The sequence below is a fragment of the Telopea speciosissima genome, chromosome 9, assembly GCF_018873765.1.
Source record: "Telopea speciosissima isolate NSW1024214 ecotype Mountain lineage chromosome 9, Tspe_v1, whole genome shotgun sequence".
NCBI classification, from domain to species: Eukaryota; Viridiplantae; Streptophyta; class Magnoliopsida; order Proteales; family Proteaceae; genus Telopea; species Telopea speciosissima.
Genome location: NC_057924.1, coordinates 43,759,144 through 43,831,232, shown reverse-complemented (window position 1 = coordinate 43,831,232; position 72,089 = coordinate 43,759,144). Strand labels below are relative to the sequence as shown.

The window sequence follows — 72,089 nt, the reverse complement described above, 5'->3', positions numbered from 1 at the left end:
CCAGAACGTCGCCTTCTAGCTGGTTCGCCTATCCTGGTGGATAATCAAATATCCGGGGAAGAACGTAAACCATGGAGACTTGAACCTATGTTTCCACGGAGCCAAACATCATATTTATGAATTTGGCGAAGTCAGTCTCCTCTTCTGGTGTATCACCCTGTGCGGCAGAATGGCTAACGTCCCCCAGTTCGGCCCACCCAGCGACTTCAGCCACTTGACCGTCTTCTTGGTTTTGGGATTGATTCACCAGGACTTTGAAGTCGCTTTCTTCGGTCTTATACTCTGACACTTCAGACTCCAGAGCCTGCCCTTTGTCAATAGGGTCCCTATCATTCCATTGCGGCCGGAGGATTTTAAGCACAGGCCATTCCCTGGTTGCTTCTACATCGACCTGCATCGTCGTTGCCTGAGCCCATCTCAGGGCGGCTTGCTTTCGTTGCCACCTACTCCTTTGGGTCCCGGTCATTTCCATTCTTCTGGACTCGGCGGGGAACTTGGGATGGCGGGCCATAGTCCACTCGTCCGTCCTGATGGGCTTGGGAAGAACCATCCTTAGCCTGGTCCTCGGCCAACACAGGTCTTCATCAAAGTCTGGGCCCACCACATCATATGCCAAGCGTCGCTTCACTGGCGTCCTCCCCAGACGGTCTCTGACTGAAGGTCGCGAAGCAGCTCCTTGCCTGGTCGTCCTATTAGACTATGTCGTGCGCGGCCAGCTCTTAGCCTTCCTTCCCGTGATCCTTTGCCGAAGGGGGGTCGTTTCCTGAATAGGTGCCAGCCTATCCCTGGCGGGGTCTGGGTCTTCAATCAGTCGCTTGCATTGAGTGCACACCCCCCATTGAAAAGTGTGTGCCTCTTTAGGTGGTGAGTGAACAAGACCGCTGCTCCATTCTCTGAACGAACTGAAGGGCTTTGGTTGTGGGGCGTCCTTCCTACCACCGGCCACCCGGTAGTCGCCCTAATGTTCAATGGGTGATCTGTCCTATTTGGAATGCTTATAAGCGGTCTGAAGCATCGCAGTTGTAGGTCTATATCTCCCCACCATCATTGGTGCTTTTCGCGCACGGTGGAGCTTGCTGCCTCTCTTACGGGCGTAGCCTGTGGACCGCGGCTATCTACTTGGGTTACCTTCTCATGTTCCTCAGATCCTGCCTCTCTCGGCCTGGTGGAGCTGGCCGTGATCCCTCTTGCAGTGCTGGTTATCTTCGACAAATCAGCTGTGACCATGTTGACCGGGAAAGGATTATTGTCGATCAGCATTACTCCTTTCTCCTTCTCAGGGAATTTGATTTGCCTTTCTGTGATAGCCTTCTACAAAGAATTGTGTAACACAACATAGTTAATAGTTATATGCGTACGGGTATTGTGCCATTTACAATACTTTTGGTCTTTTAAGGCTGCACTTGCTGGGATCTGATGTCCTGGCGGCAGGTTAATCTGCTTGTCCTTTAGAAGCTGATAAAAAATAAGCTCGGCCTTAGAGATGTCGAAGGACTACTTTACCCCAGCATCGAAAGTCTACTGGGGGTTCGGCCTAGGTTGTTCAGTCTGTTGGTCATTCGCGGCCTGCTTAGCCAAGGCCATGCAAACGTAGGGCTTTCCCTTGGTTATTTCTGCCGTGTCAACCTCACAGTTTAGGGAGCCGACCGTTTTGGACTCTCCTGCCCCTAAGACCGGGTAACTACCTGACGCGGCCTCTTTGTAATATGTCCCAATGGAGGAAGCCTTCTTTTGCTCTTCCTCTTTTAGCAGGGCCTCGTAAGGTGCTGCCTGTACCACTAGCTGGCCGAGGTCCACGAAGTTTTGGCCTGCAAAGCTTTTCCTAAGCTCTAGGCTTAGCCCGCCGAGGGCCATTTTTGTATACTCACCCTCATGTAAAAGGGTCGGACACTTGTAGTTGGCCAGCTTAAACCGGTTAACAAACTTGTCCATAGTCTCGCCCGGCTCCTAGCGCATGCATGCCAAATCTCCAATTGTGATCTCGGGTTCAGCCTTATAGAACTGCGTATGGAACAACTCTTCCATCTCCTGCCAATTCTGCACCGAATTGGCTAGTAAGTGAAAATACCATGTGAAAGTCGTACCTATCAAGGAGTTGGGGAAAGCCTGAGCTTTATGGCATCATTTGTCCCCAGGTTCTGCATTATACGGTAAATAGGGCAATGTGCTCAATGGTGGACATATTGTCCTCCCCTGAAAACTTTGTAAACTCCGGTATCTTCCAATTCCTCCCTAGATCAATGTTGTCCAGGTATTCCGGGTACGGCTTTCGATAGATCGATCGAGCAGATGACCGGTAGGCAGGGTCTATGCTGTTCTGTATCAGGGGCGTCAATTCCTCGTAATTGAGTATCGACCTGTTCCCCACGGCCGATTCTGAGTTCACGGCCTGATTGGGTGTTGCCGCCCATGGCCCCGTAGAGGGTCATGTTGGCGTGTATCCTATTCCCCTGCGGTCAGGGATTCTAGCCATAGCTTAGCTTCGGTATCCTCCCACAAGGATTGTATTTGCCCCCATTGCCACGGGGGAAAGTGATGTGTTCGCCCCTAACTAGCCGGCCTCAGTTCTGAAACCTTGTTGTGCTGCCGGGGCCCCGAACGAGGCTCCGACTGCTGCTACCAGAGACATATAGGCCGATCCAGCCAGGGTTCCGTTTGCCCCTACGGAGTTAACGAATGCCAGAGTGTGAACAGTGCTCGATCCGATCCCAGATTGGTACAACAGGTTAGCATAAGCCACCGGTTGGTCCCCTGGTATAGGGGCCTGGCTAGAACTCCCGACGAACGTGGACTGCTGCCTACTGCCTATTTGGCCTGTGTCTGGTTCGGCTCCTACCATTTAGGATGTTGGCGCCTCCAATGGTGCGAACCCTAGAGGCTGGACCAGCCCGTGCGGGGCGGTCAGCCTCTGGGTGGTCAAGACAGTGATGAGCTGGTCTAGACGCGAGTCCTGACCGTTGATGAAGCGATCAAAACAGGCTTGCTGACTTTCAGCGGCCTGCTTCTGAGTCTGAATCAAGTTACGGATATCTTCGGCGACTAGCCTGATGGCGGTCACCAAGTGTCTCATGTCCGAGGTCATGGGTTCCAGGGTGTCGTGCATGGCTGCAGCGAATTGATGTGACAATTCACCGCTGCTACCTGTGTCCTGAGAGTCAGAACCCTCGGTTTCCTGGCCAAGGGGTTAACCATTTCGTCAGCTATCTCTCTCCTAGTCTAAGTCTTATTTGCTTTCTTCTTTGGTCCCATTGCGAATCCTAAGTCTATGAGGGTCCCACCTGGCGTGCCAAAATGTGTTGGTGGAAAAATATCCAACACTCACAGGATGACGTGGGTTATGATATATGCAGGACGTGCCAGAACCTTTGTCGCAGGTTCAAACAGACTAGGGTCGCGGCCTATCTGACTGCCAACTAGGGATGTAGGGTTCCCTCATGCCTGAGTTATCTCCAAGGACCTTTGGGTTAGACTGTATGGGCAACGGGCTCAATGGGGCTTACCAAAAGCTTGCAACAAATTGATTAAGGAGAAGGGACTGCCCTTTGTACGAAATAAAGATTACTAAACTAATAACAAGAAGAATACACTGACCAGTTACAACCAAGTCCAAGTCCGCAAAGGGTAGAAACACCTCCTGGTCTCTCCCCCAATGATTGGCTCGGTGAGATGGCAAGTACACTTCTCCAGGAACTAAGAAAACTAAAGTAAAAATTGATAAACAAGAAACAATAAAGATTAGGCCAAGGAGTTGGATTGCATGTGTGTCCCTATCTGCAGCAGCCATCGTCCCTTTTATAGTGATCCTTTTAGATAGTGGCGGCGGATCCCCCTTGGCTTCAAACCCTACCTTTCCATCTCCACATGGCAGAGTTTGTTGCGCCCTTCCTGGGCCCCACTGTTGTGGTGAACGTGGCTTGCTTTTCTTCTCCCTTAGAAGCAAGGGGCACCTCCCTTGTGGGAGTGATTCTCTCAACTGCCTTTAACGAAGTCCAGCCCCCTTATCTGAGGCCGCTGACGTGGCTCATCCCACACACGGTTCTCTAAATGGCGCATAGTACCATGGGACCCACCCGAAAATCGGCTCCAACAAGAGGTAAAATCCCGCATTAGTTGAGTTGGGGGCTTGTGTGTTATTATTGTTCAACCATATATATTTCTATACTTTAAGACAATAAATAAATGATTTCAAACATTTTTATTCTTTAATTAATGTCATATCCATCAGCCATTGTAGAGTCGATTTGCTGAACCTATATAGTATTATTGTCAAGATTAATTATATTGCATTTCTATAATGATCTGTATGATTCTTCATAAATAATTGAAGTTATTTGAGTTACAATTTATTTGGCAATCTCTAGCTAGCATCTAAACTGCTAAAATAAAATTTATCATCAGGTGAATCCTAAAGTTATATGGTGACAACATGACCCATTTTTTTTGGATATTGAACTGTAAGTCAAACGAAGTTCTATTGCCAGTTTGCCTCACCATTCATTCTAAATTTGGTGGTGAAATAATTGACTTGACAACCTTTCTTTTCCAGGTGAGAGAAAGTTGGTTTATTATTATTAATATTATTTTTATAAATGGTTATTAAATTTAGTCTAATTAATTGGTGAATGAATTATCGGTCTGTGATTAACTTTATATTTCTTAATTTGTTGCATTTTCTTTAATAGGATCATAACAGTGGAAATTGCGGTGGGTATCAGTTGGAGAAAATATGAGTAATGTTGGGTATTGGCCAAGAGAATTATTCAATACTATAAATTAAAGAATCCGCTCCTGTGGACTGTGGTTGGTTGGAGAGGGGAGGTTTATGCTTCCCAAGGTGAAAAACTCCCCCAATTAATGGGGACTGGACGGTATAGATATAAAGGTCCACCATTTGATCATTATCAAGATTACAGAACTACTGTGTATTTCAGATTCGTCCGAGTTAACGGAGAAGATAACATTGGAAGAGGTCGGAGGTCCCAATGAAAAGAGTCTTCAAGTAGTCGTCAGAGATGGTATCTCAATTGCTATACTGTGCATGATTATCCCTACATTGATGACTTTTATGGGCATACCTTCTTGTATGGGGGTCCTTTGTCAGATTGCTAATGATCCATCATGAATACTATTGTTAATCACAATTTTCAACTTCTAATAAAGTTTACCGAGGAAACTCTCTCATAATTTCTGTATGTACTCTCTCTCTCTCTCTCTCTCTCGCATGATTTTTATTTAAATACAGAATACGTAGCCTATGTTAGAGAGGAATATATGGACAAACTTGGCTGCTGCCTGGGTTTAGGGATGTAAATGAATAGTCAAAATCCGTTTCCGTATCCGTGTCCGTATCTGTTTAGCACTATCCGAATCCGTCCGAAAGCTAAACGGATACAGATACAAATACGGATACGGATAAGCTATAGCTATCCGAAAAGCTATATTTACATGTAAACGGTTAAAATATCCGATTCGTATCCATTTAGCACTATCTGAATCCGTCCGAAAGCTAATCGGATGTGGATGCGGATATAGCAGTATCCGAGCCGAATCCGATCCGTTTACATCCCTACCTGGGTTACGGCCATGTTCCTGTTGCCCCAATCATAAGTGTGCACTTGAAATCCTGAAGGATGTTTTGGAAAATATCAAAGGGAAATTTTCACGTACCTTCCCTGAGGTATCACCTAATTACTAAAACTCTCTTTAGTTTTAGGAAAATTTCATGTGCCCCCTGATATTCTTGAAAGTTAACACATGCCCCCCATTCTGTTAGTTTAGGTAGGACTAACATTGTTCGAAACAAGGGATTAAAGTTAAGGGCTTTTTACAATTATCACCCCAAAATCTTTACTATCTACTATTACCCCTCCCAAAAAACTTTCAAACAACTATTAGCCCCCTCTGATGAATACTAATCACTAATTGACCCCCACCGTTACATTTTCGTAACGGTGAGGGTTAGTCGTGACAGTGTGCTGTTGTCACGAATTTTCTAAGACCAAAATACCTTTTTGGGGTGGTAATTGAAAAAAAAAAAAAAAAAAAAAAACCCATCACATTCCTTCTCCTCCTCCTCCTTCTTCTCCTACTTCTCCTTCTTCTCCTTCTCCTTCTTCCTCCTCTGCAACCCCAAAATGTGGCTGCCATCAAACCAAAATCAAAAACCTTGGATGGAATGAAACCACGCCGCGAAGTCTCTTCTTTCTCTCTCTCTCTCTCTCTCGTGAGGGGGATATGAGTAGAATAAATCTCCTTTCCTTCAGCTGGGTTCTTCCAAGGCAAGCTTAAGAGTCTGATTTTGCAGTGATTCCTTGTATATTCTCTGGTGGAATTCATCCCAGTTTTCCCTTCTTGGTTATTGTGTCGCTTGAAACACTCATTAATAATCTGAGAGACGTCAAAATTAAGAAATAGCAGCAAAATTTAAGCACCCACCACGTTAATGGATCCAACTATTATTAGCATGAAGAGGAGAAAAGAGAGAGGAGCAGAATCCCATAATATATGCTAGCTCGCTCATCTCTGTCCCTTTCAATGTCTTTGGATGCACCCATTAATGGAGACCTGAAAGCATTATCCACTACCCAACAGCATTTTAGAATAAGTTCCCTTTCATGTCTCATCTTCCCCCCTTAATTATTTCACACCATATCGCCATTACAGGAATATCTATAGCTCCAAAAGTCCAAATCCATCGATCATCCATTTTTTACTTTGAATGACAAAAGCTTCCTTCACCCTTCCTTCACTCCCCGAATCCCAGAATCTTTCATCGAATAATCTTATCTTTCTAATTACGTATTTTTTCTAACTTTCAAATTCAAAAGTGAAAGATTAAATGGCGCACATTGGTGGGGTATCTGATTCAAGTTGAATAGATTATTATCCTTCCTAAAAATGGGGAAATAATTCATGAAAAAGTAAAATTGAAATCAAAAGGCAAAAATTGATAATAAACAAACAAATTACGAAAACCCTTTCCTTCTCTTTTTACGATATTAACACTGCTACAAGTGTACATCCATCCATGGCATCACGAAGAAATCATAAAGTAAAGAAAGGGATACAGGGGGCAATAAATAAAAGGAGGGTTTGCTCATTGGTGGGAGGATTTTAAATGTTCTTCTTCTCAGCAAGCAATGAAGTGGGTAATTTAGGATTTTTATGTTCATAACAAATTTAGGGTTTACGATTCAAAATTTTTTCAGGAGAAGCTTGGGGATTAGATGTTTACGATGATCCTTTTATAGGTGGAGAGACTGCAGCGTGGTTTCATTCCATCCAAGGTTTTTGATTTTGGTTTGATGACAGCCACATTTTGGGGTTGCAGAGGAGGAAGAAGAAGAAGAAGAAGAAGGACGGTGATGGGGTTTTTTTTTTTGTTTTTAGAATTACCACCCCAAAGGGGCATTTTGGTCCTAGAAAATTCATGACAATGGCACACTGTCACGACTAACCTCCACCGTTATGGAAATGTAACGGTGGGGGTCAGTTAATGATTAGTATTCATCAGAGGGGGGTAACAGTTGTTTGAAAGTTTTTGGGGGGGGTAATAGTAGATAGTAAAGATTTTGGGGTGATAATTGTAAAAAACCTTAAAGTTAAAGGTGTCAACTGGTTCAGTTTCAGTCATTCGGTTCGGTTCTATGTCTTAAGGGTGTGACTCGAAATCAAATAAAAAACCGAGTTGGTTTTGGGACTGTCAACCAAATCCGAACCTACTCGATTCAATTCGGTAATGGTTTTAATTCGGTTTCCAATTCGAGTCTAATTTGACTCGGTTTTGAATTCGGTTTTCGGTTTCGATTTGGTTTTGACACCCTTAATTAAAGTGACAAAATTGCCCTTGCAAAAGAAAAAAAAAAACCCTGAACTCATCTTCCCCAAATCGTTTTGGGTTTGAAAAAAAAAAGGGAAGATGAGTTTCAAGCTCTCATGGCCTTTGAAAACTTATTGTTCAATCTAAACTAATAGATCTAAGCAACAATAACTGCTTTCCTTGTTGCAGCACTACAAAAGATGAAAGGGGCTCACCCAGATAAGAACGCCTTCATTGTTTAAATGTTTCCACATCAGTGATCCATGTCGGGACAGATTGGTGGAGAATGATGTAAGTAATATGTATGAGGTTCATCAAATTGACTACACAAAGAACACTGTTTTAGCTCATTACAGGAAGTGCACCCAAGATTTACTCACCGACAATGACAAATGCGAGTTCCTCTTCAACAATTTTACAACTATCTCACCCTTTTTCCATCATCTTTTATCTCAAGTCATAAGTCCCAATCTCACACTAAGAGTATGCAATAAGCACAATGATCCTCCTGTTGGTGCCAATTACATCAAGGATTATTGCAAAGTTGAGGCATTGGTGCCATAAAAAATTAATTAAGGGAAAATTTCTTAGATCCATGGGATTAAAAAATTTAAGGATAAATTACACATGACCTCCTGGTTTTCAAACGGAATTCAGGTCACGCCCTGGATTTGAAAAAACCCAAATCACTCTCTCTACAGTAACAGTGTTAGTCTGCTGTTAGTTATTGGTGGTGGTTTGGGAGGGGGTGTTGGGGGATTAGATCTAGATTGGAGTTTTGGTCTACCGATCTGTTGTATCTTACCCATCTTTTTTAGGGAAATTTATGAATACCCCCCCGAGGTATAGACTTATTATCGATGCATCCATCTGTACGCATTATTTACACGTACCTCCCCTACTTTTCATATTAATTGTTAAGTTAGTCCAAGCTGTTAGTTATTTCCAAAAATTGTTAAATCTTTAACTAAACTGACCATATTGTCCTTCAATATAAACTAAACCTCTGCCATTCTTTTATACTTTGAACCATTGTCCCAAATCGAAAGGAGAAGAAGGAAGAGCAGAAGCCCTAATAGCTCCACCTCTACGCCTCCCAGGCTCCCACACGACCACTTCCACACCTCCCAGACAAGCACCATTGTTGCCTCCCTAGTGACCACCTCATCGCCGTCAAGAAACCCTCCAGAAGTCGCGGCACAGCCCAGCAAAATTGGATTCAAATCCAATGGCTAGATTCCAAGATATTGACGAATCCAACTGGAACTAGGACTCTTCATAAGAAACCGAAAAACAGTAAAATCGATTGGCGTATTTTAGGGTTCTGAACAGTAAACACATATTGATCCACATAATGAATAATCAGCAAACAGAAATCAGACTCAGAAAAAGAATGGTTCAGTGTCAAAAATCAAATTTTGAACAAATGGAAGGCTCAAAATTTCCTGGGAGCGTGATTAGCGCACACATGGAGAGATGTGCCACCAGGAAATTTCCTGTTGTAGAACTTTAAAAAAGAAAACAAACAAACAAAACAAAACAGAGAGAGAACTTATAGAGTGATCAACGATAAGATGTTCGTTTGTCCATCTTGGGGCGATTTAGGGCTCCTCAGTAATTAGTGGTTTGTAATCGGGCATGCATTTCTGAGTATCATAACTCGATTTCAAATCTCTCTCTCTCAAGTATAACTCTACTTAATCCAGTTCACTTCAGATTCATTGAACCCACCTCCAACTTCACTATAAAACCAAGGAAAAACCACTACCTCTCTCTTGTTCTGCAATTGATTATCAAAAGCTCAAAGCTCACTATCCCGGCAACCATGTCTGTCCTCCCAAACACTGTAGAATTCATGACTTCGGCCATCCGTAACGGTACTCCCTGTGCAAGAAAACTTTCACAAATTCTTCCAATGTTGGCTTGTGGAGCAGAATCGTTACTTGCAAGAACTCTCTCTACCTCCATAGATAACAACAACCCGAACAGAAACAAAGACTCAGCAAGGGCAGACGAAGAAGAACAGAGGTAGGGAGCACAGGTTCTATGGTCGCAGGTTGTGGATGATCGCAGGTGCAGGGTAGGAAGAAAAAGAGGACATTAATGTAGTTTTAACCTATCAAAGGTATTTTGGTCCAAAAGTTTCTATAAAACACATCCCGTTTGTGACTAACAGGAACCACTAACGACTTGGACTAACTTATCAATTAATATGAAAAATAGAGGAGGTAAGTGTAAATAGTGCATATAGATGGGTGCATTAATAATAAGCCCATACTTCAGGGGTGTATTCATAAATTTCCCTCTTTTTTATTGTACAGAAGAACATAGAAATAATAAATCAATGAATGAGAAAGAGAAATTGCAATCTCTACTTGGCATATTCATCCTCCCCCTCTCTCACAGTCTCACGCTCACTTCTCTTGTATATTATTGTATGTAAAATTCTGATGCAACGACTTGAGAAGAACAACAATGAATAATTTTCTTCTTTGATTTTTGTTAGTATTGGAGATTTGAGCGCTTTTTTGCGATGGGTTCAGATTCAATTCCTTGCTTGGTTTGCTATTTTTCCATCTCTAGGAACAAGGGACCAGAGTCATAAAATAGCTTTTTAGGATTATGCAAGGTAGATGGCAGGGCACCATTAACAAATGATTCGACGATTTGTGGTTGCAGTGGTCACAGAGCGACGGAGAAGAAGAATGAAGAAAGTAAAATTGTGTATTATGGGGGTTTGGTTTATTTTAGTCAGCCAAACTGGTTGGGTGGGTGTAATTCGGTTTTGGTTCTCTCCCTTAACCAGTTTTAAAATTCAAATTTGAATTTAATGTTAAAACTACCATTGAATTGCCATTATGCCACGTGGCGAGCTCTGCGTAGCAGGTTGGCCGGTCAAAGCCAGGCTGTGGACGAGCCGAATCCTAATAGTAACTTATAATGGCATTACTGGTGGGGATCTTTATCCCCTCAATTTGTCTGCTCCTCAATTTCCTCAATTCCATCTAATAGGGGGGCAGAATGACCACCTTACCCCCTGCCCGAACACACTGCCCGGATGGGGTCCACCTCCCTCTGTTAGAGGAATTGAGGAAATTGACGTGCAGGCAAATTGAGGTGATAATTTTCCTTACTGGTGGTTACTACCTGCATGAAAAATTCACCAGTAAGCAACCAAAGTAACGTTCATTAAAATGAGTTGTGGTCATGGCGTTATGCCCATTTGTTTAGAAGTTCCAAGGACTGAGAAAACTGAACTTAATTGGACATTAAGATTGAGTAATTGAAATATGCCTTAAATTTTTGGAGACAACCAAATATTTATTGTCCAATGCAACAGATATGGTACGTTCTTCAAGAGAGGTAACTCAGGATCTGATGATAGATAGCCAATATATAGTAGAGACCATTTACATGCTACCAAGGAAATCATAGAGATTTTAGATCCTTTGTTTATTATAATGGCGTTAAGGGTAGTCACGCTTGTAGCTTTGTTAGCAACTTCTTCAATCATTCTAAGTTACAATGGAGTTTACGGAAGAGGAACTAACCTCACCATGGAAGAAGAAGATGTTGAGTTGGAGAGAAAACTCAAACGTATGAACAAGCCTGCAGTCATGAGTATCAAGGTATGTATATATAGATCACTCACTACTATTCCTTCTCTTGATTTATAGATGATGAAATGTTTCATTATTCCTATTATTATTGAAAAACATACATTGAATGATCAATGGAAGATGATTTGTTAATTTATACAGACAGATAATGGCGAAACATATGATTGTGTTGATTCTACAAACAACCAACCTTCGACAACCCATTACTCAAGAACCACATACCTGAGGTATTCTTGATCTGTGTCATGATCACATTCAACTTATGTGTCCTTTTTTTTTATAATCATATACTTGACGAGAGGACTTAACATGACATGATTGGATCAAAATTGCAGATGAGTTCTTCGGTTCAAAGAGAGACTCCTAAAGAAGCTTTTTCTGGAGTAGAACTGTCGGATCTTCTACCCGATGGAGGGGGTTGCCCATTAGGAACAGTTCCAATATGGAGGACAACAGAAGAAGATCTAATAAGGTGGAAATCCTGCTCTAAACCTTCCGAAAATTTTCATCAATTCTTAAATGTTGCCCTTGGTACCAAAGTAAGTCTCCCCTAACCTCTCTCTCGACCCACAAAAATAATAAGGGAAAATTTCACGAACCCCCCTGTAAGTATACAATATATCACGGACATGCCAAACCTTGTCAAAATATCAACCTTCCCCTTGACATTAAGCATAGTTAGCACTCAAAGTTTAAATGTTCATTTTACCCCTTAGTTATTTAAATAAAAAACAGATAAATTACATCTAAGGTGCATTAAGTTTGGAAACATTTGAGGTATCCTAACTTTGAAAAATGACGTTTGAGGTGCCTTATTAAGGTTAGTCCTACTCCAAACTCCAACCACCACCACCACCGCCATTTTGGTTTTCTAAAACAGAGTCATTGAATGAAGGATTTGAAACCCTGAAATTTCAGACTTGTTTTACTGTTTGGAACTCCTGAACTCTTCTTCCTCTTAATCTTCACTCCACTGCAACGAAAAAAAGCTTCATTGCATCATTGAAGAAGAAGGAACTTGGACAATTGTTGATTTACCAATTGATATCTTACATGACAATCAGCAATTTTCATTCCCTATATACATAAGAAGGCCATTTGGTTACATTATTGAAGATATGCCTAATGGATATTCGAGGGTATGGATTGAAATATGCTTAATTTATTTGGCTTTTTAAATGGCATTTCTTCTTAGTTTCGAGTTGATGATTTAATGGAACCATTTCAACACAGGTTAAATGGGTAGAACATGTAGAGATAGAGAATAAACCAGTTCATCAGGTTTTCAATCAATATGTAACTAGTGGAATGGCATTTGGGGCACAATGTTGACTAACAGTTTTACAAATGAAGTGTGAGAGGTTTGCACATCTTTTGGCTAGAAAAGTGCTTCATTTTCCCCTAAATTTCCCACCCTCAAATCTTCTCAAAACCCTAATTTCATTCGTTATTGAATCAAGCCTCGTGCGATCTACAGACACCATTCTCGCCTTCAAATCGCCATCTACTATCGAAGATCTACTCATCTACATATCTCGATTTAGGGTTTGGCTGCAACTACGGCCTTTCACGGAGACGAGATATGGAAGCAGAGCAAAGGGGAGATTTCAGAGGAAGAAGACGATGTGTTGGAATTCAAGATCGGTTCAGTCCTTTTGGTCTGATCGACCCGGTCCGTGTTGGTTTGACAGAAGAACCCATTGTTTAATACATTAAGGGTATTATGGGAAGTTCACCTGTCGCAAGGGTAATTTTTCCATTATAAAAGAATTAACATCAACTTAACTGCACAGACCTAACGGAGTGGACTAAGTTGGAATAAAAACATAAAGTAAGGGTAGTCTGATATTTTTCCAAAGTTTGGGATGTCCATGATATATTTTATACTTACAGGGGGCCGTCTGTGAAATTAACCCAAATAATAACAAATAGGGTAAATTATAGATCACCCCCTGATTTTCAAAAAAACTAAAATCACCCCCTGGTTTAGACTACAAAATGACAAATTAGTCCCTACCGTTAGTTTTATGCTGTTAAGTGATGATGTCAGCCAGTTAAATAAATTTAAATCCTTAAACTACCCTTGATCAGTGTTGATTTATGATTTTACCCTTGAAACTAAAAACCCCAAATTCCATCCTCTTCCTCACACCTGCAACTCAATCTCAAGCTTTCACCAGATAGAGAGGAAAGAGAAGAAATTACAAGGATGCGCTTCTTCCTCCAACTCCACTGCCGTCTCCGCCCTCCACTTTAATTTTTCTATATATGCTTTAAATCTCTCTATGTTTTATTTCCTGTTTTTGTTTCTAATTTCCTCCACGGATCCAACCATTAAAAATCTTTTCTTTTGCAAAAGTTATGTGGAATTCCCACTAAACCCAACCTTCTTGCTTTCATCTTAGGGTTTCATGAATCACTTTGCCCCTTCTCCGTCCATTCCATCAAGTTTTAAACTTGCATCCCACAGAGATCTTTTATTTTATTTTAAAGAACCGCCATTACAGATTGCGGAAAGCTTTGATTTTAACCCAAAAGAAGTTGTCCATTTAGGTTGAAGATGAAGGAAGGGTAGTATTGTAAATTTAATTCTAAAGTTTTAGTACAAGGATAAAATAGTCCTTCCACACCAATAACTAATAGTAGACTAACACCATTACTGTAGAGGGGTTGATTTGAGTTTTTTTCAAAAACCAGGGGGTGATTTGATTTTCGATTGAAAATCAAGGGGTGATCTGTAATTTACCCTAATAAATAACAATAGGGTTAAAGATCCACACAATATCCTTGTGTGGATTATTTCACAAGCAAACTTGCATACATGAAAGATTATAAAAATTGGTGTTAACACACTTTATTCAGTATGAAGGTTTTGCACTGAAAGATGAAAACTTGAAGTACCATGGAGGTTCAACGTGCATGAGTATACACAATCCCCCAGTCTCCGCTAATCAATACAGTGGAGCTTTTATGTGGGTTCAAGGTGGACAAAACCAAGTACAAGTTGGATGGCATGTCAATTCTATCTCTATACCCTTCTTTGTTTATCTTTTGTTTCTACACTTTTAAGACAATAAATAAATGATTTCAAACATTTTTATTTGAGTTACAATTATTTGGCAATCTCTAGTATCTAAACTAGCGAAAATAAATTTTGTGATCATCAGGTGAATCCTAGGTTATATGGTGACAACAAGACCCATTTTTTTGGATATTGGACTGTAAGTCAAGCGAAGTTCTATTGCCAATTTGCCTCAGCATTCATTCTAATTTTTTTTTTTTTGGGGGGGGGGGGGGGGGGCCGGAGGGAGGGGGGTTATCGAATATATATATATATATATATAATATTATTTTTTAATATATATGTAAATATTTCAATAAAACAGTCAGATGACTCTCAAAAGACTGGCTGCTTCAATGTTATATGCAATGGTTTTGTCCAAGTTAGCAGAGAAATACCCATTGGTCTAACTTTGTCCAAAACTTCTACCTATGGTGGTGAAATACTTGAAGTGGCAACCAATCTTTTCCAGGTGAGAGAAAGTTCGTTTATTATTATTATTATAAGTGGTTATTAAATTTGCTCTACTTAATTGGTGAATGAATTATCGGTCGGTAACAAATTTTATATTTCTTAATTTGTTGCATTTTCTTAAATAGGATCATAACAGTGGAAATTGGTGGCTATCAGTTCGACAAAATATGACTAATGTTGGGTATTGGCCAAGAGAATTATTCAATACTATAAAAGAATCCGCTCCTGTGGTTGGTTGGAGAGGGGAGGTTTATGCTCTCCAGGGTGAAAAAGCTCCACCAATGGGGACTGGACGGTACAGATATAACAGTCCAGTACATCGTTATCCAGATTACAAAACTACTGCGTATTTCAGAGCAGTCCGAGTTATCGGAGAAGAGGTCCCAATGATAAGAGTCTTCAACTCGTCAGAGATGGTAAAAATTGCTATCAAGTGCACGATTATCCCTACATTGATGACTATTATAAGCATACTTTCTTCTATAGGGGTTCAGGTTGCTAATGATCCATCATTAATACTATTGTGACTAGACATATCCATGTTAATCACAAATTTCAACTTCTAATAAAGTTTAATTACCGAGCAAACTCTATTCTGCATGGGAAAAAGTTCTTTGTCCGGGAGTGTGGCCTACGCCAGCACTCCCATGAGTCTATCTCTCTCCTCCACATGTGAAAAGACACCTCTGCCCCCTTGTTTTAAGGAGGAGAGAGTTAGACACATGGGAGTGCTGGCGTAGGCCACACTCCCCTATAGAAAACTGCTTCCCTTTCTGTATTTACTCTCTCTCTCTCTCTCTCTCTCTCTCTCATGATTTCTATTTAAATAAAGACTACATATCCTATATTTTTTTAGAGAGGAATATAAAGACAAAACTTGGCTGCTGCCTGAGTTGCGGCAATGTTCCTGCTGCCCTAATCATAAACGTGCACTTGGAATCCAGAAGGATGTTTTGGAAAATATTAAAGGGAAATTTTTAGGTACCTTCCCTGAGGTATTACCTAATTACAAAAACTCCCCTCAGTTTTAGGAAATTTTGTGTGCCCCCTTGGGGTTCTTTCAAGTGTAACACATGCCCCCATTCCGTTAGTTTAGGTAGGACTAACATCGTTAAAACAAAGGGATGAAAGTGACAAAATTGCCCTTGCAAAAGCAAAAAAAGAAGGAAAGATGAGTTGCAAGCTCTCATGTCCTTTGAAAACTTATTGTTCAATCTAAATCAATAGATCTAAGCAACATTTACCTGTTTTCCTTGTTGCAGTGCTGCAAAGATGAAAGGAGTTCACCCAGATTAGAACGCCTTCATTGTTTAAATGTTTCCACACCAGTGATCCATGGCAGGGCGGTGGAGAACTCTAAATCACTTCTTCTTCCAATGTCAGTTCTCCAATTTTATTTGGCAGAAGGTTCTTCTTCTGAACGGCTTTGCTCGTTGCTCCCTTCTTTCTTGGCATGATGTGGTGTAATGGACCACCAAGCATTTTATTGGTGATTCCCTTCTCAATAATGTTCGAAGATTCAGCTTCAACGCTTTGATTTATCGTATTTGGAGTGAGAGGACCAAACGGGTCTTTGAGCAGAAGGAAATGTCTTCTGAGAGCATTCTTCGGCAAATTACTTGGGATGCTAGAGCTCTGTTTTCGGGTTCTACCTCTGCTGTCCCTGATAATAGTGTCTGTAGAGACTTCTTTCATAGATATAAGATCAAGGTGACACTTAAGCTTAAGCGCCCTTCATTTCACTCTTGGCAACACCCTCCTTCTGGCTACATCGCCATTAACTGTGATGGCTCGGTTAAGGATGATCGTGGAGGTTATGGTGCCATGGCTCGTGACTGCATGGGAAGAGTCATTTTTGCAGTTGCTGGTGGTTCTAGTGATACCAACATTATGCACATGGAGCTGGGGGCTATCCGGTGTGGTCTTCTTAAGGCCAATTCCCTAAACTATTCTCGGGTCCATATTCGATCGGATTCCCTGTGCACCATTCAAATGATTAAGGGTTCCTTTCACACCCCTTGGCATTGCTTGGAGTTGTTGGAGGATATTTTGTCTCTTAAAGAGAAGTTCTCCTGTTTTTGCTCACGTTGTAAGAGAAGCAAATTTCTGTGTGGACTTCTTGGCGAGTTTCTTGCGTTCTGACCAGGAAGCTCATCTTAGCAATAATTGCCTTCCTCCAACTCTTTCCCACCTTGTTAGGGAAGATTCCGGAGAAAGAAAATACCAAAGATTGTAATCCTATTCTATTTTGATTCTTTATTTATAAAAGTTCCTTTCCCCCCTCCCCCCAAAAAATTAGCATAGCAGCAAAGACAATTATTTATTTGTATAGCTATACATGGTTTTATTAGTATTTGTTTCTATTATATTGTCTCTCATTTTTCTATACCATAATGTTTTATGATATGCATTAATATTTATTGAAAAAAGTCAAGTACTTAATACTATTTTGCACATTGAGAAAGTCTCATTACCTTATAAAACCAAAATATTTTGCTATCCAATGATTAACAAATTCTTACACGTGCATATATATCCGTTTCTAACTACCACATACCTTCACACGTCACCATGACTATACATGGTTTGCATGGCTGGTTGGGAGTGTAACACCGTACGTATCCGTTCCCATATTATTGTCGTTCCCGAACTTACTAACTATGATGGAACCTGGCTCGTTACAGTTGCCTGCCCTTGATCAATGCAATGGAGCTACTGTGGCTCAAGCAGCGCACCTCTTCCTCCAAGACCTACACCAATAGCATGCATATGCTATTGTTCCACATACGAAGATGACTAACACCACCCCCATAAAAATGTTCCAAACTCCTCCTTGTTCACGGATAATAGTAGCAGTTTTATCTGGTATTATGCCGTAACCGGACATGATCACATGCAGAAGAAAAAGAAGACAAAGATCAGAAGTTAGTGAAGGAAGAGAGAAAAGTGTGAAAGGACTGCCAGCATTGTGTACATCATTTTTCCTTTTCTCTAATTTGAATTAGTTTGTAATGCATGACCACCTCTCCCCAATTCACAAATCACCAAGTGGCCTAGCCAGCATGCTAGTATTTGGAGCGGTTTCATGATGACACATTTTTTTTGCTTCTATAAATCTCCCTCCAAGCTGCCATTAAGAGTGCTTAAAGAGGTTTTTGTGGAAGCAAAAAGATATGTCATCATGAAACCATACATGAATCATTCACATACAGGTAGTTAATCCGAGTTCATGTCCTCCCCTCCTTAGGCCAGCCTAAGCACCCATTGAGCCGGCCCGGCTCTGTGCACGTACTACACCTTCTTATTTCTTAAATTTTTGCATTACTTAAGTCAAAAGATGAGATCCCTAAACACCACTAGTAATATTGTTTAGTACATTGGCTTACGACCCTTAAAGCTCATCAAATCAACTTAATTATAAGATGGGGATGGATGGTACCAGCTGAAAGATTGAATATATCAGAAAGTAATTAAGCATGATCAAATGTTTACCAACAATTTAGTCTAAGCATTACTATTCCAAGAGAATCATTAGACACTTAATGTTTCATGAAGAAACCTACGGGTGTCAACCAATCTCGGTCTCGGTCACGGTTGGTTTCGATCGGGCCTAGTCGGGCAAAACTGAAATCAACTAAAAAAAGAAAAGTGAATGACTTCTTCAGTTTGAAGAAATGAAGATCGATGCTTACCAGCTGATGATATGGCAGCTTCGCATACCAGTAGCTGTCGCCTCTCGCGATCGGCCTTCACCAATTCGATTGTGAGGAGAAGGACAGACGAGCTCGTACCAGGTCTTTTCTTCTTCGCTCTATTGACGTATCAATGTTTACCAGCTGATGATATCAATGTTTACTAGCTGACGATATGGATTTGAAAAGAATAGAAAAACCGAAACAAAATATGGAAAACGCATTTTCAGAAGAAAGCATCCGATTTTGGCAAGATGTTCGTACAGGGAAAAATGACGAGATTAAGGCAAACCTCGATTCTGAAGCTTTCCATTTTGTCAAACTGAAGAGTGAGTGTGTGTGTGTGTGTGAGAGAGAGAGAGAGAGAGAGAGAGAAAATGTGGACCATATATGGGAGGTCTAGGAGTGGGAGACTCCACTTATTGGATCTGACTCCTCTACTTCCGTAAATGGTACTTCCATCTTACTTCCGTAAGGACTTGTATGGTAACGTTAACTTTTTTCACTAAAAGATCATTGTATTAAAGAAAAGGAAAATAGATACAAAGGGAACAAAGCCTAGACACTAGCACCCAACCCCAAGGAACCCGCTGCAGGTGGATCAAAAAGGAGGGGGCAGGCCTAACATCACCAAAACCAAAATCTGGGCAAACCCATGGCATCCTGAGCTAGCTAATCTTCAATGTGTATAGTAACGTTAAGTTTATACATCAGTAGTTGTCGATTCTGAAGCTTTCCATTTTGTCAAAGTGAAAAGTGAGTGAGAGAGAGAGAGAAAATGTGGACCATATATGGGAGGTCTAGGAGTGGGAGACTCTACTTGTTGGATCCAACTCCTCTACTTCCGTAAATGGTACTTCCATCTTACTTCCGTAAGGACTTGTATAGTAACGTTAAGTTTATACATCAGTAGCTGTCGATTCTGAAGCTTTCCATTTTGTCGAAGTGAAGAGTGAGTGTGTGAGAGAGAGAGAGAGAGAGAGAGAAAAATGTGGACCATATATGGGAGGTCTAGGAGTGGGAGACTCTACTTGTTGGATCAGACTCCTCCACTTCCGTAAATGGTACTTCCATCTTACTTCCATAAGGACTTGTATAATAACGTTAAGTTTATACATCAGTAGCTGTCGATTCTGAAGCTTTCCATTTTGTCAAAGTGTAGAGTGAGTGTGTGTGTGAGAGAGAGAGAGAGAGAAAATGTGGATCATATATGGGAGGTCTACGAGTGGGAGACTCTACTTGTTGGATCCGACTCCTCTACTTTCGTAAATGGTACCTCCATCTTACTTCCGTAAGGACTTGTACAGTAACGTTAAGTTTATACATCAGTAGCTGTCGATTCTGAAGCTTTCCATTTTGTCAAAGTGAAGAGTGAGTGTGTGTGTGTGTGTGTGTGTGTGTGTGTGTGTGTGTGTGTGAGAGAGAGAGAGAGAGAGAGAGAGAGAGAGAGAGAAAATGTGGACCATATATGGGAGGTCTAGGAGTGGGAGACTCTACTTGTTGGATCCGACTCCTCTACTTTCGTAAATGGTACTTCCAACTTACTTTCGTAAGGACTTGTATAGTAACGTTAAGTTTATACATCAGTAGCTATCGATTTTGAAGCTTTCCATTTTGTCAAAGTGAAGAGTGAGTGTGTGTGAGAAAGAGAGAGAGAGAAAAAATGTAGACCATATATGGGAGGTCTAGGAGTGGGAAACTCTACTTGTTGAATCCGACTCCTCTACTTCCGTAAATGGTACTTCCATCTTACTTCTGTAAGGACTTGTATATTAACATTCAGTTTATACATCAATAGCTGTCGATTCTGAAGCTTTCCATTTTGTCATAGTGAAGAGTGAGTGTGTGTGTGTGTGTGTGTGAGAGAGAAAGAGAGAGAGAAAATGTGGACAATATATGGGAGGTCTAGGAGTGGGAGACTCTACTTGTTGGATCCAACTCCTCTACTACCGTAAATGGTACTTCCATCTTACTTCCGTAAGGACTTGTACAGTAACGTTAAGTTTATACATCAGTAGCTGTCGATTCTGAAGCTTTCCATTTTGTCAAAGTGAAGAGTGAGTGTGTGTGTGTGTGTGTGTGAGTGAGAGAGAGAGAGAGAGAGAGGAAATGTGGACCATAATGGGAGGTCTAGGAGTGGGAGACTCTACTTGTTGGATCCGACTCCTCTACTTTCGTAAATGGTACTTCCAACTTACTTCCGTAAGGACTTGTACAGTAACGTTAAGTTTATACATCAGTAGCTGTCGATTCTGAAGCTTTCCGTTTAGTCAAAGTGAAGAGTGAGTGTGTGTGAGAAAGAGAGAGAGAGAGAAAAAATGTAGACCATATATGGGAGGTCTAGGAGTGGGAGACTCTACTTGTTGAATCCGACTGCTCTACTTCCGTAAATGGTACTTCCATCTTACTTCTGTAAGGACTTGTATAGTAACGTTAAGTTTATACATCAATAGCTATCGATTCTGAAGCTTTCCATTTTGTCATAGTGAAGAGTAAGTGTGTGTGTGTGTGTGTGTGTGAGAGAGAGAGAGAGAGAGAGAAAATGTGGACCATATATGGGAGGTCTAGGAGTGGGAGACTCTACTTGTTGGATCCGACTCCTCTACTTCCGTAAATGGTACTTCCATATTACTTTTGTAAGGACTTCTATAGTAACATTAAGTTTATACATCAGTAGCTGTCGATTCTGAAGCTTTCCATTTTGTCAAAGTGAAGAGTGAGTGTGTGTGTGAGAGAGAGAGAGAGAGAAAAAAAAAATGTGGACCATATATGGGAGGTCTAGGAGTGGGAGACTCTACTTGTTGGATCCGACTCCTCTACTTCCGTAAATGGTACTTCCATCTTACTTCTGTAAGGACTTGTATAGTAACGTTAAGTTTATACATTAGTAGTTGCGATTATGAAGCTTTCCATTTTGTCAAAGTGAAGAGTGTGTGTGTGTGTGTGTGTGTGTGTGTGTGTGTGTGTGTGTGTGAGAGAGAGAGAGAGAGAGAGAGAGAGAAATGTATGTCCTACTCTTCGTACTCGTGAAGAGATTCTTCCTCCGCCACTGGTGAAGGGAAACTCTTGCCAAAGATGTATGTAAAAGAAAAGATGCATGTGCAGTTCGAGCTAAACTACATCCCTATGCAATACCTTCAGCATTATTTGCCACATGGCAAGTCAGGTGGGGTCAACTTTTAATGAGAGATATGCCCTACTCTTCCTACTCATGTATAAAATTTGAGCCCAGTTTGACTTTTCAGTCTATTAAAATAGGGTAAAATTACAAAATTTTGAGCAATTCTGAAGCATATTAAACATAAAAGGAAATTATGCAATAAATAAAGACAAAAAGTTACATGGTGCCTTCTTCCCATTAACTTGTTCAGATATGCATAGTTGGTACTCAGGTAGCAAAAAAAGGCATACTACAATTGTACCCTATCCGACTATGAGACATTTTTTTTTTCAAAAAGTGTAAATTAAGTAATTTTTATACATGTATCGAAAAATATGAAAATACAATGACAATTTTTGATAATGACATAATGACAAGTCACTTTTAAATTATTTTAAAAATTCTTTATTACTCCCAATTTAAAATAAAAAGAAAAGCTTTAAAAAATAAGATAAGAGGCAATAAAAAGAAAATTACAAATTCTATATACACGTATAGAGTTGTGATTTAGACAATTCTTTTGATCAAAATATTTAAAGATTTGTTTTTAGACTTTAGACTCAACCAATGGGAATTCGGGACTAAGCATACGGCAGGAATTAATAGAGAAGGAAAAGGGTAGGAGGGTCAAAATTTGCCCGCCGCCCACTATGCTTCTTGGATTCGACTCCTCTACTTCCAAAGATGGTACATCCATCTTACTTCCGTGCACTCTCAGTGCGCCACATGGCCTGACAACCATCCAACGGTAAAAAATGCAAAAATTCAAATTAAAGTGAAAAGCACCTGAGATGTGTTTGAACCACCTTAATATATATAGCAAAAGAAACCAAGAGAATAAGAGGTTCTAACAGAATCGGAAAAACAAATAGAAAGTCAAGTAGCAATCTTTAATTTCTAAAAATAAACTATACAACATAGTAGAATCTTTCACCAGAAACCCACGAAGCTCAAAGATTCAAAATGACCAAAATAGCCATCTGCTTCATCCTATGCCTTCTGTAGTCAAAACCCATAACCTTTAAACCAAAACTTTTATCAGGAATGGCAGAAATTCAGAAACAACCCATTTCATCTTTTCTTGATTCTCCAAACTAAAACTTCCCAAGAAGCGAACCCAACAACGGAGGAATATGGGGGAAAGGGTTTGAGGGGGTGGAGGATTATTACAGACTGTGTGACTGTACATCTCATCCGCTGATGGACCATGGAATCCCTATATCATGGAATAAAGTAATACGATAATAGAAGGCATATATAACAATTGATCAATTGTACAACCCTGAATAGCAAGAGTGGGGAGGGAGAATGGAAAGGCCGAGCTTTTCAGACTCAACCATGGATCAACTACAAGTAACATTTTAAATAGGACAACTCACTACCCTCTTCACTTCAACTTCTCCGGTCTATCTCTCCTGCTCGTGCACTTTATATATGTTTCTTCCCAATAATGCCATCAACAGTTTAACAATACCTTGACCTTCCCCATCAATAGGATATTCTAGGATATTAAAATCATCAAATTCCTAATCCGTTGAAGAAGAAAAAAAAGAGAATGTTGACCTAGACCTAAGAAATAGACTACCAAAACTTTTTTGAGCCTACCTATGCCTCATTGAAGAAGAAAAAAGGTTTCTAAGAATACAAGATTAACATCTTGGCATAGTCTAGGTATACCCGGACAGGGCACAACTAAGAAACAAATTAATAGATTATTAAGCATACCTATACGGGAAACAAACAAGAAACAAATAGATAGATTATTCACCTAAGACATCACTATCAGCAATAAACTATCTAAAGACATCTTGAAATAAAAAAGGAGCTTAGAGAAAATGTAGACCAGCTGTAAAACAAATGTGGAGAAGATATAAAAAGATTCAAAACCTGTCAATGAATAGCAGTCAATTAAAGAGCTCAGGACCACTTGGAATAGAAGATCAAATACAGCACAGCAGTCAATTAAAGAGCTCAGGACCACTTGGAATAGAAGATCAAATACAGCACTGCAGTCAATTAAAGAGATGGGGACCACTTCAGAAATCTCTCTCTCTCTCTCTCTCTCTCCCATATGTCCTATGAGGACTGAGAGGATAGGTTATTGGGTATATGGACCTCTTTGGGACTGCCAAGTACAAGTGAACAACTAATGGATGAGCTAGAGTGGCTTCAAAAGTTTTGACATCTTTTCTTAAAGCTAATGACCTTTGAACAGCATAGATATTAGGAACCAAAATAAGATATCAGTCCTCTAACAATCGCAACACGTGCCTGCTCCATGTTATTTGTTTCGAAATGATCTCATTCACTAAATGATCCAATCCAATGGAATACCATCCATTCTCAATGCTATGACTCATTAGTTCATAGATGTATCATGGATCCCAAATATGATCAACTTACAGATTTCAGATTACATTACAAAGCACAAGTAGTTCCACCATCATAGGTTCTCAACTATATCCTCTCATTGTTGTAGCTTTAATTCTATCATACATGTATAACTTCTGTAAGTAGTTGCACCATGAATAGGTTCTCAACTTAAACAAAATACTATACTGAAAGAAAAAAAAACCACCTAGACCATCTTCATCAATTCACCCTGATTGAGCAGAAGCATCACATACAATACATGTGTCCACTCCCTAGTTTTGGGTAAAATGCAAGTATTATTGTTGACCAGCAGGGACATGGTTCAATCAGACAATATTCCCGTTATGGCTTTGAAGCATTTTCAGTCAATAAACTCACCCAGGCAATAAAACCTTTCAGATGAGTCTGGGTTCCAAAAGAGTTCCCCCTGCAAAGTCTCCTCCTCTTTGAATGATTCATTTCCATAACATTCCAAATACACAGTAAAGGACATATATACCAATATTGAGGTCAGTATCAAATGCTAATTAACAAACAACTCAGATTCAGATTCCCCCCCCCCCCCCCCCAATTTCTTTGGAGAGAGAAGGGGTTATGTTATTCAATTGCAGCTTTCACAATACACTCCAAGAAGGTTAAGAGAACTGCACATCCCTTCTGCCATAAAGAGGCTTCAAAAAAATGAAATTAAAGTTAAGCTTTGGGAAATCTTACCCTTGATACTTCAGATCCGAATTGCAACCTCTAATATAAAACAAACAAAAAAAATTGGAGAGAGATTCATTTATATCACTACTGTCTATTGGCCTGACCGACAATAATATAAAGAAAAAAATTAAAATAAAAAAAAAACAAGAAAGGCTTGTTTGCTACAATCCGTGTGCAAAATTCAAACGGAAAGAATCTGAGAGATAGAGAAAGAGAGAGAGGAATGTGATTCCCCTTCCCCCCAACCCAAAAAAAAAAAAAAAAAAAAAAACTGAAAATAGATTTACTGATCAAGTAATGGACAGTAGCAAAGCAGAGACAAAAAAATGGGAAAAGAAAAAGAGGAACTTTATTAAACATGAGAGAAATGGGATAACAATGGAAGAAAAGGTTAAACATGATAAGATAATCAGTTTGATCTGATTCCAAAACACCAAGTTTCTCGTGAGAGATGTGGGGCAAAATTATTGCAGAGATCAAACCGTCAGCGAGAGACAGAAAGATGGAGAATTGTACAAAACCAAACAGCGCAGAGAATTAGACAGACGGGTCACTGCAGAAAACAAAAGTGCGAGAGAGAGAAAGAGAGGGTTGGCTTTTACCAGAGAAGATGCCGGCGCTGGTGATCGAGGCTGTTTTACAAGCGGGAATCCAACTTCCATGAGAGAAGGAGGTTTGCAGGGCTGTGACAGGCTTTTTGATGGTTCCACCGATCCTGCTTCCAATGCGCTTGACTCAGTCGTGTTCATGCAAACTCAAGGGGGCTGGTGGTGGATACTTGACGGAGGAGGTAGCAGAGGTGATGGTAGCATCGAGAGGAAGAGGGAAAGGTAGCAGAGGTGATGGTAGCATTTTGACGAACCAAAAGAAAAACAGAAGATGGGTGTAACCAGTTCTTCGTGTATGAAGAGAGAGAGAGAGAGAGAGAAGGGGGTGGGGGAGGACGTGAGAGAGGAGGAGAAGAAAAGTCGAGAGAGAGAGAGAGAGAAAATATAGAAAGAGTAAGAGAAGGTTTTGAAACTAAAGATTTAATAGTTTTTTTGGATAAGGAAACTGACCGATAGTTTAGACTGTGGCAAGGAAGACGGAGAGGAAAGGAATTAATGGAGAAAACAAATCATAACAAAAGGTAATTCCTAGAAAGGAGAGAGAGAGAGAGAGAGAGGGGAAAATCTATACTTTCCTAAAACCGAAAAGGAATTGTTAATTTTTATATCTTAAGAAAAATTTAAAACTAATTATGATGAAGGATTTTAAGAATATGAGAAATTTATAAGAAAAGACATGAATAATAAAGAGGGAAATATGATATTTAAGAAAATAATAAGGATAAAATAGTCAAGTGACAGCAAGCAAAAGAGATAGAGAGGGAATGAATATCTACCTTATTTAATCAAGGGTTTTTTTTTAATTGCCTTAATTTATGAGAGAGAATTTGAGAGATTTTCTCTCCATAATTGTTAACCGATTTGTTTTTGGTAAATCTAATTTTGTGGAGAGATTTGCTTTAAATAATAATAAATAATAAATATTATTAATATTAATTATTACTATTATATAATGGAATTTAAAAGCACGTTGTGACAAATCTTTCAATTACCTATTCTACCCTTCATTCTTATCTAAAATTCCATTATTCAATTCTTAATCTTTATGTCATTCTTTCAAATAATTTCATAATCTTAGGTACCCTTAGTATTAATTATTATTGTTTTTCATTAGTGGCAAATCTTTCATTTACCTACTGTACCCTTCAGTCTTATCTAAACATCTATCCTTCAAATCTTAATCTTTATATCATTTTTTCTTATAAATTCTTAATCTTAGGTACCCTTAGTATTAATTACTGCTTGTAATTAAAATTAATTAATATTAATAATATTTATTATTATTTAAAGCAAATCTCTCCAATTCTCCCCACAAAATTAGATTTACCAAAAGTAAATCGGTTAACAATTATGGAGAGAAAATCTCTCTAATTCTCTCTCATAAAATTAAGGTAATAAAAAAAAAACCCTTAATTAAATAAGGTAGATATTCATTCTCTCTCTATCTTTGGCTTACTGTTTTTTTATTTTTTTTTTCAAAGAATACTTCTTTATTCTCAACAATATCTCCCCTCTCTCTCTCTATTTGAATCCACAAAATCTCAAAACTTTTCTTGCTTCTTTTTTTTTAAAATATCTTGTTTTATTCTCTCTCTCTCTCTCTCTCTCTCTCTCTATTTGAATCAACAAAATCTCAAAACTTTTCTTGCTTCTTTTTTTTTTAAATATCTTGTTTTCTTCTCTCTCTCTCTCTCTCTCTCTCTCTCTCTCTCTCTCTCTCCAATTCCTTAGCAAATATCGATATCGATTCCTGGCCGATCCCGTATCAGTGGGTTGGTACTGACAAGGGTGACAACGTAAAAACAAATCTAATTTTTGAACCAAAAAAAAAGATAAACCTAACCGATAGATCGATTTAGATTGGTATCGGCTGAGACTAATACCGATTCCTGGTCGATCTTGTATCGGTGGGTTAGTATAGATAAAGGTAAAAATATATTAAAAAAAAACTAATTTTTTAGAAGAAAATAAGGTAACCTAACCGATGCAATCCAATAAATACGGTCCCCGATCAGTATCGGTGGAGATGGAGATTGATACCGATTCCTGGCCATCCTGTATCGGTGGATCGATACGGACAATGAAAAAAATGTAAAAAAAAAAAGACTAATTTTTTTTTTAAGAAAACAGGGGTAAACCTAACCGATCCTGACCAACACGGATCGGTCTGCATCAGTTAGATTACCCTATTTTCTTCCCCAAAAATTATTATTTTTTAAATATTTTTACCCTTGTCTGTACTAATCCATCGATATGGGATTGGATAGGAATCAGTATCGGTCTCAATAGATATTGATCCGTGCCGGTCGGGATCGGTTAGGTTTACCCTGGTTTTCTTTTTTTTTAAATTATATTTTTACCCTTGTTCGTACCGATCCACCGATACAGGATCGCCCAGGAATCGATACCGATCTCCATCTCCACCGATACCGGTCCAGAACGATATGTATCGGATTGCATCGGTTAAGTTACCCTATTTTCTTTTTCTTCAAAAAAAAAAAAAAACTTTTTTTTAATATATTTATACCCTTGTTTGTACTAACCCACCGATACAGGATCACTCAGGAATTGGTATTGGTCTCAGTCGATACCGATCCAAATCGATCTGTCTGTTAGGTTTACACTTCTTTGTTCAAAAATTAGATGTTTTTTTTACATTATTACTAGATCGATTTAGATCGGTATCGGCTGAGACCAATATCGATTCCTGATCGATCTTGTAGCGGTGGGTCAGTATAGACAAAAGTAAAAATATATTTAAAAAAACAAAACTAATTTTTTGGAAGAGAATAGGGTAACCTAACCGATGCAGTCCAATAAATACGGTCCCCGATCGGTATCAGTAGAGATGGAGGTTGATACCGATTCTTGGCCGATCCCGTATCGGTGGATCAATACAGACAATGAAAAAAATGTAAAAAAAAAAAAATCTAATTTTTTTTAAAGAAAACAGGGGTAAACCTAACCGATCCCGACCAACCCGGATCGGTCTGCATCGGTTAGATTACTCTATTTTCTTCCAAAAAAATTATTATTTTTTAAATATTTTTACCCTTGTCTGTACTAATCCATCAATATGGGATCGGCCAGGAATCGGTATCAGTCTCAGTAGATACCAATCCGTGCCGGTTAGGATCGGTTAGGTTTACCATTGTTTTCTTTTTAAAAGAAAATTACATTTTTACTCTTGTCCGTATGGATCCATCGATACAGGATCGGCCAGGAATCGATACCAATCTCCATCTCCACCGATACCGGTCCGGAACGATTTGTTTCGATAAATTAATATATTGTAATTTAAGTTAGTAAAATATAAAATATAACAACTGTTTTTAATTTTGCTTTAAGGATTCTAACATATATTAATTTGCAGAATAAGTTTTATTATATTAGAGGTATAATTTCAAAAGTTGAAACTAAAAAACCGTGGTACAATGCGTGCACAAATGTAGCAAAAAGGTATACCTCAAAGGAGCAAAAGCAACATGCGAAAAATGTGCAAATGATGATACAGAGTATACACAAAAGTAAGATTCCAATTTACCAATAAATCAATACAACAAATATTTATTTTAATAGTTTTTTAAATTAACAATTATTTCACATTCACAAGTACTTGGTAAAATTCAGGGTCTCAAATAACACAGAAATAATAATTGTGACAATATTTAATGATGTTGAAACAATTACTGGATTATCAATAGTTGAATATGCAAAATCAACAGAAAAGGTAAACAAATTATATTAATTTTTTAAAATAAATTTAATAAAATAAATAAATAAATTACTACACTTAAATATATATATATATATATATATATATATATATATATATATATATATATATATATTTAATATTTATTTTCTATTTTATAGCACAAAAAGTCTTTAAAGTCTTGCGTATCCCAAATATACTGTTTCTAATTCAAAATTGATGACATGAACAATTCAAGTAGATCATCCAAAAGAATCGTTGCAGATACACTCAAGAAAAGAAATGCGAAAAAGAAAGAAGCCATTGAATTAGAAGCCAATGAAGATCAAAAAAAGAAGAAGATAAAAATTGAGAAGGAGTAGATTTGGAAAACTAAAAGGCATAGCTACAAAGAGTGTATTTAGAAGTTATTTAAGGATTGATGATAATGAATAATGTAAATAGTAATGATAGTAACGTTTTAAATTTACATATCTTAAATTTTACTTCAATTTCTTTTTTTAGGAAATGATTTTAGCTTCAAAATAGAGCTAACAATAGAATCACAATAACAAAAGATCAAGAGTTTTATTATTTTTCTATTTCGTTTTAAGCATCTTTCTTTGAAAACAACATCTAGAATTTAAATATGGGTCTTAATTAACTTTTTTTTTTTTGGTAAAAAATAAATTTACTGATCAGAGGAATGTGTACAGCCAATGGCTTCATTTAGGCAAAGGGTATGAAACCACGGAATGGTAAGCGGCCAATCTGTCTTACACATGATGGACAAGGCCTTCCTAGCCAGGGTATCTGCAACAAAGTTTAGATCTCTTGGAATACAAAGAAAGGAAACAGAAGTAAAAGAGGTAGCTAATCGCCTTACGTCTGCAATCATGATAGCCGCTTCAGAGGGTGGAACACGGTTGGGGTCGAGGAGAAAGGAGAGAAGTTCCTTGCTATCAAATTCCACTTGCAATCGTTGGTGTCCATCTTCAAGGGCTTGGATAAGAGCACTTCGAACTGCCGCTGCTTCCCCTTAAAGAACCGAACTGAGATGGAAGGGGATCCAGAGGGCCTTCATTTGTACACCTCTATGATCTCTGAAAATAACCCCCAAGCCCCCTCTGGATTTATCCTTTGTAAGTGCTGCATCACAGTTTGCCTTCAGCACACCAACAAGAGGGAGAACCCAACACACCTTCTCATTTGACGTCAGAGAAGTAGCAGGAGCATGAGCCTTTGTTGGGGTTGCCATTGCAGAAGCGTATTCATTATACACCCTTTTTCTGCAGCTGAAATAACTTCTGTAGATGTCCAGGATTTACTTTTAAACACCATGTCATTCCTCGCACGCCAAATGTACCAGCATATGAAAGAAGCTTTCGCAAGTGATTCTCGAGCCAGCCCTTTATCCTTGCGAAATAGCACATCCTAACCACTTAGCCATTCATGCAAAGATGGAGCCAAGGTAAAGGAGGGAGAGTGGGTCTTAATTAACTAAACTATAATAAAACGTGGCATTATATAAATTACTACAAAATAAAGTAGGATACAACAACCACTACATCAACAACACAACTATATTTTCATTTAAAAATCAACGGTAGTGTAAAGAAAAGTATATCATGATTCTGTAAGTTAGACTCACTAATATATCTACTTAGAATCCACAAATGGTCACACGTGCATTTGCACGTGCACCTTTACTAGTATATATATATATTCAAACCCAACAAAGTCACCCAAAACCCACTCACCGAACTCGAGTGTCACCCGCTGTGGTTGACATGAATTTCACCGGTGCACCAGCTATCCATCGAGTTGGATAGCCTAAAAATACAAAAGCAATCATCAAAAGATGTATAGAGGGGTCCCATGTTATACCCCCAAGGTTAAAACTATGTTTCAACCAAGACAACACGAACGGACTCACGGACGGAAGCAATATAAGTCCGTCCCTGACTCCATTTAGGCCAAAAGATCAAAACACGAGGAGCGGATCCACAAACGGAACATCTTGCATGGATCTGCTCCTGCATCCATTCGATTTCTGAGACACACTCGAGAGCGAGCAGATCCACGAACGGATGCGGCATCTTAATCCGCCTTTGCATCCATTCGATCGCTGAGACATACCCAAGAGGGGACAGACTCACGGGCGGAAGCAACAGAGTAAATCCGTTCCTTCATCCGATTAGGTCCAGTCACTAGGATTACACTGGATGGACTGGCAGACGGAACCACAATTGGTGAATCCGTTCGTACGTCCGTCGAAAATCTTTTTTGAGATTTCATAAGGTTTTTCCTCCAGCTTGAAGCTTGGAGTACACCTTGCACTCAGGGTCATGGAGGGGGTGTCTTAGGTCTCCCTAGGGTCATTAGAACCCAGACTTACCTCATGGATCCAAGATCTCATAAGGATTTAGCTCCATTTGATCCAAAGGAAGGGTTTCATGGTTTAAAACCAAGGATTCTGCAACAATGGCTGCAAAGCAGCTCATAGGAGCTTAACAAGGGTTTTATCATCACTATTAGAGCTCCAACTAAGGACCGAGCTTCACCTTGAGTCCCAATGGAACCCTAGGTTAGCTCAAGCTTGAGGAATCTATCAAAATGGAAATGGAATGAGGGATATACCAAGGATTTAGATCATACCTTGGTGAGAGGAGCTCCAATTCCAACCCTAGTCAACCTTGAAAATCCACCTCCTTTATCTTCCTCCCTTCCTTTCCATCTCTTCTTTTTCTTCTCTTCTTCAAGCCTTGTTCGGGCAGCAAGAGGAGGAGATGTGGGGCATCCAGCCATCTTCGCATGCCTTCCATCTTCTTCCCTTCCCCTCTCATTCCTCTCCTACTTCCACTTCTTCTTCTTCCTTGTCTCTTCTCCTCCACGATTTACTTAGGAGGGGGAGAGATAAGGGAATATGAAGCTTATCTCTTCTTTTAAAGACCATAGGGGCCTTAGGCCTTGTTTGTTTAGGTGACCCTAACACAAAACAATCCCTAGGTTTAAATGGGTTTTAATTTGGGCCTTAGGTCCTGTTTGGCCTATGTCATAAACCATTAGGTCCATCTAGTTAATTAGGACATGTTTGGGTTTGCCCAAAGCCTTATAAGACCTATTAGTCCCTAAGGTTTGTTTGGTTTAAGTTAGGATATAAAACTCATTATTTTATTTAAGTCAAGTCTTGTGGGCCCACTTTCATGGCCCAAATAGCCATAAGAGAGTATGGGTGAGGGTTCATCTGATCCGGGGATCTAATTACGGTGTCCGGGACACGGGGATGTAGGTCCCACAGGAAAATAAATCAAAAGGGCAAATAACAGTATGGGCGGATCCACAAGCGGAATCAATCAAGTGAGTCCAGTCGTGACTCCATTGCTATTATCAAGGCCCAAATTTCAAGGAAAGTTAAGGGGCTTTGACCCGTACTTCCAAGACTTCGATGGCACACTTATAATATAATATTAGGTACAAGGTCAAAGATGTTGACCATAGCCACCATGGCATTACCCTTTGGTAAGGTCCAGTTTGCCCCGGGGTATTTGGGTATATTTCGGGTGCTAGTGTAACACAATGGATTCTGGGATTGCATAAGCATTTCGGATCTCCAACAAATTATACTCTGTCAGTATGGAGGGGATCTCATCCACCCCTTTTTCGATGTTGGGATCGTGCTGGGGTTGACGAACACAATAACCCTTTTTAGCAGATGATTTCTTAGAACCGCGGTTGGAAGTACTGGCAGAAGCGCCAGATGAACTTCGAGGAATTAATATGGGGATCCTGAAAGCTGTAGCACCCTCTGTGGATGACCGGAGAGAAACCCTTCGATTTTCTCTCGGAACCTCTTCATGAAACAATCTCTCACCCTCATCTAATAAAGAGTCCACCTCTTGATTGGATTCAGGGGTCGAGCTTTTCTTAGATTTTCCCATTTCCCAAAATGAACAGAAAAGCAAAGCGAATGAAGAGAAAGGGAAAGGAAAAAAGCTTACTTGGGCAAGAAGGGATGCGATTGATGAAAAGAGAAGGCACTAAGCGAGATGACTTCAGGAACTCAAGAGTTTCTAGCGAGAAAACTTGAAAACGATGAAGAAGGAAAAACAGGGAAAGCTAGAACATTTTATACTCTTGGGGGCAGTAGAACAAAGCCTCCAAATCCAACCATTCATTCTACTTGAATGGCCAGGATGCCCAGATGGAGAAGAAGAAAAGACACGAATTTCGCAGATGAGAAAAACTACCTTTACAAGGAAAACACCGGGAAAGCAAGAAAGTTTAAATTTAAACTTTTGACGTCCCATCAAGTTTCCCTCAAAAGGTGTGAAAATCGAAAGATATTTCGCATTCACGTGCAAACATCGACAAATGGCGGCGCGATTGTAAAAGACCCATGGAGGGTAAAGTCGTCCAAAGAAGAAATATGACCCAAAAGGCAAAACGAGATAACTCACCAACTGTCAACATCACCGAACATATAATCCGAGCTGCTTTCGTGCCAGCACGGGATACCGAAGAAATATACTCCCCATACCTTACTTCAAGTAAAAGGAGTAGAGGGCAAATAATTTACCACTTTTTATGTGACCAATCTTTGCCTTACACGTGGTCTCCCTTGGGCCACAAGCAAACTAGTTTCCAAGCTCGAGACAGTTATACCAACCAGGACACGTCAACAGAGATGGCTGTAAAACTTCCAAGTGGGAACATGTTGATAACCGTAACTCACGTGCCACATATAGAAGGATCCCAAGATTTAATGAGAGAATCTCGGTTCCTATCATAGTTTCCTAATCCGAGCACGCAGGGACCATCTTACTAAAAAGGAAAGGGGTTAGGCCCAAACTTGTATAAATAAGAGCATTAGTGCTCATGTAAATTCATTCACTCATCCATCCATTCTTTTATCAATAAAGAAATCAAGAGACTTCACAATGTTAACTTCGTTTTTCCCTAATTCATTCTTAGCTCAAGGTTAGCTTGAAGGTTGTACTGCTTGAGGGGTTTTCCTCCGGCAACATTCTTTGTGCAACAGGTACGTTCAGACTCCTAGTCCTAGATTGAAACCCGTAGGAGAGGAAAGCTAATAGAGCATGAGCAATATGTTGTGCAATTTAGAATTGTTAACGCATAGTTAGAAACTTTGAAGTATTTGAAAAAAACCACTGTATTTTATACAATATTCTATAATTGCTTTAATAATGACTCCGTGGCCCAATGGATAAGGCGCTGGTCTACGGAACCAGAGATTCTGGGTTCGATCCCCAGCGGAGTCGTTAACCTTTTTCGTTATTTTATTGTGTACCTAAGGCACTTTTGGAAATTCACGGTCTCCATTAAGAGAATGGATGGCTCATGCATGTAACGTTTTTATTGTTTCGGAGTTCGGACTGAATTTTTTGTCAACTTTTTCCTAAAACCTAGGTTCTAAACCCATCAATGCCCTTTGATAGGAAATTAAGAGCCTACTTTGGTCAATTTCTCCCTAAAACCCAGATTCCCAAACCCCCCCATCAAACCAAGCCCTTGTAGGGAATTAAAAGTCTAGCAGTCTAGCCTAAGGAGATTAACAGTTCAGCTGACTCCCTGGTTAGCAAGGCCTTGTCCATTTTGTGTAGGGCATCATGGCCAACTTCCTCTCTTTGGATTTCTAAGATTTGTAATCCGGATTCCGTGCTTTCTTTAATAAATAGTCTTATTTCCACCAAAAAAGAGAGAGCAGGTAAAAATTAGGGTTGCACGGGTTGGGTTGGGCGGACCTTTTAAAACCTCAACCCAACTCTGAGTCCCCTTAACTGGGCCTAGGCCAAAGCCTAGAAAATCCAACCCTGACCCGCCATTAGGATTGGGTCGGACAAACCCTGATTGGCCCTAACTATGAAGTGGTTGAAGAGAGAGATGCATAGACTGGACTGAGTAGGGCCGGATCGTGGAGAAAATTATCAATTTTACATAAAATAACACTATAATAAATTATATTATCTAATTATCACTTATTATCTTCATATATAATATATTATATAATAAAAATTATTTGACATTTAAAGTTTATAATATATATATAGAATATCAATATATATTTAATAGCATAACTTAAAATAGGGTTGGGCTGGGCCAGGCTAAGCTCAGCCCAAGGGCTCAACCCTGGCCCGACCCGACCTAACCCTAACTGGAGTCAGAAATTTTTAGCCTTGACCCGCCCTCAAGGTTATGTATCTCAACCCAGCCCTTGTTCGGACTCACGGCGGGCTAGGGTGGGTTCGGGCCGACAGGGCCAAACTTGCAGCCCTAGTAAAAATGAATGAAAATTATGGATTCTCCGGTAAAATTGGGAGCAATTCTCCCTTTTACTTGTGTAGTAGAATTATTCAGGTTTGCTTGGTAGTGATGGTGGTGAAGGTTGAATAGTATAGAAGGACTTCAGCTGCCTGGTTATGAGCTTGCTGTTATGGATTTCCAGCCGGAGTTCCAAATCATTAGTGTTGTATTATTATTTTATAGAAGCACTTTGGGTCAAAGCACTTGTTTCAAAAAGCACTTTTTCAAGTGTGTGTCAAAGTTTCAAAATTGTGTTTTGTTTCATTCCCTCCTCTTTTGTTTCCCTCCTCTATTTTGTTTGAAATTGGTTGTACTCTCTTGTGTGCAAGAGGCTAGAATTGAGCTCAAGAATAGTCTCACATTGGTTGTGGGAGAGTTACTTGAGGGGTATATATATAGGATTGTTTCCTTAAGGTGTGAGCCTTTTGGAGAGGAAGACACCCTACTCTCTAGTGTGTGGGGGGTCCTTGGGGTGCTTTGAATCGCGCACGCGCCGAGCTGGGCGGGGCCGGGCCGTGGACGTGGTCGGGGTCGGGGTCGGGGTCGGGGTGTGGGTGTGGACAAAACCTTATAGGAGTTTTAATGTTATGAATAGTTACACCCCCTCCCTGTACGTGGAGGTATACATACGGTCACACCTCCCATGTAAGGGTTACACCCCTGTACGTATATCACCTGTATTCATACGGATGTATCCCTTCATGAAAGGGTACTCCAGTATTATATATATACACCATGTCATGCCTGCATTTGATATAGACAACAGAAACGTATTGTCCCTGCAACAGTCCGTTCCAGAGACAGATACTGCATTTTCGTTTAAGTAATAAGAGGGTTGTATAGCCGTTTGGTATCCTTGGTACTCGTATTAGGTTCTGCAACCTATACGTTTAGGAGTTGTATTTATCTTGGAGGGTAAGGTGCAAGGTCAACCCCGTTGCAGAAGAGGGGGCATCTAAATCCTTAAGGAAAGTGTCTTTCAGATACGACTCAACTCGATTGTCCGTGCTTCTTCCTTTCTAGTTCGTTTCACTCTGCAATTGGTGTGCGATAATAGGTATTTCTCTATTTCTGTATATCTGCTTTGTCTTACAGTATATGCCTAGTATAACAATTAGACCACCATGAGCCTCGAAGAAACTTTATTTTGTCCTTAGACTTCACAACCAGCTTTGCTGCTACATGCTCATGACCAGGATCATTGTTCTCCTTCCCATAATCCTTTCCATTGCTGGCCTGCGTATCTGCCTTTGTGTCATCCAGTAAACAGTAAGTGTAATAGTATTATAGTAACAGATATAGGCACAGTTTCACATACAGATGTGGAATCCATTTCTTCATTTCTCTAACTCCATTGCCTCTTCCTCCACTAGCAGCAGTCTTCTTTTGTCTTTCCACTTCTTCATTAGTCTGAGTCTTGTCACTTGAAAGAAAACATTGATTTAAAACTCTTCCACACAAACACAACTTTCTCTCCAGTGCTCTCAAGCTCATGGGTAGTGACACAAATGGTGGATTGAACAGATGAGTCTCCACAAAGAGTCCTTGCTTTTGGAGATGAATCCAACCCCTAAAAAATGCCCTACAATGCACACATTGCAACTCCCAGATTTTTCTACGGTGGATTTAGTCCTTCCAGAGCTACACTAAATCTAACAGATCCTTTTAAGCTTTCCCATGCTAGTAAGTAGTAACCAGAGATCACCCTCATTGTCCCTTATAAATGTGAGGCTCTACAGTAATGTTCTTCTGAGTGCTAGAACAACCGTAGAAGCATCACTAGGTTGTTGGAAATATATTCATCAAACCTGGTCTTATTTAATATTTACATTAATTTATTATGCATGATTATTGACGGGCTACAGTAGTCCTTAAGTTTCCACTTAAAATTGCTCTCGATTAGAGATAGGACTAGGCATCCTAATTATGGTCATAACTGTTACACCCATGCCCAAAAACCCGGGCTAATTTGAACTTTGAATGTAAGCCTATTAATCTAGATCTGAATCCGAACCCTAACTCGAATCCAATTGTAGGTCCGGAACCCGAAATCATAAGTCACTTGTGTGTTATGGGATATTAACCAAGTATTCGAGCAAAAAGAAAGAACCCCAATTATAAGTTTCCACTTGCCGACAAAACGACGCGTACCTCCCCATGAAATTGCAAAATTTACAAACAAATTGTACACTTCTTGGTAAGCAACCCTAACCATGTTTTGGGTATTTGGGCATGAAAACGTTGTTCAGAATGTATTAATACATGAAACCACCAAAGCTCGAGGTGTTCCGACACTTGGACAGCATAAAGATCACACTCTGGTGGATCCCTCTGGTCGACCACTTACATCGACCAGAGCTACTGTTACTATAGATTTTTGTCTCGACAGTGCAGGACCCGGTGCCTCGAGTCGGGGATCTTGCCGCCGCGTCCCATTTATCTAATTGAAATGTTTCCCCAACAACGTAGGTATGTGGGGCCCACTTAATTAACCCACGTACACAAATTCGGCCAATTAATCAATTTTGAATAAATTTGAGCATTGTCAAATAGACCCTTAATCTACTTCCTATATAAACAAAACTAAACTCTAAACTCATTTACACTATTACAATCGTTAGAAGCAGAAAAAGAAAAGAAAGGAAGAAAAAGAGAGAAATGAAGAAGAAGAAGAAAGGAGAAGTGGAAGAAGAAGAAATCGTGGCTACTAGTCTGGTAGGTAATCATCTCTCTCCCTACCTCTTCATTCCATCTGTTTGGGTTCTTCTCAAACCTTGCTGAGATCAAAAACCATGCTTCCCAATTTTGGTTTTGATGGATAAATCCATGGTAGGATTCATCTCACTTTTCAAATAATCCTTAGCCTAGTTATTTTTCTATTCTCAAATTCTTCCTAGCTTACAATCACACTGAATTGTTAGATTGATAAGTGTGAGAGCTGTTATTTACCATGCGTACATATAATTTAGCTTGCAATTTATGAATTTGAGACTCAATTATCCATGCATGCATGCTTCAAACCTAGTAGTCTAAACCTAACCATGTTCTAATCAAATTAACAATCAATCCTAACCATATAAATTGAATTGTGACTGATAGAAACTAATTCCAGCCATGCAGGGCTAAATCCTTATGTTTGGAACCAAAATCTATTGCATACACTCAACCCCAACTCAATTCAACAAATTACCCATTTCCCAAACCTATATTTGGGTTCAATTTGAATAATCTATGCCCTAGACACCATCCCTGTTTTCAATTGGACAAATCCAAGCCAAAACCCCTCCCAAAACCATTTTTTTGTCCTCGATTTTGCTGCTGCAAAATCTTTGGTCTATGCCAGTGGTTGACCACTTCCATAGACCAGAGAATGTTGTCTCAGGCTGAATGACCTTTGGGCATTGCAGAAGCGATATCTCCCTCTTTTTAACTCAAAATCGGGTGATTCTAATTTCGCTAGAAAATAGACTCATAAAGCTTTCATTTGTGTAGAAATATAATTTTTCCAACTATGTCTATAAGTGAGCTTAAATTTCATATCAAGTTGAGGGAAATGTTCTGTCAGAAGATCGAATTCTTCTATTCTGGTAGATTGACCCCTGTTTAGTAAAAATTACATAACTCCATCATTTGAACTTTATTTTCTTTGATTCTTGATTTTTCAGAAACTAGATTCATAGGGCTTCATTTTGTTAGAAGAAAACATTGTCAATTCTTCTTCAAAGTGATCCAAAATTTTCATACAAAATCCTATATTTTTCTTTTAAATTTCTGTAGCTACTGACTGTCTCTAGTTGATGTCTCTGGTCCCACTCAAATCAACCAGAGTACTGTCAGCCCTATTTTGGGTTTAAGACATATTCTAACATGGACCCACTTGTACCCTAGGGCCCCACGTTCTCTCAAACACATTTTTGACATATGTGTATAATTTGTCAACCATGGTTAGGATCGCTCGATTGGCGAAGCCTATCGGCAACCAACTCGAGAACTATTCAAGCTTTGCAAACACAACCATAACAAGGTGAGTGGGAATACGTCATATATGTAGGTGTAATACAACTGTTGTGCTATAATATAGTGATTGATTATGTTATTTCTCATTCTTATTTCTTATTATTGTTATGAGATTTGAATGGAAATTGATGAGACATGATATTATTGTTGGCATGCTTGCATATGATTGTTAGAATAGATGTCGTAGTCGGCTTGAAAATGAAAGGTATGGTGTTGCATAGTATGGGATGCGGGAGCACTGTACATTTCATACTATGTTCATATAGAATGGCATATGGCTGAGGATTAATATCACCCGGTACTACGAACCCTTGCAAATAGAGGTTAAGGTGTTGGATACCATAATTGTGTAAGGTTCATGTCCTGAAAGGGTATTGGTCATTCAGTAGACTCATCGGACCATTAGGACAGGTGGTGTCGGTTGTTCCATCAGTCAATGGGAATGGTGGTAGCACAGTGGTAACTTAGAGGGCTGGTCGGGCTGACCTTGGGAAAGGATGCTGGAGCCGACTAGTTTTCTCTAACAACTCAATGAGTGCATCGTGAGAGGGGGTTAAAAGCCAGCACCAGAGATACATGTATTGGGGATTGTAGCAGTACTTTCTTATCCATACTTAGTTTTGTTATTAGGTGGATTAATAATAAAAATGAACCCCTTACATATAGGATCATGTTTTGTGTTGCATCTGCATGCATGGTTTATTTTTCATTCACGAAGCTCGGTGGAGCTCACACTCGTGGAATCCTTCTTTTAGATGATCTTACAGGTGGATGTGATGGTGGCAGAGAGGATTACTTGGAGAAGAGGGACTGATGATGTGGTGTTATCATTTTTTATTTCTTTTGTTTATTACTATCATTTTTGTTGGAAGAGTTTCCACTGTATGTATTTTAGAATAGTTGTGTGTGGGCCCGATGATTGTGAACTTAGGGATATCGGGCTATTGGGACTTTCAATGTAAATAATATACATAAACTTGAAGGCATGTACTTTTTGTGCACTCTGATCAATGAAACATTTGTTATCTCGATATTGTGTTGTGTTTGTGACATGTAAATATTGTATCTGGATCCTGGAGGTCTTCAAATATTTCAGGTATTCGGGTCACTAGTCGAATCCTCTCAGGGGGTGGGTTGCAGGTGTGAAAGAATGGTATTAGAGCGTGATGCTCTATTTACACTCACAAGCGACGGAAGCGAAAGTAGCAAGGTCTAGAGGCAAAAATAAATAAATAACATAACTATAAATGGGGGGGGGGGGTAGAAGAACACCATAAGAGACTAGCTAGGTGCAAAAGCCAACAATATATTATAATTCAAGATCATAAGCTTTTACATCATATTTCTTTTCTAAAATTAAAAAAAAAATATATATATATATATACAACTAATAATGAAAGGAATAAAACACAAAACATAGTTGGAAAGCACTAGAAAATCCTAAGGCCTAGTTCCACTCCTGAGGCGGGTCCTGTGTTGATGGCGGTGGATACGAATCAACTTGAAAATGTGCATCCAAGAAATCCAGCGTCTGCTCCATGATACCCAATCTGCCCTCCACTCTCGTTAAGTCCTGATCCATCCGGGTAGATATATTGGTGAGCGTTGTACCAAAGCTGTCAAAGCGAGCCATCACGTCCTTCAAATCATAAACTCCAACTGGTGGTAATGGTCCCTGTGATGATGAGGCCCTAGCATGACCTCCAACAATGGCACCCTGATGTAATCCTCCTTCCTCATCGCCACCAGCTTTGTCAAATAGTTGCATTCTTTTGAGGGTAGCATTGTTGATTGGCTCTGTTCCCTCTCCATTTGTCGCTTCATCAATAAAATCAAACCCAAAGCATTGAAATGCTCGTAAACATAGAATTTCTTAAGATGTTTTGCATTGATCACCTTACCATCTTCCGCTTTCTTCACACGATAGACACCCCATTTTTTTGAGAATTTGATTAATTCAAGAATTGGTCCTCGTCAAATTCCACCACTTCCTCATCCACCTATATAGAAGCAACATATGGCTCATCCTCAGATGATGAGGATGATGATGATGATGGCTAGGTTGGTGACTCTTATCGTTGGCGTTTACTAGCCAAAGTCTTCCTCGATGCACCACTGGCTCTACTTAAAGACATGGCTACAAGGAAACAATAAGAGATGAAAAGAGTTCGAAGTTTTACAAACAAAAAAAAAAAAGAAAATGATATAATGCACATAAACATCACAAACAAGAATTAGAAGCATAGGTTATAGCAAAAAAGAAAAATATATATAGATCATACAAGATCAAAGGAGAGATGACATTTACAAGGATTCAAAAAAAATTAGAACAGAGAAATAGAGAAGAGTTAGAGAGTGTTAAAAAAAAAACCTCTAATGAAACCTCAAACCAAAAAAAAAAAAAAAAGAGAGAAGAAGGTAACAAGAATAGCAAAGAAAACATTTAGTTTAAGCAATGAACAAAGAGGAACAACATTTACAAAAAAAAAAAGATTTCACAAGAAAAGAAATAAGAAAAGACCTAGGGTTTGTAAGAAACAAAAAAAAAATTTTACAAAGAAATTTAGGGATTTCAAATAAAACTTACCTTTTTGCAATATTGAGTACACGAACCTTGAAGAAAAGCCCTAGAATGATGAGAGAATACTAAAAAAAGAAAAAAAAGAGAGCCTCTAGTCAATCTTAGAGCAACTGCTCTAATAAAAGTGATAAGAAATGAAGAAAATGAATTGTGATTTGGCTTTTAAAACCTATCCCCGACACTCTGGTCGATGTGACTAGTTGACACCTCACACAGATCAGAGACTGGCAGGACAGTGAAATTCGGTTGGGATTGACTTGAATACTTTTGACACTTAGTTTTGGACCTCACCCATGACTTAACCTCTATATTCACAAGATAAATTATACTTGTCTAATGGGATACGCTTTCTTAAGTACAAAAATTTAGATTCTCAAATGTGCATTAACGGATAGAGAACTATGTGATTTAGACTCCTAGTTTAAACCTACTCTAGTTGACGACAGCCCAAGCGAAGAATTAACACCATAAGAAGAGTTTCAAATGAATTACACCCTAAGACCAAACGAAGAATACCGTTATGACAATAACGACGTTCATGAGCTGAATAATAAACTCGAAAAAATAGTCAACGAATTGTAGATATCTACAGACCTAGTTGTACCATAATTGAACCCTGATAGCCAGAGACTTTGGCGTAATTGAAAAGGGAATAGAATACCTCCAGACTCAAACAACCCATATTGAAATCTTACTCCATCCATAGTCAGACCAAATCCAGTGTTTAAGTTAGGACACACGAGTACACATTTCTGCTTAATACTACCTCATCATCCTTCTATCTAAACGTTTCGACTATAAATTTCAGATCTTAAATCATACTTTTGTGAAGCATGTATCCTTGATTGATTCCATTCTAATATTTAGAGAGTACAAATGTTGTCCCAACATATGAGATATGTTTAATCTTCTTATTGCATCCAAGTAAGAATATATATTTCCAAATTTCTTTCAAAAAACAATCATGGTTCGAGCTCGATCCAACAAAAAAGTTTCTCATGGAGCATGTCCGCCTATTATTCCTCCAATCCATCCTCTCAATGAACCCCTTGCTCAGAACATAAAAATTTCTTCCTCCTCTACAAGTGTACCTTAGGTTCCTTCTACACTAGTACCTAAGACCCCTCCAAATCATGCACCTGCACCTCCCCCTATTATGATCTCTAGTGAGGTAGCTACCATCGTGGCCAATACGATGCAGTCCATACAACAGGAACAATGGACCTTCATAAAAACTATGAGTGCCCAATTCCAAGCAATGATGCGAGATAAGGAAATAATCGGGACACCTAATCCTACCATGCTTACAACCCCCATAGCTCCACCAGTGCATACAACTCAAGATACTATTATAATCATAGGAGATATGATGAAAGATTTCCAACAACAACATGGACTATTCGTGAGCAATACAATTTTTGCAATCCGACAACTACAGCAGCAGTTCATAATTTGGATGAATGCACAAATTCAAGCTGCGTAGCAAGCGCAAGCCATATTAGAGACTTCTCTTGTGTATGATACACCACCTGTGCCCGACAAATCTGTGAGAGAAGGACAAGTAGTTGAGGGCATAACACGACAAGGGTCTAAGAAGAGACTTATGACCTCACAAGTGTCTGGGACACCGAGTAAGATTCCTAGAGGACCCTATTCTAATTCAACTTCAGCATGCTCTGACGAAAAGGATGCAAATCAACCTAACCATTCGAAAAAGTTCACAACTGCATCACGACCGTTTGATATGAACATTCATTGTTTCATTTGTGATCAGTTGGGGCATATAGCCAGGGCTTGCTCAAATCGTGAAGCTAAGTACATGCCGTATCTACATGTCACCCATCCCGAGCAGCCACAATAGGACAGTAGGCCAGAAATGGGTCAAACTTTTCAGTCCCCTTGACCGACTACAATTCAAGCATCTTCTCAGCCCGTTAGATCCATGTTTAATCTTCGACCCTATGGCCCTTGTCGATGTTACACATGCAATCAACTCGGACACATGGCCAGAGACTGTCCACGCCAAGAAATGAATACATCTTCCCAATTCAACCTACTGCTAGGTCCTTCCAGTCCCAAGGAAACAGAGTTCAAGGGCAAGTATATTCCTTAACCACAGAGGAAATTGAGACGACTTCAGATGTGATGATAGGTACTCTATCCATATCATCCTCACCTATTTGAATATTATTTAAGTTCAATGCATCACACTCCTTCGTTCCTACTACTTTTGCTAGTAATATAAATATGCCCTAGAAGAACATGGAACACAAATTAATGGTTAGCACTCCTATTGGATATATTGTGAATCTAAACGAAGTGTATGAACCTTATCCATTAGGAAATCCTAGATTCGTATCTAGATTTTGGAGGGACGGTGAGAGACCGTAGACGCATAATAAAGCCTCGATAAAGATATATGCCCATGAACCAAATGGATGGAACATTACAGGTTGAATTCAAGTAAGTATTAGGTATATCAAGTAATTGGGAGTGAATGACAGATCTGAGAATTTAAGTTGACGAAAATAACGGAAATGGATATTAATGTAGCCAAGAATAGTCGAGAACAGAAAGGAACTGGAACTGAAGGATTTGTGACAAACCTTACTCGACAATAGGTATGAGTGGAGTAATGGATCACCGAATGTCCCCTCCGTTATTGGGAGTGAATAATAGTGATTCCATCAATATTGCAACTCATTCTAAAGTTGAGTTAGGTATTAAAGAACTAAAAGTGAAAGTTTTCATAGAAAAAGTCTTGTAATTAAGTAAGGTAGTATAGATTAATACCATATAACCCAAAGCTATAAGAAACATAGATTAGTGGGTGAAATATGCGGGGATAGTTTGACAAGTTGATTTCTTGAAGTGTACATTTGGGGTTCGATTTTCCTTGGGTCCTTATATTAAGTAGAGTCTTAGATTAATCAAACCTGGGTGTGATTTACATCACTTATTGAGGGTCGGATATTTGAGAATGGAACCCTGGTAGTTCAATTAAAACAAAAGAGGCATGACGATACGAGACAAAAAGGTACTATGAAGTAATCGCATCGAATCAAGGAACATCTGAGTGACGAAAAGATGAAAAGCAGTCCAGGTATCCTCACCTTCACGGATCCCCAGACACGTCAAATTTTGAGGACGAAATTTTTGTAAGGTGGGAGGTATGTTATACACATGCCCAAAAAACCGAACTAATTTGAAGTTTGATTGTAAGCCCATTAACCCGGATCCGAATTCGAGCCCTAATCCAAATCCAATTGTAGGTCCAGAACCCGAAACCATAAGCCACTTATACGTTATGGGATATGAATAAAGTATTCGAGCAAGAAAAAAGAACCCCAATTATAAGTTTCCACTTGCCGGCAAAACGACGCGTACCTCCCCCGTGCAATTGTAAAATTCACAAACAAATGTACAATTCTTGGTAAGCAACCCTAACCCTGTTTTGGGTATTTAGGGCATGAAAACGTTGTTGGGAATGTGTTATTACACAAAACTACCAAAGCTCGAGGTGTTCCGACACTTGGACAACATAAAGATCACACTCTGGTGGATCCCTTTGGTCAACGACTTACATCAACCAGAGTTGTTGTTACTGTAGATTTTTGTCTCGGGAGTACAGGACCCGGTGCCTCGAGTCAGGGATCTTGTCGCCACGTCCCATTTATCTAATTGAAATGTTCCCCCAACAACGTTGGTATATGAGGTCCGCTTAAATTAACCCACGTACACAAATTCGGCCAATTAATCAATTTTAAATATATTTGAGCATTGCCAAATAGACTCTTAATCCACTTCCTATATAAACAAAACTAAACTCTAAACTCATTTACACTATTACAATCGTTAGAAACAGAGAAAGAAAAGAAAGGAAGAAGAGAGGAGAAGTGGAAGAAATCATGGTTGCTAGTGTGGTAAGTAATCATCTCTCTCCCTAATTCTTCATTCCATTTGTATGGGTTCTTCTCAAACCCTTGTCGAGACCAAAACCATGCTTCCCAATTTCGGTTTTGATGGATAAATCCATGGTAGGAGTCATCTCACCTTTCAAATAATCCCCAACCTAATTATTTTCCTATTCCCAAGTTCTTCCTAGGTCACAATCAAACTGAATTGTTAGATTAATAAGTGTGAGAGCCGTTATTCACCATGCTTACATATAATTTAGCTTGCAATTTATGAATTTGAGACTCCATTACCCATGCAAGCATGATCCAAACCTAGTAGTCTAAACCTAATCATATTCTAATCAAATTAACAACCAATCCTAACCATATAAGCTGAATTGTGACTGGTAGAAACTAATTCCAGCCATGCATGGCTAAATCCTTATGCTTGGAACCAAAATCCATTGCATACACCCAACCCCAACTCAATTCAACAAATTACTCATTTCCCAAACTTATATTTGGGTTCAATTTGAATAGACACCATCCCTGTTTTCAATTGGACAAATCTAAGCCAAAACCCCTCCTAAAACCTTATTTTTGTCTTTGATTTTGTCGCTGCAAAATCTCTGGTCTATGCCAATGGTCGACCACTTCCATAGACCAGAGAATGCTGTCTCAGGCTGAATGACCTTTGGACATTGCAGAAGCGATATCTCCCTCTTTTTAACTTAGAATTGGGTGATTCCAATTTTGTTAGAAAATAGACTCATAAAGCTTTCATTTGTGAAGAAATATAATTTTTTCAATTATGTCTATAAAAGAGCTTAAATTTCACATCAATTTGGGAGATATGTTAAGTCAGAAGATCGAATTCTTCTATTTTGGCAGATTGACCCCTGTTTAGTAAAAATTACATAACTCCATCATTTGAATTTCATTTGCATTGATTCTTGATTTTTTTTAGAAACTAGACTCATAGGACTTCATTTTATTAGAAGAAATCATTGCCCAATTCTTCTTCTCAGTGATCCAAAATTTCCATACAAAACCCCATATTTTTCTTTTAAATTCCTATAGCTACTGACTGTCTCTAGTTAATGTCTCTAATTGACCACCTCAAATCAACCAAAGTATTGTAAGTCCTGTTTTGGGTTTAAGGCATGTTCTAACATAGATCCACTTGTACCCTAGGGCCCCACCTTCTTTCAAGCACATTTTTGACATGTGTGTATAATTTGTCAACCATGGATAGGACTGCTCAATTGGCGAAGCCTATCGACAACCAACTCGAGAACTATTCGAGCTTTGCAAACACAACCATAACAAGGTGAGTGGAAATATGTCATACATGTACGTGTAATACAATTGTTGTGCTATAATATGGCGGTTGATTACGTTATTTCTCATTCTTATTTCTTATTATTGTTATGAGATTTGAATGAAAATTATTGAGATATGATATTACTGTTGGCATGCTTACATATGATTGTTAGAATAGATGCCATAGTCGGCTTGAAAATGAAAGGTATGGTGTGCCACAGTATGGGATGCAGGAGCACTGTACACTTCATACTATGTTCATGTAAAATGGCTTGTGACTAAGGATTAACATCACCCGGTACTACGAACCCTTGCCAACAGGAGGTTAAGGTGTTGGATACCACAATTGTGTAAGGTTAATGTCCTGAAAGGGCATTGGTCATTCAGTAGACTCATCAGGTCATTAGGATAGGTGGTGTCGATTGTTCCATCAGTCAATAGGGATGGTGGTAGCATAGTGGTAACTTAGAGGGTTGATCAGGCTGACCTTGAGAAGGGATGCTAGAGCCGACTACTTTTATCCGACAACTCAATGGATGTATCGCGGGAAGTGGTTAATAGCCCGTACCAGGGATACATATATTGGGGATTGTAGCAATACCTTCTTATCCAGGTTTAGTTTTTTTGTTAGGTGGATTAATAATAAAAATGAACTCTATGCATATAAGATTATATTTTGTGTTGGATCTGCATGCATGATTTATTCTTCATTCATGGGGCTCGATGGGGCTCATACTCGTGGAATCCTTCTTTTAGATAATCTTACAGGTAGATGTGATGATGGCGGAGAGGATTACTTAGAGAATAGGGACTGATGTTGTGGTGTTATCCTTTTTATTTCTTTTGTTTATTCATATCATTTTTTGTGGAAGAGTTTCCAATGTATGTATTTTGGAATGGTTGTGTGTGGGCCTGATAATTGTGATCTTAGGGATATCGGGCTGTTGGGACTTTCAATGTAAATAATATATATAAACTTGTAGGCATTTACTTTCCGTGCACTCTAATCAATGAAACACTTGTTATCTCGATATTGTTGTTGTGCTTGTGACGTGTAAATACTGTATCTGGATCCTGGAGGTCTTTGAATACTTCGGGTATTCGGGTCACTAGCCGAATCCTCCCAGGGGGTGGGTTGCAGGTGTGACAATTACACTGTGTACTTTGAAATAATGATTTCAAGACACGTGCGTGAGTGCACAAACTGTGTATATATAGTACAAGACCACATAAAAGTCTTACATGTGTCACTGCCAATTGATGAGGAATAAAGTTCTCTTTATTAGAATTTAATTGGTCTCTTGACTTGAGAGGTCTTTATCGTTGCGGTTACGCATCATGAGTTTGGCGAACCAATGGTTGATGTTTTCTTGATGACTATACATCGACATATTGGATTCATGGTGTTTGATTGTGAATGAGAAAGACATTCAACACAAAATACACTGACTGCCCTATTGGGAATATTGAGTAGAGAGAATATGTGTATGATTGGACAAAAATTTTGATCAGGTAACAACTTTCTAAACAGTTTACAATTGTTTTGAAAGCTAATATTTTTATTGATAATATCATTTTATTAAATATTTTGGTCAATCACTAACATAGAATCATTGTATAGGGATGTTTGATGGACTGAGATTTAACAATAATATAATTACATACCTTTAGTCCATTATGTGATATTGTTTAATGGAAGGTCTAATATGTAATTAATTAAATTAATTTCTGAATAAGTACTATTTTTGGAAGTTAATGGTATTAACTAATTTAATCTATGGGGAAATGAACTATGCATGGTCATGTGGCCCCTATGCCTTGCCACAGGAGCGTATGAAATTACCGCCCCATCTTGTGTAATGAAAATTCTCATACATGTTGATGCTCCTGCATGTACTCTCATTGACTCATGCATTGGTGTAGGAACTACAAGACCAAGCAATAATCTTTTGCGCATAATCTATATAATATTATAATAATTATTAATTATATTAATAGGTATTATAATATATTCAGATTAAGTAGGATACCTAATACCCCTTCCCTATTATGTAACATACAAGGATACATGTGTTTGACAATGATCCTAGTCAGTGAAGGGATTGATATGGATACTTGTCATTGAAAAGATTAGCCACATAAAAGGAGGAGAAAGGGAGATGGCTCACATGATTTTGGATGCCCTCTCCTTCACTCTTTGGCTGGAAATTAAAGTATTCGGAAACCCTAGGTGAGAGAGTTTCCGTGTGCATTCCCAATAAACACAATAGTTGCATGAACGTGTTCCTTGCACTGGTTGAGGGAGAAGAGCTAAGATCGTGTTGAGGAACTATACTTGTGTGGTTCAAAGGTAACCCATGTCCTCCTAATTAAGGTTTTGTATGGTAAATTTTGCATGCAAGGGGAGAGCGATCCAATTTTCTGCTGCATTAGGTATTTCTTGATACCCATCGAGTGTTGTCTTCCTAACATAGGTCTTATCAGAAAGTCAGCCAGAGCCGTTGATCGGTCCCATTCTAGTACAGCCCCGAAAATGGAACTATCTCTTTCGTCTACTAATACTTGTGCCAAATTGTATTTGAAGGGCTTCCACCATTTTGGAGCAAGAGCATTCTCTTTTGTTCTATTCCTTTGTTTGTTAAATTCAAACAAGTAAACAGCCTGGATGAAGTAGGCTATGACTATTCTTCTATAGTTAGCAACCTTCTTGCAACAAAATCCAAACTGTGGGCAGTTAAAATACTTGATCAAATGACTAGCTGACTGAATCAACACAAAGAGACACCACTGCACTAGTAATCCTACAAAGTTTCAAAAGAGGTTTCACTACAAATGTTAATAGGCTACTGATCTTTTTTAACCGTAGCCACAAATGGTTTTTGTTGTAATGTTTATCTAATTTTCTATTCAAATGTAAAACAATGGCTTTGGCAATTAACAATTGAACAAAGTGATCCTCAAAAAGCACATGACTATTTGCAAGACATTATTATAGCTAGTAGGGGTGTCAATTCCAGGTCTGGCAGGCTTGACCGATCCCGCCCAGTTAACGCCTGGCCTGGTCCGGCCCGGCCCGGCTTGATTATAAAACTTGTCAGGCTTAATAATTAGGCAGTCCCAGCGTGAGGTCCTAGCCTGTCGGATGCCCGACCTGGCCGATCGATTCAAGGGCCAACCTAGCCTGACCAATTACGGCCCAACCGAGCCCAACCTTTTAACTTGTACACTTCTTTGCATGGGCTTGGGCACTGTTTGATTTATTGGCCCAAATCTGTTTATATTATCAAAATTGTTTATGACATTAACTTTTTGTTGGGCTGGGCCTATTAAATATTCAATATTTCACTTCATTCAAATTTGAGCTTAAATTCATATCATGGGCCAACACGAGTTGCACTATTTCTAATGAATCGGTCATGTTCAAACGATTGGAATATTCAATTTTAATGGGAAAAAATAGAAAAGAGGTGGCAAGATGGTACATCTCTTTGTAAAATTAAAATATTCAATTTTAATGGGCTACACCATTTAAAACCTGTTTAGATTTAAACAGGCCCAGAGCTCGGTTAAGACCTTGTTAAGGCCTGATTATAGCTCGAGTCCATCCAAGCCCGGCCTGGATACTTAAAACCGGCAATCATGGTGCATGCTTCAAGCTTGGTGAGGCCTGGCTAGGCCCGATCGAGCCCGACCGGTTCACACCCCTAATACTAATAGCTAACAAGCAAAATCAATTATTTAGTGACTTTTGCTAAGGTTTCTACGACTGACCCAGAAAAACTTGAAATTGAAGTGACGAAGCATAGTATTGTTAGGAAAACTATAGATGCTTAAAAGAACCAACTTGACCTTATGAATCCAGTTAGTGTCCTTCCTGTTTTCAACTCAAATCTACAAATATACAAATATAATCTTGTTAGGACGTACTTGACCGATATGCCAAACTGATGGAACACGTTAAATCAAATCTTTTAACCTATCCCATACTAGGCTGGCCCAATCTAGCGCCTATACACTAAATCAAGCCCCATTAGGCACATAATAGACCACCACGCTTTTTGTAGCCATCGTCCTCGGTGGATCTCACTCTAGGCAACTCTCACTCTGGTGGTAGGTAGCACTCTCCAAATGGCTCTACTCTGGCTCAGGGTTTTTGCTTGGAAATAGGTAGCCCTTTCTTGACGACTTTCACTCTCCTCCAGGTATCCCTCTCCTAAGTAGCCTTTTCCGTGACTCAATCCTGTAATGTAATGCTCAGATTTGATACCAAATGTTAGGTACTTGATCGATATGCCAAAAGCTTCAGAGGTGATGGAACACGTTAAATCAGATCCTTTGCCCCTACCTCTATATTGGAAAATCTAGTAGCAACTTATCCAGTAGTAGTAGCCACTAATAATACCATTAATCCAACTGCAACACCTGTTGAAAACCTAACCTATCCCATACTAGGCTTTCCCAATCTAGCACCCATACACTAGATCGAGCCCCATTAGGCACATTATAAATCTCACTGGGGTTTTTACATTGCAGTGACATACTTCTCCATATAGATATCAGGAAGGGCCCCAATTCAAACTACATTGTAGAATACTACAATAGAGTTGATCCATGAGGGTTTGCTTGACATCTTCTTTAAAATTTGGGGCTCTAAGTAGGCTAATCCGAATTGCAAGCCGTGGGTCTCCCTAAATTCTCTTATAAATTTACTTGAAATTTTAGAAAAAATGTATGAATCTGATACCAAAGGTTAGGTACTTGACAGATACACCAAAAGCTCTAAAGCTGATGGAACGCATTAAATTAAACCCTTTAACCTATCGCGTACTAGGCCGGCCCAATCTATCACCATACACTAGATCGAGGCCTATTAGGCATATAACAAATCACACCGTGGTTTTTATATTACAGATTTACAGTGACATACTTCTCCATATAGATATCAGGAAGGGCCCAATTCGAATTACATTGTAGAATGCTACAACATAGTTCATCCATGAGGGATTGCTTCACATCTTGATCAAAAAATTGAAGCTCTAAGTAGGCTAATCCGAATTGCAAGCCATGGGTCTCCCTAAATCCTCTCTTATAAGTCTACTTGAAAGTTCAGAAAAAGATATGAAACCCACTGCAACATTCAATAGTAATAACTTTGGGAACCTGAGAAAGACTGAAAGGGTGAAAATAGAGACGGATCATACCAGCTATAGTTGATAAGATCTCTCCATTTGGAAGAAGAAAGGTTGCAAGTTGTAGAGACATAAAAAGCATAGGGATGAGCTTCCTCGCCCTTCTAAAGAAATCTCTTCAGTAGATCACTTCCTCATGAAAGAATCCTCTTCCCCACCCCCAACCACCTCCTTGGGCCTTTTTTTTTTTTTTTTTTTTTTTTGTATATTGTATTATCTTGACATGCTGTGATAGCGGAATCGGTTAAGAAAGCGATAAAGGGTGCAGAGAGAGAGAGAGAGATTTTTTGAGTAATTTACACATACCACCCCTGAGGTTTGACGAAAGTATGATTTTACCCCCTAGTTTTGGAAAATTCTACGTACCCCCTTGAGGTTTGCAAATGGTAACAAATAAGCCCATTCCGTCAGTTCATGACTAACTACGTTAAAATTTAGATTTGAACTGACGGAATTGCCCTTGCAAAAAAAAAAACCTGCAACTCATCTTCCCCAAATCGATTGGGGAAGATGAGTTGTAGGTTTTATGCAGAAACCAATTCCAATCTCTTCACTTCTCCTCGAAATCGAATTTACAGAAGAACAAGATGGATTATTAGGGATTGTAGCCATTTGATCAGGCTCATCGGCTTTCCGACAATAAGCAATAAACAGAGACATCAACGAAATTCCATCCCCCAAAGCGTGATGGATTCTCAATACACAACACTTTCATTCCCTTACCACATGAAACTCCCAAAGCGGAAGAAACCATCAACGATGAACATCTAACAAGGTGCATTCCTGCGGATAGATTACTGCATTTGACTTGCAGCTCTAGTGACTTGGACTTTTAAGCGTCTATGCTGTGATTGGCTAGGGCTTCTACCAATTCAACAAAGAGGCACAATTGGTTAGTCTAATCTCATCTTTAAACTCTTGTTATCTGCCCAATATATGGGTTTTGTTGGAGGGAGGGAAGCATCTTTGATGTAGCAGAAGCCAAACCAAGAACAAAGGATAAGAAGAAGCTTAGGAAGGGATCAGAAGAGTGCGCATGGCCAGTAAGGACATAGATCCTCCGACTTCCAAACCCATCATCTGCATCCTCATATGGGTTCTTGCGGCTGTTGACCACTCCAAGTAACCCAGATTTGGAATTCCAGCTTCGATCTTCACTGCCCCATAGGCCTGTATCTCTTCTGTCTTCTTGTTGCTTCCGTCGGTTCCTCCAATAAACTATTCAGCTCTATGCGGCTTCTCCGTACTCAATTATTTCAGGGCTTCCAGATCGATTGGATTCTTCATCCCAACCACAACTAATCACCTGATTCATTTCTGGTTGAAGGAAGAATCTTCCCGCAAGTGTTAGGGGTTCGTCGTCTTCTCTGCGAGCTCCAACCTCTCTCTTCATTGCAAATTTCTCTACTTCCATGTCAAAATCGTTAGATTTGTCGCCATTAAATTAGAATTGACTGCTTCCATGGACTTCAAATTCATGAAAGTCTTCTCCATCACTATCCAATTGTACTAATCCACAAGCTTCCTTGTCCCCACTTAATTAATTAGAACCCTTTTACTATAAATTTCTGGGTGTCCAATGTGTGATGTTAGATTCTTATTTAAAACTAGTTTGATCGTGAAACCCTAGAAACATGTGAAGTGGATGTTTAATCTCAATAAAAAACAAAAGGTCCAATAAGAAGATTAACTCATTTATCCATGAAATAAAAGATCTTTTTAAACTTACTCTGCATAAAACCTACAACTCATCTTCCCCAATCGATTTGGGGAAGATGAGTTGCAGGTTTTTTTTTTTTTTCTTTTTTTACAAGGGCAATTCCATCTGTTCAAATCTAAATTTTAACGCAGTTAGTCATGAACTGACGGAATGGGCTTATTTGTTACCATTTGCAAACCTTAGGGGGATACGCAGAATTTTCCAAAACTAGGGGGTAAAATTATCCTTTCGTCAAACCTCAGGGCTGGTATGTGTAAATTACCCATATTTTTTATACGATTCCGATGCCAATGGAGGATCTGCAGCCAATTTGATTTGTATGTGAAATTTAAAAGACGAGTAATTAATTAGGATTTCGTTCATATGTTTTCATCTAGCCATTGTATTTGAAAACACCTGGTTCTCATATAGTCTCATCGTTCTTTCTTGGGTTTTGTTTAGATCAGAAATTACTTGGGATAGAAAGCTTTGAACAATGCAAACGAAGGTTATTTTGGCCATTTCAAGAGTAAAGTAAAAGGCTTAAGGGGATGTTTTAACTTGGATGTCGATTATCAAAATCTTTATTGCATCATATAGGCGATTACGATCTCAAGGAGAATGACGGATGACACGACTCACCCCAACCAAATTACCATTTATTATTGTTCATGATTCTGTTTGTGTAGCAATCAACATACATCTCCTACTGGATGTGGTTGCTCCATACACGAGGATTAAGCATACAAGATAAGTTTTATATTTCAAGTCTACTTCAACAGATAGTGTTATGATTTTATGAAAGGAGCTTATAATGTCATAGGGGTTGGTAAACCTTCTTGTAAGTTCATAACTTAGCCACTTTGTAAGCAATTGATTGACATTTCACATTTGGGTGAGTCCCCATCTCATTGCTTAAATTTCAATAAATAATGAGCATGCTATATGAGTTAAAAATGCCACTAAACTATTGATTTAGTGATTTAGTTAAAAACACACGTGCACACGCAGGACACACACACACACACAGAGCAGGCTGGGTTAAGGCTCTGAAGCAACTTCAATTGCTTCTTGAAGCGAACAAGTAAAGTTGCTTCCACAAAAAACTTAGCCAAATGGATCCCTAATTTTCTGGATGTTCAGGGGATTGACAGAACACTTTCCCTTCCACCAGATTAGAAGCTATCAGATGAAAGATGAAGACCAAAAATGTATTCCATGGAACTTCAGTGCTTCTGAGTTTACACAACCCACCAGCCTCCTCCAACCACTACATTGAAGCCCTAATGTTGGTTGAAGGTTGTACCATGGAACAACTAAACCACTTACAAGTTGAATTATAGTTGCCTATCATCTCTTGTGCTTGATTTGTAATTATTTTTCAAGAATACCAAGGTTTCTTGCTTTTGCAATCTAAAATTTATGGCATCTCCATTACCAAAGATTGTCCCAGGTAAATTCTATGTTATATGGCGGCAATCACATCAGAATCTCAAACAAATATCCACTGCCAAAGCTTTGATATATTATTTAGCAACTAATGGCATTTTATTTCTTAAATTTTATGTCTGAAATATCTCAAAAGACTGGCTGCTTCAATAGCTCAAGGATTTGTTCAAGTTAACAGGGAAAAACCCATTAGTGTAAAAATTTCTTCTGTTTGTGGTGGAGGCATGTACGCATTGCCTCTGTTTCTTATCCAGGTAAAATGACTTGAAATCATTTCCTTTTGTGAAAGATGGGATAATACTAAAATGTACAGTAGGGTTAGTATTAGGTAGGGATGTCCTATGTCTCCCAATATCTTAACTCTTGCCATGGAGTTTATATCTAGATGTTTACATTCTAAGGTAGAGTAAAAGCTTATTGGTTTCTTCCCTAAATGCAAGGCCCTCTTGTTTTCACACATTTAGTCTTTGCATATGACCTTATGGTTTTCACAAGAGCCAATCCCTCTTCTTTGGAAGCAGTGATGGCTACTCTCTACTCCTACGCTGCTATGTCGAGTCTGTGTTAATAAACATAAACTTTTGTTGTTTCTAACTGATATCTCGAAGGATGCCAAGGACAGATTAAGGCGCATTTCTGGCTTCTCTATGAGCCACCTTCCAATTAAGTACCTCGGCCTCCCCTTGATCTCCTCTAAGTTGGCTGCCCATCATTGCTTTCCCATTGTGAAAGGCAAAGCTTTTATCCTACATGTTGGTCGCTGGAGTTGGTTTGAACAGTCACACACATTGCTCATTACCCTTAGAAGTTCCTGGCATGGTGGAACCGATGAAAAATCAAGAAGCCATGAACAAAGTTTCACTGAACTCATGAGGGAGATCAAATAAAATTTTGTACACGAGTATGCATGGGCAATCAAAAGGGACCCTGTGGCGTGGGATGATCCATTAGGTTTCTAACCAGAGTGGTTACTAGATTCTGATGTGCAATTCAAGGGTAACCATTTCCAATTCACACCCTGTAGTGCAGGAAACAGAATCTGTCCAGGGCAAACATTTTCATTTCATTCTGGCTGGCTTCTTTGATTCACTGCTACGATGGTCTCTCCCACAAGGTATATGCATCCAGCCAATCTAGACATGAATGACAAGTACAGAATAATGTTACAGAAGAAACAATCTCTACTACTCATGCCAAAGCAAGAATCAGTCAGTAATCAAGGGATGGTTTTCTTTCCAAAGTGTTCTATAGTGGATTATGTCTTGTCTTGGTGAGTACATTAGGCTCCATTGTTTTTTCCCAGTCTTGGAGGCTTACATCCAAGATACACTCTTGAGGAAGACATTCTTGTAAGTTTTCCATACGGAAGGGGAATGACCTTAGAGACATGTAGCCAAATGGAGGACTGACATGTCGGATTCTAGACAAGGTTGGATTGGGGCACAAAAAATATAAGAGGCCTTCTTAAAGGAGCAGGGAACAGAGCATCGATTTAAAAATTGATCTGCTAGATACGTCCAAAAGATGACTGACTTAAATGAATGTTGATGGGTCAATAATATGTGACAAGCAATTGGCAGGAGCAGAAGCTGGGGCAGTTACACCACAGCTCTTGGAGTCACACTCATGCAGTAACAAAGCTAAGGACGTGAGGGAGTGCTTCAGTATGATGGAGAATTTGTGGAAAGTGACTCCTCTGTACTATAAACTTGCTTTTTAAGAAATTTGATCCACCATTTCATCTTAGAACATTACTGAAAATTGTTACTGGTACCCAAATAGCAGTCAATGCAGATGCCTTCTTGCTAAGGTCATGGCCTCCAGCAAACATATGATCTGTTCGACTATTCCTCCCCTTGTCCAAAAGGATATTAACAAGTAATTGGAAGGAATAACCCCAGAATGACTACGGTAAATAGTGAATAGATTAATATAACTTTAGCACCAACACCTTCCACCCCCCACCCAAAAAAGAAGAAAAAGGGAGCAAGTGTAGGAGAGGGGAGAGATGCAATCTACTTCAGTATCCACAAAAAACCCGGTGGTCAACTCTCTGACAAGCACATAATCTAGACAGTTCCCAATCAAACAATCCTAAGCCTTCCAGAAAATGGGCCAATCAAACATGATTAATGATTCTGCAAAAGCTGCTATGTATGCTCGTTACCTCTCAGTTGATGCATCTGGAAGATGGCAAGTATCTGGAACTTCATAAAGCCTGCAGTTACTTTCAGTTAAAACAGGTGACTGCGGTTTCACTTGATGAAGTCAGCACAGAATTTTCTCTCATGAATACAAGGTTTATAGGGTAACTGGATGTCGAGGCATATCTGCTGTAGTTTTATACTTCTGATTTGCACAATTATGCTTTCTCTAATAAAATCTTTTGGTTACTCATCAAACATACAAGGGTTAACTAATGACCACAACGCTATCGGAAGCAACTACCCAAATGATGTGGCCAGATATGCTTTTCAGTTATTAAAGATTATTGAGAGTAGCACATAAGTGAATCCTTTCGTAGTGATATTGCGCATAAAGCAAGATTGTAACAGACACCCATGGATAAATAACAGGCAGTACAAAATATTATCTCTGAGGTACAGATATGATTTGGCAAATAAACCTACATGGGTTCAGTGCCGCTTCTTCCCTGTTGCTGCTTCCCAAGCTTGTAAGATGTGGTTAACTATTTCCTCTACACCATGCCCATGCTTCACCTGCATAAACCACTTCAAACATAAGCACGCCAAGAGAGAGAGAGAGAGAGAGAGAGAGAGAGAGCATATTCAACCTGAGCAAACACAAAAGGTCCTCCATCCCGCATCCGAAGTGCATCTCGTTCCATGACTGCCAAGTCAGCACCAACTGCTTCTGCAATATCAGTCTTGTTTATTACCTGCATTTAAATTTAAAGAGCTCAGAGAAGAACATTTAAACTATGCAACAATCTTATTCTACAGAAATGATCTAATGTGATCCAGGACTTTCAGACTCGATGAGAAGCCTAAACAACAGAAGATGTTAGATTCAGTGAATAACATACCAGAAGGTCAGCTTGTGTAATGCCTGGACCACCTTTACGAGGTATCTTATCTCCACCAGAGACATCAATTATGTAAACAATGAAGTCAGCCAACTCCCTACTGAAGTTAGCAGCTAAATTATCTGCAGAAATAGAAGTTCAGGGAATATCAAGGCTCCCTTGATCAATACCCATTTCCAAAAGTTTGTCTAGGTAACCAGTGCTGTTTAAATGAGCAGTTTGTGAGCTTATAGTTTCACAAAAAATAGCTGCTTAATGTACCAAAGCTATATAATGAAACAATCGAAGTTATCAAGGCAACATGGGACATCAGAATTACCGCCTCCAGATTCACAAAGAAGGATGTCTGCTTTGAACAAGTTAGACAGCTCTTCCAGAGGTCCAAGATTAATACTGATATCTTCACGGATTGCAGCATGTGGACATCCTCCTGTTTCAACAGCACGTATTCTTTCTTCAGGAAGTGCTCCATTTTTTATCAGGAATTCTCCATCCTCTTTTGTGAATATATCATTTGTCACCTGAAACATTTCATAGAATAAATATCCTATATAAAAGACATTGGTTAAAATATGTAAAGGTTCCAACAATCATAAGATGAGGATTATAAGAGAAAACAAAATAAGGCATTGGCATTGGCATGTAAAATTTCCAATTACATCTGGATAAGGAAAGAGGGGTGAAAAGAATAATAGAAAATATTGAAACAAATTGCTGGTTCACCAGTTACCATAAGGAGACCAGCATATGACATTCAATAACAGAAAATGGCCCATTTGAAAGAACAAAACTTCTTTACCTTTTTTGTAATTTAATTTAAAATAGTAAGAGCTATCAAAAATAGTGGACATTTTGCAAATCAAGGTGGTGCTTAAACAAAGGGAAAATCTATTTGTAAACAATCTGGTTACAAGTAACTCTTGTAACCTCTTTTATTTGCCCTTGAACAAGTCACTTGACTACATCTTTTGATGCGGTCAGTTTTGTAATTTTCCTGCTCTTCTCCTCCCCTCCCTTTCCCTTCTCTTCTCTTCGTTTCAGAATTACAAACTGCTCTCTCTCTCCCCTGCTTTCCTCCACTGTCTCTCCCTCTCTACCTTCCTCTTGCAGCCCCTCCTGTAGCACCCCACTCCCACAGCCCCCTGGCATCTCCCCCAGCTCCCACCCTCAACCTGCCCCTGCCCCTGCCCCCACCCTCACTCCCACCTCTTCATCTCCCCTCCCTACCTCCTCAACCCCGCCTGCATTTCCCTCCCCCTTCCCTTCCTACATCTACCTCCCCTTCGTAACCCGCATCTCCTTCTCTCCCCTCACCCAGCCTCTCTCTTTCTATTGAAACTTCTCCGTTTTACCCTCCTTAGCAACAGTTTTACACTTTCATGCTGCAAACACGGCTCCTCTAATAATGCCTCAGAAGTCAAAGGGAGTTCCTGATCTCAAAGATGATATGAATATAAAGTGGCAGAGACTGATGAGGATTGAGTGATGGTGGAAGAAAAAACATGTAACAATTGCAAAGCGGACTTCGGATGGAAGGCGTTAAATTCATTGACGTTCCTGGTCGGATAATGGCCAGACTCAGAATGGGGGAAGTTTTAAAACTTTTTAAGCCTTAAATTATAGATTAGATGGAGTGGTGTGGTTCTGCCCTTCTGCTTCAAATGTTCAATGGTTCATCACTTCAAGTTGTCAAGTTTCATCTGCAGTCCCAATTGCACTACTCAATGCTCCCTCCCTTCAATTCCATTGTGTGTAGCCTTCCAAGGTTTCCTGCCTGGTTCCTTTTTTTGAAGTCATTAATGAGGATCTTCTCTCTCAATTACGAAGACAAAAAGGAGAAAACAAGAAAGAGTGAGAATCATGTGATCCACATCTCTGTTTCCTCTCTTTCTGTAAAGCTAAAAACAGCACACCGTTTGTTTTAACTCTTTCTGTCTATACATATTTTCTAATTTGAGATTATCATTTATGTAATGGCCTCAAGCGCTTCAAGGTTCATCAAGTGTGTGAACTGAAAACCTGTCCGACCTCTTCCTAGAGTCCTAAACGAACATAAACAGGGGAAACAAGAAAACAGGGGGCTGGGAATGGAGTGGGGTGAGGGGGAGATGTAGAGGGCGGACGTGGAGTTGGAGGTGGAGGTCAGGGTGGGGGGTAGGGGGGTGGTGGGCCGAAGGTGGGCTGCCGGATGGTGGTTCCAGGAGGGGAGGGTTGTTGCAGCTTGGGGAGGCTGATGAAGCCTAAGAATGAGAGTGGCAAATTTACATTCTTAGCCTCTCTAAATAATTAACACATCATCTTTGTAAGGGTAAAAAACGTCTTACAAATTTTGTTTGTAACTTTCTTGGTTACAAACAGACGTACCTAAACAAATATGGGGAATCTCTCATACATGCATTTCTAGATTGAGTGAAAAAAAAAAAGATTCGATTTTAATACTAGCTGCTGTTTCCAATAGCTTGAGAGACATCTGTATACAAAGTAACATTAGCAACCCAAGTGCAAAAGTAAAGATCTAGGAGAAGATATATAGTTGTAAAATCTTAATTTCAAAGTTAAAAGAACACCCGGTAACAATTAAAAAATCTTGCCATGAACCTGCCATGTCAAGTTGTGAGAAAATATTCCCATGCCTTGGCCTCTATAGCTGAAGTTTTGCCTAGCTAATTTAATTTTATCTTTCAGGGAAAAAAATTAAAGTGTTAATTTAATTTCATAAAATTTACATAATTTAAATGTTAATTCAACTAAAAGACATAAAAGTTAAGGCAGAATTTTATATGGGTTTGATCTTTCAAAGAAAATAAAAAATAACATGTAATGTTGTTCTCCATCATACACTTTTTGTGCTTTTTGTTCCCTAGTATTTCACTTATGTAATAAACTAGAAAATAGAGAATGAAGAGAGGTGGAAGAAGGAGAAGAAGAGAAGAGAAGAGAAGTTGAGAGCCATAGAGCTGTCTCTCGTTAAGAAGAGAGGAGCTCGATATACTTTCTTATAAAAAGGGGTTATAAGGACAATAGGGGTGAAAAGGGAACAACATAAAATAAAATAGGAGAGGAGATCTCTCGGGATTAGTGCCAAAGGGTTTGACGGTAATCCCGAGAGGGACTATCACCCTCTCACTCAAGCTGGAGCATATATATCAATCATGCCCAGTGTTGGATTGTACGGGTCAGAATACCCGTGGGGGTATTCTGGACATTTTACCTTTGTTATTTCTTGTTTATTTCATGTACAGCCATGTCGGCTATGACTAGGGACAATTCTGTCCTTGTAATTTCTGTTGCTTATAAATACATGACTTGGGGTCTGCCTTAGACTATCCAAGCATTCATTTTTCCTAATTCTAATCTCTGGACATTGTTCTTTTGTGGGTGGAAACCTTGTCACTTGGCGTAGCAAAAAACAGAATGTTGTGGCAAGGTCCAGTACTGAAGCAGAGTTCCGTGCGATGGCAGAAGGAATCTGTGAGCTTTTGTGGCTTAGAGGATTGTTGCAGGATATTGGTGTTGTTGTTCTTCTTCCAATGATGCTTTATTGTGATAATAAAGCAGCCATTGGTATTGCTCATAACCCTATCCAGCATGATCGTACTAAGCATGTAGAGGTTGACGCCATTTCATCAAGGAGAAGCTCGAAGCCAGCCTCATCTACGTTCCCTTTGTGAAGTCTATTGATCAGTTAGCCGATGTGTTCACCAAGGGGCTAAGTGGTAAAGTGTTTCTTCCTATATTAGTCAAGTTGGGCATGCATGACATATATGCTCCAACTTGAGAGGGAGTGTTGAATTGTATGGGTCAGAATACCCGTGGGGGTTTCTGGACATTTTACCTTTGTTATTTCTTGTTTATTTCATGTACAGCCATGTCGTCTATGACTAGGGACAATTCTGTCCTTGTAATTTTTGTTGCTTATAAATATATGACTTGAGGTCTACCTTAGACTATCCAAGCATTCATTTTTCCTAATTCTAATCTCTCAACACCCAGTTTGTTACAAATATAATCAACCCTTCTACTTCCGAATGACTTAGTGAAAATGTCTGCAAGTTGCTCTCCTGTTTTGACATGCTTTGTAGAGATCACTCCCTGCTGAAGTTTTTCTCGAACAAAGTGACAATCTACCTCAATATGTTTGGTTCTTTCGTGAAACACTAGGTTCGAGGCAATATGTATTGTTGACTGATTATCACACCATAACTGCATGGGTGAGGGATCCTCGAACCCAAGCTCAGTCAACAGCATTTTCAGCCAAACCAATTCAGAAATTGCATGTGCCATGGCTCGATATTCGCCATTCGGACTCTGCACTTGACCTGGCCACTACACTCTGTTTCTTGCTCTTCCATGAGACAAGGTTGCCTCCCACAAACACACAATACCCTGTAGTTGATCTCCTATCAACAGATAATCCAGCTCAATCTGCATCACAGAACCCTTTAACTCTCCCATGTCCATGACTAGCATATACTAATCCACACCCTGGAGCCTTTTTAAGGTATCTCAAAATTCGTATGACAACATCCCAATGAGGAGTTCGAGGAGATGACAAAATTGGCTCACAATACTTACTAGGAAGGCAATATCAGGTCTGGTGAAAGTCAAGTAGTTGAGCTTCCCAACAAGTCTTCTATATTGCTCTGGATCATCAAGAACATCTCCCTTTTCAGCAACAAGTTTAACATTAGGATCCATTGGGTTATCAAGAGGTCCACACCCAAGCATCCCAGTCTTTGTAAGCAGGTCAAGAGTGTATTTTCGCTGTGATAAGGATATACCCTTCTTTGACTAAGCCACTTCAATACCTAGGAAATAGTTTACCTTCCCCAAACTCTTAGTTTGAAACCTCTGTTGTAAATGAGACTTCAAACTCTTAATTCCTTCAGAGTCATCTTCAGTAATCACTATATCATCCACATATACCACAAGGAAAATTCTGCCTGTATTGGTCCTTCGATAAAAGAGAGAGTAATTACTGTTACATCGAGATAGGCCAAACTCAAGGACTACTTCTGTGAAGACCAAACCAGGCTCTAGAAGATTGTTTCAAACCATACAAGGATTTCTTCAGCTTACAAACAAAACCAGACTTCCCCTGAGCAACAAACCCGGGAGGTTGCTCCATATACACCTCCTCCTGTAGGTCACCATGAAGGAATGCATTCTTAACATCCAATTGGTGCAGTGGCCACTTATGAGTGGCTGCAAGAGAGATCAAGACCCGAACAGAAGTATGTTTAGCAACAGGAGAAAAGGTATCGGAATAGTCCACCTCATAAACCAAAGCATAGCTCTTGGCCACCCGGCGGGCCTTTAAGCGAGCAAGGGAGCCATCTGCATGAACCTTGACAACATAAACCCATCTACAACCTATAACAGATTTCCCAGGCGGCAAAGGAACAAGATCCCAAGTCTGGTCATATTCCAATGCCTGCAATTCCTCCTCCATAGCTGTCCTCCAACCAGAACTAGATAATGCCTCTGCAATAGTCTGAGGAATAGGATGAGATGCAACAGTAGACAGACAAACACCAAAGGTAGGAGACAAACCAGAATAGGAAACATGAGCAGAAAGAGGATGGTGAACACACTGATGCTTACCTTTACGCTGAGCAATGGGAAGATCCAAATCCGAAGGTGGAGGAACAGAGACTGATGTAGAATCTTCAGACGGCAAAGACGTGGCAGCAGGTAGAGGATCAACAGGGGCAGCAGCTTCTTCCCTTGGACGACGACCATAAGCATTGCGAACCGCAGGCTGAACAGGCACAGACATAGATGGAGGAGGCACCGGCACAGGAGCAGGGGAGAGGCACAGATATAAGAGAATGAACAACATAAATGGGTATCTCCTCATCCAAAGTAGATGAAATAGCCGGGGTATCCGAATACGACTGAGACTCAAAGAAAGAGACATCAGCAGTGATAAAATATTTCCAAAAAGTGGGAGAATAACACTGATACCCCTTCTGAACACGGGGGTAGCCAACAAAAATACATGTGAGAGATTTAGGGTCAAGTTTAAATAACCTAGGGGTGTGATCCCGAATAAAACAAACACACCCAAAAACACGTGGGGGCAAATGAAATAAAGGGCCAGAAGGAAAAAGCAAGGAATGAGGAATACCACCTTTCAATAGTGAAGAGGGCATGCGATTGATGAGATAACATGCAAATCAGAATGAACCAAAGAGAAAGGGGCAGTAGCCTGTTTATTAACTCTAGGGGAATAACTCACACGGTGGAGTTTCCCAAACTAACAAGACTCACAATCTAAAATGGAGAGCGAACGAAAACCAGGATAAAGTTTCTGCAAACTCTGTAAAGAGGGATGCCCCAACCGGTAATGTATCTGGTGAGGGGATGATGTACTTGAATAGGCAACAGAAGGCATGTCCTCAAGAAGATATAGCCTCCCTGATATTTTACCTCTACCAATCGTCTTCTTCGTCTGGAGATCTTGAAAGACACAACCATCAGGGAAAAAGGTTATAGAACAGTTATATGCCTTGGTGATTTGGCTAATAGACAAAGGGTTAAATGAGAACTTAGGTAAATATAGAACTGAAGATAAAGAAATGGTAGAAGTAGGCTGAACAGTGTCTGCACCCTTAACTGTAGCAAAGGAACCATCAGCAAGGGTAACAGTAGAAGAAGAGGTATGTAAAGAGGAAAAGATACCTGACATCCCAGACATATGATCAGACGCCCCAGAATCAATACTCCAAGGCCTAGAGGTGGAGAAGCACGCAGTGACATTACCTGTCTGGACAAAAGTAGCAGTGGAAGAGGCCTCCTGAGATGCCTTCCCTTGGCTATACCGAGCATACTCCTCCTCTGTCATGGTCAAAGTCACACGGCACTCTTCTATAGGCACAAAAGGGACTGTTGGTTCAGTACTCGCAGTGTTGGCTGTCTTTGACTGAGGTGGTTTGCCATATAACTTCTACCAAAAATGTTGAATATGGCCAGGTTTACAACAATGATGACACACCATTCTTGTAGGACTAGCTTTCTCAAATTTATCTGTCACGCCTTGAGTGTGGGCTGATGAGGGAACAACAGAGGTGGGCTGAGTCTTAGGAGGGCCATGACCTCCTGCACAGCCATTGCTCACAAGAGCAGTGCTATCAATATTACTAGAGTCTCGTGTAATGTCTCGGGACACACGAAGAACCCTAGAAAAAGTGTCTGCAAGCGATGGAACCCTGTCTCCACCAAGAATCTGAGATCACACCGAATCAAATTTGGGTCCCAAGCTGCCCAAAAAACTCATAACAGCTAACTGTTCCCGCTGGTTTTGCATTTGTGTCACATCAAAGGTGATGGGCAGCAGTGCATTCAACTCTTCATACATGCACTTGAAATCAACAAAGTGTTGGGTAAGCATACGATCCTTCTTATCAACATGGTAAAATTCTTGAGACAACTCATAAATCCTTGAGAGGTTGTTGTGTCCAGAGTATAACACAACCAAGTAATCCCATAAATCCTTGACGGTGTTGATATGAGTGACCAAGTCAACAATGTTGCTGTCCAGGGAGTTGAGCATTTGGCCCAAAATCCTTGCATCAGTAATTTCCCATGAAGACTCATCAGTCCCTGCGGGCTTCACCCCTGTTAAGTGATTCTTGTCACCCCTTCTTGTCAAAACTAGAGACACAATTTTCTGCCACTGCTGAAAGTGGTGACTCCCTTCCAACTTCTTTGATGTGAGATAGGTTGATGAGGAGGATACAACCTCAGTCACCAACTTAGCATCCTTTGATGTTTCTCCCATTACAGCCAAAGTCAAAGAGAAACCAGAAATAGAGTCCAAACAGCCAACACAAACTAGAACTAGAGTTCAAACAGCTTTAAAGAACAATCCAGCCACCAACAAAGTCAATCAAAGAGAGACCAATGATCAAACAGCCAAACAGCCCAACAAAGCACAATAATCGATCACCAAAAAATACTCCAACAGAGCTTAAAACAGCAGAAAAGTCGATCCAAAAGACCAGAAATCCTTCACTACTGAATGCTAGGAGTCATTGTAGAACAATAAACATCAACATACCACTGGATTTATGCAATCAGCAGCATAAAACATAAAGTCGAACAGGTAGAGTGCATTCGGAAAGTAAAGGGGTAAACTGATATAAACCTTACTCAGAGTCGATGGCTTTAATCCATCAAACAAAGTGTAGAAGCTTCACAAAAAAAGGGTAGGGAAACACCCCCCTGCTGGAGAAGTAAAACCGAGAGCTCTAGAAGGTATTCACAGCTTCACCGATTAGTTGGGAGGATGGAAAAGACGATGAAGAACCAGATCAGAGTTGTGTGAGCTTGGTAACCAGTGATCAGATAAGCTCTGATACCATGTAAATAAACTAGAAAATAGAGAATGAAGAGAGGTGGAAGAAGGAGAAGAAGAGAAGAGAAGTTGAGAGCCAAAGAGCTATCTCTCGTTAAGAAGAGAGGATCTCGATATACTTTCTTATAAAAAGGGGGTATAGGGACAATAGGGGTAAAAAGGGAAAGTAACAACATAAAATAAAATAGGATAGGAGATCTCTCGGGATTAGCGCCAAAGAGTTTGATGCTAATCTCGAGAGGGACTATCACCCTCTCAACAACTTATATAGCATGTTCTTTTGAGTTATATATTAACTTTTGGATACATACCAGGCCATTTCCTGGCTTGTTTGTTTGCAATCATAAATCTCACAATGACAGATAATATGTGAAACTTTAGAGCATATTGTGACTTGTAACTCTTTGATATGTTGCTACTTCCAGGCTTGCTTGGTTGCAACCATAAATCTCAGTGATAGATAAATACATGACCCATGGATCATCAATGTGTACCGTGATTCAACACAAATTGAGAAATGTTAACAAAGCATACCAACTGGTATGATCATAAACGAGGCAAATCACAGAAATGCATGGATACAGAAGATGTTTCTAAAACATCGAACTGGATAATACATACTGCAGCAAGACTGTACTTGTCACGCAAGAGTTTGCATAATGCAAGCATTAAAGCTGTTTTCCTGTAGAATGTGAATAAAGATTCTATTAGTATTTGCCAAAACTATTCAGCCATAAGAGCTAATTTATCAATGAAAAAGTTGGAAGCCAATTAGAAAACGAATTGAATCAACTCAATTAAGGAATTAAACCATATCCCAACCATTTGGGATCAGCAACACAGATCCAATTCTCACCATTTCACTTTATAGAATGACAATAGTATCTATACTGTACATCCTATTTTTTCAACAATAGCCTCAAGAAAAGTAGTGGATTGACTACAGGTAAGGTACGCAACACTGAAGCTCTGACTTCAGAGGCAAATACTGTGATCAAGAACACTTCATGGTTAAAGATTTTACACAATTCCAACGGAAACACCATGTCTTATCATTAACAGTGTAAATCTACTACTTTTAAGAACAACGCAGTGGAACCAAAGAAAAACATACACAACCATTAAAAGAAGCCCTTTCCTTGAAAAACATACACAACCATCAAAAGAAACCCTTTCTTTATAAAAACCTACACAACCATCAAAATAAGCCCTTTCCTTCAAAAACATACACAACCATTAAAAATAGTACTTTCTTTGAAATAATAGAAGAATTGAGATCTTGAAGCATACCCAGTTCCGACAGGCCCACCAATGCCAATAGTGAAAGCTCGTTCATTGAAATCTCTGTTGGAAAGGGGAGGAGCTCTTCTGCTAAAATACCCAGGTGAGTATATGGGTTCATGTGAGTGTGGCGCTAACCCATCATGGCTATGATACACTTTACCATCAGCACCTACCCATGATGTTGAACCATCTTGAGCTCCCCTGTTAAAAGTGCAAAGAATAAGAAGAAGAGATTAATGGAGACTGCAAGAGACCATAATCGCTCAAATATCAAATTGAAAGTGTTTTATCGGAAAATTACTCGTGGGTATGATGGTGGTGATGATCGTGAGCATGATCGTGAGCATGGTCGTGAGCGTGATGATCTTGGGAAGCCATTCGCTATGAATTTCGAAGTTCAAAATCTCAGTTAAATCCCAGAGTTCAGAGAGGGAGCAAGGGCTCATCTCCTAATGCTTTTCTCTCAGCACCTACACATGATTGTTGTTTTATGTTGCTGGGACAGGTTCGTTTTACATAAATGCCCCTGTGTTTTTCTACTGGAAAATCATTGAGATTGAAGATTCTCCCTCCAATCACAACCAAATCATGAGCTTATCTCCTAATTCTTTTGCCATTTTCTTTGTTTAATGCAAATATTTTGTCGAATCTGGGATGCCAGCGATAGGATAAAAGAAAAAGCAATATTTTAATTAGTTTTTTTTCTCTCTTCCATGAAAAAAAAAAAATGCAGCTTTTAATTTGTTTTGCTCAATGCTCAGAGCTTAGAGCCTGTGACCCACCCTTACATCTGGTTTTGCTCAATCTTCAGAACCCACGTCATATTTCTAGTTTTGCTCAACGCTTGGTGTTTGGAGCCACAGAGTCTCAGACCCACGTCTTGTTTCTAGTGAACTTAGACGAACTGGATAAGCCTATGATATCATCAATCAAGTTGGTCTAAAAAACAATGGCTAACCATTTGGGTACTGGTTTTTGTGCTTATCAAAATTAAGAAAAAGTTGGTCTAAAAATGAAGGGAGAGGGATGGATTTTTGTCACCTCAATTTCCTCAAACTCCCCCCTCCCATGATCAACACGCGGCAGCATAAAATCCAATGGCCAGTTTTAAAAAACACCAATCTTTTCCCCTAAAGAGAGACCGTCTCATCTCTCTCCTTTTTCCCACACCTCCTCTCTCCACTCCGTCTATGAGAAAGGTGTGAACCTCTCCCTCAATGTGAAGCTCTTCGCCGGAGTAGCCGTTGGAGATCTACAACCTGCGCCGCAACCACAGATCAGTCCGCGACGAAAATCTACAACTTGTGTCGCCACCACAAATGAGTCCTCCTGCTGCGTGTGGAAATCTCCGATGCTTGGTTCGCCCACGGATGAGCCTGCAAAGACCAAGTGATGAGCACAAGAGAGCCGGTGTGGCTCCAGCCTAGGACTCTCCGATGCTAAAGTTAGATCACCAGTGCAACAGCGTAACTGCTAGTAAAAGTGAGATGATGAATGGTGCTCCATACCTGGGTATTTATAGAGTGAGAATGAGATGAGGCGGTTGGAAGAGTCCTAGTATGGTAGGAGTCCTTCTTTTGGAAGGCTCTCTCGCGTAGAGCGGAGTGGAGAGCTATTTTCGGGGTCGGACTCTTATTAAGGTAAGAGTCCATGTAAATTGTGATTTCGTATTGCACTGGGATCGTGACTCGATCCTTATCTCGTGATTCTCGGGATGTGCTGACGTGGCCCCGCGATCCCCGGTGGGGCACTATGGTAGCCTCTGTGGAGGAGGGCTCGGCCTAGGAGGTCGGCCTGGTAGGTCGGTCTTGGCAGGCACCTCCGCCTGGGAGGTCGGTTTGAGAGGTAGGCCTGAGAGGTCAGCCTGGGAGGTCGGCCTGAGAGGTCAGTCTGTTAGGTCGGTCTCGACAGTCAGCTCGGCCTAGGATGTCCTGTGTATGCTCGGTCAGGAGTTTATGGCTGACTTGTGTGAGCTCGGCTCAGAGCTCGGCTTCAGTGCTCGGCCTCGGCTTTAGTGCTTGGTCTCGGCCTCGGCTTCAATGCTCGGCCTCGGCTTCAGTGTTCGGCCTCATCTTCGGCTTCAGTGCTCGGCCTCGGCTTCGGTCTCAGTGCTCGGCCTCGTCCCCGGCTGACTTGTGTGAGCTCGACCTCGGCTTCAATGCTCGGCCTCGGCTTCAGTGCTCGGCCTCGGCCTCGGTCTCAGTGCTCGGCCTCGGCCTCGGATTCAGTTCCAGTACGTTTACGTGGTAGCTTTTGGTTGGTTGGGGGATTTTATGACACATCACCTCCACTCCTCCTACTCTCAGACTCTTCTCGCTTTGCCCATCAGCTCTTACCATCTCGCAAGTGTAGCCGTCGGAGATCTGCAACTTGCGCCGCTACCACTCCTCCCACTCTCAGAGCGAACCTCTATCTCACTCCTCTCTCTTTCCCCAGTGGCTCTCACCATCTTGCTTTGTCGGAGGACCCTGCTCCAAGAAGATCTTATTTCACGCACCAGAGCCTCACCCTGCAACGAAGCCATCTGTTGTTGTTCCCATTTTCTCCAAGAAGATCCACACTGCGACGATCGAGCTCCTCTAACTCACGCTTGGCCTCTCTCGCAAACACGTCTCTCACAGCTAAAACTCCTCTGCCAATTGAATCCTCTAAGACTCAAATGCATTGCAAGGCAAATTGACTACTGAAGCTCGACTCCATTTTCCAAGCTATGCACGCACAGTTGAAGCTTGTCGCTCTCTCTACAACTCCATTGATTTAACAAGTAGCTTCAATACCCTTTCTCTTCAAATTCTCTCTCTCTCTTTGTGTGTGTGTGTGTGTAATCGTTGCTTCACCCTATCCCTATTCCACAATTTCTCATTTCCCCATTTTTTTCAACCCCAAACCCTAAAATCTCCAAAATGTCATACGATTTCCATCTTCTTATTATTTCTTGTATCTTCAATCAGTTGAACTTAATGGATTTCATTTTTGCAAGGAATAGAGAAGAAAAAGTTGGAACGTGATTCAACTGATTCTGTTAACTGGTTAAGGTTAACTTATTTCAATGTCTGTTAACTGTTTGAGGTTCTAGTTCATATTCTGTTTTGAAAATTTAACCTTTCAATTCAACTAGAAGTCCTACCTCTAGTGGTACTATATTACTTCTAGATCTTAGTTTTTTGTATTAATTTTGTTATTCTAGTTTCAGATTGCTGTTCAACTGCTATTACTGAATCTGCATATGGTTTCCGATAAGTTCTTAGACTTGCATTGTGCATTGTCTTCAAAAATCCTTCTCTTAACTCCAATAATTCTCCCATTTTCTTCCTCTTTTTCTTATCAGTTGAGTTTGTTTGTTTGTATAATTATTTGCCAGCAACATTAAAGACATGAAGTGAGTAGAACAAAAAGATGGAGTTCATGCTTTCTACTTAGTTGTGACTGTTAGACTTTTGCTTTATTATTATTCGGTGCTCTTTTCTCCAACTCTTTATAATTGAACAAAGATAATTATTCTTCTTAGATGTTGTTGACAAGCTGGAATTGAACAAAGGTGCATAAATTAAGTTTGTGCTGATATATGGTATGACTACAATTGGGAAATCTTATTATGTTTAATTGCTTCATGAGTAGGTGAATGATGATCTATTTGACTTCCAAAATTGTCTTTCCATTTGCAGGTGCTTCTTTAATGTTGGACTTAATTGTTGATCCGAAGACAGTCTTGC

General features: G+C 39.8%; 1 protein-coding gene, 1 long non-coding RNA gene and 1 other non-coding gene across 3 annotated transcripts; 2 read left to right on the top strand and 1 right to left on the bottom strand.

The window, feature by feature from the left end:
* Positions 1-14,304: 14,304 nt before the first annotated feature.
* LOC122639681 lies at positions 14,305-14,899 on the top strand. Its single transcript, XR_006329556.1, has 3 exons — positions 14,305-14,454; positions 14,607-14,660; positions 14,826-14,899. It is a non-coding gene; the product is annotated as an uncharacterized LOC122639681 (long non-coding RNA).
* A 19,519-nt stretch (positions 14,900-34,418) lies between these two features.
* TRNAR-ACG lies at positions 34,419-34,491 on the top strand. The gene has a single exon. It is a non-coding gene; the product is annotated as a tRNA-Arg (tRNA).
* A 23,610-nt stretch (positions 34,492-58,101) lies between these two features.
* Positions 58,102-68,797, bottom strand: LOC122641021 (urease accessory protein G). The gene is made up of 8 exons (XM_043834334.1): positions 68,678-68,797; positions 68,383-68,577; positions 67,714-67,774; positions 59,053-59,254; positions 58,734-58,855; positions 58,482-58,586; positions 58,320-58,407; positions 58,102-58,259 (listed from the first exon to the last, which is right to left on the bottom strand). Exons 1-7 carry the CDS (start codon positions 68,752-68,754, stop codon positions 58,324-58,326), a joined length of 846 nt encoding a protein of 281 aa, XP_043690269.1. The 5' UTR covers positions 68,755-68,797; the 3' UTR covers positions 58,102-58,259; positions 58,320-58,323.
* Positions 68,798-72,089: the final 3,292 nt, after the last annotated feature.

What these genes read in the sequence shown, in the direction of transcription:
- LOC122641021 (XM_043834334.1), bottom strand. Translation starts at nt 68,754, where the DNA reads ATGGCTTCCCAAGATCATCACGCTCACGACCATGCTCACGATCATGCT. An exon ending in GGTGGGCCTGTCGGAACTGG is followed by an intron (nt 67,775 to 68,382) that starts GTATGCTTCAAG and finishes CACATTCTACAG; the next exon opens with GAAAACAGCTTTAATGCTTG. An exon ending in TTACACAAGCTGACCTTCTG is followed by an intron (nt 58,587 to 58,733) that starts GTATGTTATTCA and finishes ATTTAAATGCAG; the next exon opens with GTAATAAACAAGACTGATAT.